General features: G+C 40.7%; 3 protein-coding genes across 5 annotated transcripts; 1 reads left to right on the top strand and 2 right to left on the bottom strand.

The window, feature by feature from the left end:
- Positions 1 to 7,543: 7,543 nt before the first annotated feature.
- On the top strand, positions 7,544 to 7,938 carry LOC123624649 (60S ribosomal protein L37). The gene has a single exon (XM_045532684.1). The coding sequence runs from the start codon at positions 7,550 to 7,552 to the stop codon at positions 7,841 to 7,843; it is 294 nt and encodes a 97-aa protein (XP_045388640.1). The 5' UTR covers positions 7,544 to 7,549; the 3' UTR covers positions 7,844 to 7,938.
- Positions 7,939 to 15,020: 7,082 nt separating this feature from the next.
- Positions 15,021 to 44,139, bottom strand: LOC123624646 (zinc finger protein 83-like). Of its 3 annotated transcripts, XM_045532678.1 has the most exons (6): positions 44,058 to 44,139; positions 30,730 to 30,821; positions 30,485 to 30,562; positions 29,233 to 29,314; positions 25,459 to 25,585; positions 15,021 to 17,726 (listed from the first exon to the last, which is right to left on the bottom strand). In XM_045532678.1, the coding sequence occupies exons 4-6, from the start codon at positions 29,245 to 29,247 to the stop codon at positions 16,120 to 16,122; spliced, it is 1,749 nt and encodes a 582-aa protein (XP_045388634.1). In that variant the 5' UTR covers positions 29,248 to 29,314; positions 30,485 to 30,562; positions 30,730 to 30,821; positions 44,058 to 44,139; the 3' UTR covers positions 15,021 to 16,119. The 3 variants fall into 3 exon arrangements, with proteins under 3 accessions (XP_045388634.1, XP_045388636.1, XP_045388635.1); XM_045532680.1 differs by lacking the exon at positions 30,485 to 30,562; XM_045532679.1 differs by lacking the exons at positions 30,485 to 30,562; positions 30,730 to 30,821; positions 44,058 to 44,139 and adding an exon at positions 29,832 to 30,478.
- On the bottom strand, positions 37,503 to 55,477 carry LOC123624647 (zinc finger protein 160-like). Its single transcript, XM_045532681.1, has 5 exons — positions 55,402 to 55,477; positions 49,676 to 49,766; positions 44,672 to 44,798; positions 44,058 to 44,141; positions 37,503 to 39,201 (listed from the first exon to the last, which is right to left on the bottom strand). The coding sequence occupies exons 2-5, from the start codon at positions 49,688 to 49,690 to the stop codon at positions 37,688 to 37,690; spliced, it is 1,740 nt and encodes a 579-aa protein (XP_045388637.1). The 5' UTR covers positions 49,691 to 49,766; positions 55,402 to 55,477; the 3' UTR covers positions 37,503 to 37,687.
- Between the last annotated feature and the right edge of the window lie 12,286 nt (positions 55,478 to 67,763).

Below are 67,763 nucleotides of genomic sequence, written 5' to 3'. Positions count from 1 at the left end.
TCAATCTTCAGAAATACACACAACCTACTGAGTCAAAAAGAAATGAAAAATCTACACAAAAATATAAGTAGTAAGGAGATGAATCAAAATCTCCCATCCAAGAGACCAGATGCAGATGCAAAATTCATAATCCCTGCATAATTCTACCAAACATTCAATGAAAAATTAACACCAATCTTTCTCATTTCCAAATAACTGAAGAAAGGGAACACAAAGAAATTTCATTCTACGACACCACCATGACTCTGATATAACCCAGGCAAATATATTACAAGAAAACAAAACTATACAATGTTCCTGATGAATACTGATGAAAAAGTCCGGCCAGGCGCAGTGGCTCACACCTGTAATCCTAGCACTCTGGGAGGCCGAGGCAGGTGGATCGCTTAAGCCCAGGAGTTTGAGGTTGCTGTGAGCTAGGCTGACGCCACGGCACTCACTCTAGCCCAGGCAACAGAGCAAGACTCTGTCTCAAAAAAAAAAAAAAAAAAAAACCAAAAAAAGATGCAACTAAAAGAGTAAAATGGTAGGCCTGTGTTCTGTCAAAGCAGAAGCAATGTAATCCTGAACAACACCAAAAAAATGAAATCCTTTGACAAACTACATAGAAACAACTTATGATATATATTATTTGAAACTGTAAATCAATTAAAGTACCTACAATGTACATCCAAAAATCCAAATTAATAAGACATACAAGCAAAATATTAAACTACTAGATCTAAATGAATCACACCATTTTGTATCCATGCACTAAGTGAGGTCTTCCAAAGCAAGATAAAACACACACATGATAAAAGATGGGGGCTTGAGGCAGAGAAGAATTTTGTTTCTAGCTAAAATCTCTAGAACTTACAGAAAGACAAAAAGGCATATACATAAACAGTTAAACCACAGACTATAAAATACCTCTTAATATACAAGAAAAGAAAATGGAGCAACATATAAAATCCATCTTATATATACATATCCCCAAAGTAATGAAAGCTCGTGAGGCTCGTGAGGAATCAATCAGAAAACGTAGGGGAAGAAAAGGATTGTCATTTTGCCCAGATTTTAAGAATGCAAAAAGAACACAGTAGCAAGTTTTGTTTAATGAAGGGGAAATGTCTTGTGTTGTTAGTGGGAGAGGGTACCTTTGCAGCTGAGGTGGAGATGGAATGCTGCCAGATTTAGCAAGGTGGGAAATGCACCATCCTAGAAGAAGCAATCAGTCTTTCAAATGCCCCATCTGGAAGAATCCTCTGATATCTATAATGAAGTTGACTTGCTCAGAGGCAGCCACTGTGGCATTCTGTGTAACACTGGGAAATTTAAAACATCCACCTGTCTTCACTAGGAGAATGCTCCAACAAGGATGTAGGATTCTAGAGCAAGCTATCCCCAAATGTTTCCTAACAAAAAAATATGCATTTTTGAAGCTTGCAGGTTAAAATGTCATAACAAAGCATTCACTGAAGAACTTTACTTTTTAACCCCTTAATGAAGTAGACGTTTGTACAGGACTTGTGCTCTCACCACAAAACTGACAACAGTGATTCCCCACTAACATGTGAGGGAGGGTGGAAGGCTAGACAGGACGGGGGTGCTCTATGCCTTAGCACCTAAGCTAAGCAAGCTTGTTGGGAGTTTTACTATAAAATAAATATATGTCATGTGATGTTTCAAATAAAATAGAATATTTGATAATAACTGGTAAAACAAAAATATACTTCCATCTTCTCTAATGGCAAAGAAGTTCTGCTCCTAGGTCTGAGCAAAATTATAACCATTCTTAGCTAAAACACCTGTCCCACAAGGGTCCCCGCAGGAGAACACCACAGTATCTGTGGTATGCACTGTCTGAGAATAGTTTAATGCATCTCCTGCTCTTTCACATTTATGTTACAGTAAAAACAGATGATGGAATGAAAGAATCCTCTATCATTGATGTCTGGGTCTAAACTTTCCATTCCACTCTGTCATTAAGAGTTTGAGTCAGTGACTCACTAATTTACCTACAAATGTAATATAAATGAGTCACAAAAGACTTCTCCTGATTATTCCCTTTTTATAGTTTAGCAGGTGTTTGTACACATTAATCCATGACTTATGGGCGAGTTTTCTCATCTTCTACACAGAGCTGACAGTACATCTAGATGTGGCCCCTAAACAGTCCCTGCTGCCCAACAGCACTGACAACACAGGGCCACACCCCATGTCCAATCCATGTCTGGGTGTGAAGCCCTTCCCAGGACCGTGTCCAATGGAGCCTCTTCACAGGGTCATGTCACTGGGTCACAGTGAGATGGAATCTCAGTGGAGATGAGAGGGACTGAGGCAAGGCATGGGTGAGTGTGAACAAATGCCAACAGGCAGGATGCTTCAGAGGACAGGAGAAACAAAAAAGGACAGAAAACTAAATATTGGTTTAGAAATGGGGAGATCATTGGTGATTCTGAAAACTGAAATATCAGTGGAATAGTGGATGTGAAAGCTTGACTGGATGGGGTGAAGAGAGAATTGAAGGCAAGAATTGAAGACACAATACAAGCAAGTTTTTAGCTTTTAAATGGAACATTGAAGAATGGTGATACTAAAGATAAATATGTATTTCATGGACAATTTTTGTTTTAAAGATGGAAGAATGGAGGGGGAAAATGCCTCATTGTGTGTGTGTGTGTGTGTGTGTGTGTGTGTGTGTGTTAATGGACAATACCACCATCTGGGTACTTTGATCAAAATAATTCCCTTGAAGTCAATATTGGTGACACCGTGGAGGAAGGATGCCACACCATCCTGAGACTGCTAGTGGAGTAGCAAGTGGGGCACCATTGCAGGGCCAGCAAGAGCCAGGAGCAGGGACAGACCATTCCCAGTCACTACTGAGCAGAGACCCCAGGCCCTGAGGCAGGGGGCTGGGCCGGTAGGAGATCTCTTCTCTTGATTCCAGGGGCTCCAAGGAGGAAAAACAAAGGTCTTGTAAGAAGAAGATAAAAAAGGAGTTGGGCTGCTGAGGGGATCAAGAGAAAAGGTGTGGAATAGACAAACAGCAAAATGCAAGCAGAGGCCAGCAGGAAAGTGAAGTGAGATAAGTTAATCTGGGCGTCTGTTTTCTCCAGGCTGTGATCAGCCACAGGGACAGAAACAGGGTAGGCAGAGCTGGATGAGGTGGTGATGTCAGGAGGAAGCAAGGAAGTAGGGAGTACCAGGGGAATGATTACAACAGTGCTTTGCATTGGGGCATTTGTCTTATATGACTATTAGTAATTCAATAGCCCAGGCTGGGGTAGATAGATTTAGATACAGATTTTTTTTTAAGAGATGGGGTCTGATATAGCAAGACCCCATCTCTTAAAAAAAAAATCTGTATCTAAATCTATCTATCTGTGTGTGTGTGTGTGTGTGTGTGTGTGTGTGTAAACAAGCAAAATAAAGTGGAGGAGTATATTCTGTTGGTTTACCGTTTTAATCCCTGTTGCAGGCAAAAAAGCCAGGCTGCACATTTAATGAGTAAATGAAAGACTGGGAATGCCATATAGTCATACTGGTCCACCCTCTGGGACAACCTTCACTTTGAGGAGCCTGGATGTTGTCCTGAGGAATATGGGAAGCCAGTGGAGGGTTCAATGCCAGAGATGGACATGACCTGCTTTTAGATTTAGCTATGATAACTTTAAAGCAGAGGAAGACCTCTGAAGATGGTCTCTCTGTCTCTGAGTCTAAGCTCCTGTTTCTTCCATTCTAGTGCCTTTGTTTTTCATTTCTTTTTTCATTTTTGAAGGACTGGGTCTCACTTAAAATTCTAAGTAAAACTAGGGACTCCTCCCTCCCCAAACAAAAGCCACACACAGACACTACTCTATTTGGCCAATCACTTCAGGGGTCCATGTCAATCACACTGAGGTTTTCTGGTAAAGTCCCTCATCTCCACGTTGCAGGTGGGCTCACTGAGGCTCGGAAAATTTTAACCAAGTTATCCTGAGAAGGTCTGGGTTGAGTGAGAAGAAGATGTGCCTGAATCCTGAGACGGTAGCCTGGAAGGGCCAATGTATGGGTTGGTCTCTATCACACCTCCTCTAGAAAACTCCAGGACCATCTTTCACATGTCTCAACAAAAGAAGCTTCTCTGTCAAGGTTCTGATGTCACTGATCCCAAACATTTAATTACTCTCTACCAGAAGATCACAGTAATATACTGAAAAAATACAGAACTGTGAACACCTACCTATGGGTGTTTAAAACAGTTGGGTCTGAGCAAATTTTTTCTTCATCAATGCATGGGCTCTGTTGGAACAAGCTTCCAAGTCAATCCAACCCATCCTTCCACCTTTACAGAGAACACGATGAACCAGAGGGACTTGGGGGGAACATCTATTTAGGAGTTCACAGCTCACTATTTTCAATAGATGACACGAGGGAAGAAAACTGAACACCAGACTAGCTCCTTCAACTAGGTTTTGATGTTAAGGTGAAAAACGAGTCATTGATATCTTTAAGAAGCATACATTGAAACAATCTAAAATTATATACTAGGTCCCAAAGAATGTTTATAATATATGATAAACACTAGCCAGGTGTGGTGGCTAACATGTATAATCTCAGAGACTCTACAGGCTAGGAGACAGCAACATCATTTTATTCCAGGACTTGGAGGCTGCAGTGAGCTATGATTATGTCACTTTCCAGCCTGGGCAACAGAACCAGACCCTATGTCTTTAAAAAAAAAAAATGTCATCATGGAAAGAATAGAAGGAAAATTAAATAAATAAACTGGACACAATCTATTTCAAAGAGAAACAATTTTAAAATTCTAAAAAAAAAAAAACTAATGAATTCTGGGGTCAAAGAAAAAAATATGAAAATATGTACATTTGAAAACAATGATGTAAGCTGATCATAGGGTACTACCAACCCTATTTCAGAAGTAATTATATACAGAAAAATATAAATTGAATAAACTAAATATCATGTCAAGCTTCAAAAAACAATTAGTGAAGTCAAAAAGAACTAGAAAAGGGAAATCCATTGCAAAAAGGACTCAAAAGCATTTTCAATGATCCTTTTGAAAGGCACCACCTGGGCTCATGCCTGTAATCCAAGCACTTTGAGAGGCTAAGGTAGGAGAATTGTATGAGGCCAGGAGTTCAAGGCCAGCCTGGGCAACATAGCAAGACCCCTAGCTCTACCAAAAAAAATTCTTTTTTAAAAGGCAACCTGTGGTTAAGAGTCTCCATCACTTCTTCCCCACTTCACTCCCCATACCCTACCCTATCCCAGGAAAAGGGAAGAGATTACTCACATTTGAATGAGTAAAGTCACTTTCCTCTGGCTGAATACGGATTACAGGTGGAAGCTAACCTCTGCTTCCATAATTATAAAATGCACCAACCTTAGAAAGAGGAAGTTGTCAATTCTCATTCTTATCTGAACATTTAAACAAAAATTTATTATATTATATAAAGAGAAATCAACAGGTCACTACTTAACAGTCATATTCAATCATCTTACCACTCATCTGGTCCCAGAGTCCCCCTACTTTTTCCATCACTGGATACATCCCTCCCTCATTGTGTACATATCTCTCAATCTCACCTTCTTGCTCTAGCTCTTTTTTTCTTTTCTTTTCTGTGTTTTCCCCCTGAGTTTCAGCCCCTCTCCTCTTCTGCTCTTGCTCTTCTTCTTCCCTCTATTCCTTCTATTCTGCCTGTCCTGCTCCATTCTGGAAACTTCTTTCACCTCTTGTTCCTTTTTCCTCAGTCTTTTTATTGTCCCCAATCTCCATATATTTCTGCCTCTTTCTTCCCTGTCTCTGCTCCCCCTCTGCTCTCCCTGGTAAACTCCCTCTTCCCTGTCACACCCCCTAGTTCCTACCCTCTGCCACCCCCAGGTCTCTAGGCTTCCTCCCTCCTGTGGTTCCCCCCTGCTCTCCTTGTCACCGGGTGCCCCCTCTTGTCCCAGCACCATGCCGCTCTGTCTCCCCCCACTCTCTGTCTGAGGTGCCTCCCCCTTTGCTACCCCTGTCCTTATTTTGCTGAAATTCATCTCTGGGGAGATCAAGCTCTTCTCTACATTTCTCCAGTTGCTCTTCTCCCCCTGCTACTTTCCCACATTCTTCTTTCACTCTTACTGTCTCTTTGTAAATCCTTCACCCAATTGACTTTGCATTCTTTTCTTCTTCGCATTCTCAGTTTTCCTATTTCCTCTCACTCTCTCTCTCTCTCCTGACCCCTTTGCCCACGCAGTCAAAGGGAGGGGAATGGAGTAAGATGTCCGACTCCAAGAAGAGCAGCATTTCCCAGTGGGGCGTTATTTGGAACGCAACAACACTGGCTGTCTCAAGAAAGGACCATGGTCACCTCCCCCAATCCGGAATCTGAGGAACGGGAGACTGCTAAGAGCCCTGGGGAACAGAAGGGCCCGACCCAAGGAGGAAAGAAGGGGTGAGGAGGGGTCTGCAGAATCCCCGGACCAGGGAGAGGACGCGGCTTCTCCAGGACCGGGGCTGCCGCGCTGCCCTCCAGGCGCCCAGAAGGGCGAGGCGTGGGGAACCGGAAGAGCCTGAATCCACCTCGGGGGTGAGGACTTTACGTGGCTCAGGGCGGTCGGAGAGGTCAGTAACGGGTTTTAAACACAAAAACGGTGCGAAAGGAGGCGTCTACGTGGCCTGAAGGCAGAAACACTGGGGACAGGAAAAGCCTCAGAGTGGTTTTTTCCAATGGACGCGACCCCCGCACCCCGAGCGACGTCTGATTTACTTAGGGTGAAAGGAATGGGGTGGGGATTATCGGTCTGTACGAACCCCCAGATCCCAGGTATGGAAGCACAAGAAGACTGCGAAGCCCAGGTTTAATCTTAACATAGATAAAAGGAAACTTACGCCAGCCACGTTACAATCACTCCAAGCGATCCCCTTCCGGGTCCACAGAATACTGCGCGCGCAGGAGAGTGGCACCACCCACTGGGCGGTGCCGCCGCGTGGGTGGGCGGGGCCTGAGCGTCCTGAAGCAGCTCCGCGGACTCAGAGCTGGGATCGCTCAGGCGGGATCAGCCTGGCTAGTGATTGCATAAAGGAAAGTTCCTTCCATTTAAATTGATGTTACCAATTTAATTAAAAAGCTCCAGAATTGACTGTGAAGGAGATACAAGCTAGAATGTGAAATGCAAATCTCTGGGTGGGCAGAATGTGCAATTTCAATGGAAAGCCTTTCCATTTCTATTCCCCATTTACTCTGGAGGGAGTCAACCCTGTGCTCAGTTCCAGAGACTTTCATAGGGACAACACCTGAGGTGCAAGGCATGGAAACCTAAATCCAGTAATAAGTTACGTCACCAATTGTTGCTTTTGAAAAAGCAATAACTTATTAAATATTAATTAGTTCTTCTTTACACTTGGTACACTTGTTATGTTATTCCACTGAAGATAAGTTAACCTGAAATACTTTTGAGATAAACTTTGTTGACATCACAATATTGCTATGTCCATAATTTCTAAATATACTGTAATTTCAAATTCACTTTACATGCATTCAGGAAATTACTAGAAAACGTTTATGTAGACAGAAGCGAGATGACGAAGGGGACGTCATCATTTGGTAAGCGTCGCAATAAGACACATACGTTGTGCCGCCGCTGTGGCTCTAAGGCCTACCACCTTCAGAAGTCGACCTGTGGCAAATGTGGCTACCCTGCCAAGCGCAAGAGAAAGTATAATTGGAGTGCCAAGGCTAAAAGACGAAATACCACCGGGACTGGTCGGATGAGGCACCTAAAAATTGTATACCGCAGATTCAGGCATGGATTCCGTGAAGGAACAACACCTAAACCCAAGAGGGCAGCTGTTGCAGCATCCAGTTCATCTTAAGAATTTCAACGATTAGTCATACAATAAATGTTTTGGTTTTTAAAAATGTAAAAAAAAAAAGAAAACGTTTATGTAAAGATTGTAATCAATTTTAAGCTTTTTCTTTGTTTTCCCTTTCTGAATGTTCTGTCAGGTGTGGGTAACAAAGCCTGCAAATTAGATAGACTTCAGAAGACATTTGAATTTATTTTCACCTAAAGAATAATTAATGTTGCACTTTGGCCTATGGCAGAACTTTTTGGTCCATCATCAGTCATTTTACTCATGCATCAGCTCCATGCCCTTTTAGTTGTGGAGGATTGAAAAACAGTAGGTCATCATCATTCATTGTGTTTCCTTGTCAAGGTTTTCCCAGTGATTTTCATTTGTTTATGCTACCGTATGAAATTTGCAATGAAATAAAATCTGATGGCATACACATAATCAAATCATATCAATTTTGGAAGTGATCTAAAGGAAAATTGATGACTGTTGTACCTAGGTATTTTCATTCATTTCTATATTATTTTGACTATGTTTATATTGTGGATCAATGTACATATCATAAAATTCATACCTGGTGACATTTACACATTCACAATGTTGTGTAACCATCACAACTACTTCCAGAACATTTTCATCACCTCAAAGGAAACCCTATGCCTAACAAGCAGTCACTCCCCATTGCTTCCTTCCTTCTCCCCCAGGCAACCATGAATCTGCTATCTGTATCATCTATACATTTGCCTGTTCTGGATATTTCATATGAATGGAATTATAACATATGTGACCTAAGGTGTCTTATATTATATTTCATTATTAGAATTTATGTTCTTGTAACTTTGGCTTATAACACAAGCCTTTCATGTCTTATTAATAGTTACAATGTTCTATTCAAATACTAATAGTTATATTGAAGTTCTATTTTTCAATGATCTGTGAATATTTCAAATACCATTTATTTTAATGTATTTACAGCATACCAGGATTTTCTGTTAAGTGATCTCATCATGATGCTTTTGTTTGTGAGAAATTTTATACAAATCTTATAAATTTTTTCTCTGGATATTTTACTATATAGATGTTCTGCCTTTACCAATGTCAATACTGGTAGAGTCCATTTTCTTGGAAAATTGCCATTGTTTCAGGGTTTCCAAATCAATATTCATTGAACCATACAATTTCTTTAGTGTCTTTCAAATTTTAATGAAACTTATTGTTGGAACAATTTTAGATTTATAGACAAAATTTGCAAAGATAATACAGAGAGTTTCCATTAGCCTCTACACAGTAAAGGATCACTATTGAGATATTATTAACAAATTCATACTTTATTCAGATTTCCTTAGGTTTTACCTAATATCCTTCATCTCTTCCTATATCTCCTTTATGATCCCACCTTACAGCAGTGCTCATCTCTACTTACTTTCCCCTGGGCTTTGACAATTTTTCAGACTTTCCTTGCTTTGGAAAAACTTAAAGGTTTTGAGAACTATTGGTTAGGTACAATGGCACTGTCATTGCTGGCACTGGCGAGAGCAACTCTTTTGGAACTTGTCTGGTGTTTTTCTCATGATTAGACTGGTGTTATCTGGAAAAAGACCTTCAAAAAAGTACTATGTTCATGGTATGATGTCAAGGGTGCACACTATCAACATGACTTACTGCTGTTTGTGTTGACCATGATCACATGGCTGAGGTTGGGTTTGTCAGATTTCTATGCTGTAAATGTAATCTCCACCCCACTAGATACTGTATTCTTTAATAGGGAGTAACTGTCCACAGCCTACACTTGAGGAGTTGGGAGTGATTTTCTACCTCACTGAGAGGGAAATACTTATTTATGTAAATTGTTTGGATTTCTTTTGCATGCAAATTTCTGTCTTCTCCCCCATTTATTTACTTTTAAAATCATGTTTTTATATCCTAATAGGCTACCTAATGTTTTTCTTTTTAAAAAAGTTTTTTTTTTTTGTAGACACAGGTTCTATGTTGCCCAGGCTGGTCTCAAACTCCTGGGCTCAAGCGATCCTCCTGCCTGGGCTTCACCAAAGTACTGAGATTACAGGTGTGAGCCACCGCACCTGGCCTATTGTTCAATATCAATTCTTGGCATCATTTTCTTCTTTGCACGCTTACCACATTAATCAATCATGCTCAGTCTCTTTATGTCATCTCATATGTCTCCCCATAACACAGAAGGGATCCAAAAAGAATTTGGTATTTTTTTTAAATGGAAGAAAATCTCAGGGAAGCAGAAAATCCAGTGAGACACATGTTTTGCTCTGACTCTCTCATGGCTAAGACCTCAGTGTTTCCTGCTGTCTCCATGTGAGCTCCTGTCTGCCTCCAGGACTCATGGAAATGAAGTAGCCTCTCCAAAACACTCCAGCTATTTTTCTGGAGATGTTAATACTTACTGGACATTTGTAATCATTTCTGCTATTTGAAAACTGGGATGAATTGTTAAAAAATACTCACAAGTGTAGTGATGATTGTGGTACTGTGGTGAGGTGAGGTCACAGGATCACAAATCTTTATTGTAGGGCCCACCTTTCTTTCTCTCACACGCATCCTGGTGCTGAGATCTTCACGGTTTATCATCCCAGTAGCAAGAAGGAGTATAGTGAGTATTTTCTATTTTATTATAAGAGGGTATTTGTTAAGGGAAAGTGTGTAACAGGAATCTAGAGAGGTGCTCATAGCAGAAAAAGGATCCTGCCTGGTAGAAACTGGGCTAGATGTTCCCTTGGGTTGTAGGATTAATTCCTGGGGTATTTGCCAAGCTTGTGGAGAGGGACTAGAGGCTAGTGACCCTACATCAATCCCTGATGCTGCTTAATATGATTTGATATGATTCACACTCATGATGATGGTTAATGTTTTATCCAAATAGTAATATACTCTGATATTTAAGTCAATCCATAATTGTATTTCTAAAATACGTTCACCTTAGAAGAACTGCAAACAGTAATTTCAGGATAATAGGTATTGGTGGAAAACCTCTTCATGTCATGATGAATAAAGAAAATTTTTAAAGACACAGTCTTACTATTTTGGCCTGGCTAAATTCAAACTCCTAGGCTCAAGTGATGCTTTAGCTTCAGCCTCAAAAGTAGTTGGGACTACAGGCATGTACCACTATGCCTGGCATAACAGTGATTCTGTGTGATATAAAGAAAAATGTTTACGCAGACATAAGAAACAGCTCTTTAAATAAAATATAATTATTAGCTATTTCTGGAAGGAAACAAAATAGAGAATATTGGATGTCATTTTCCATGGTAAAAATAGCACAAACGTCCTATTACTTTGCAAGATTCCCTGGATCTGAATAGGAATGCCAGCCAATGGGAAGTCACTGGCCACCAAGCATTAGGAAATGGATATTATCTCCACCTCACAAACCAGAATTAAAATCTTAGAGACTTTCTCTCTTATATATCATCGTATTTTCATATAATTTTCAGATATGATCAGCTGAGAAGATTAGAAGTTTAGATATAACTGCTTAGCCTCAACACAGTCGCCTTTCAAACACCTGATCTTAGCCAATTCCCACATTAAGAGATTTCAGTTAACCCTCCTGCAATATATCAGTTTTTTTTTTGTTGTTTTTTTTTGTTTGTTTTTTTGAGGCAGAGTCTCACTCTGTTGCCCAGGCTAGAGTGCCCTGACGTCAGCCTAGCTCACGGCAACCTCAAATTCCTGGGCTCAAGCAATCCTCCTGCCTCAGCCTCCCAGGTAGCTGGGACTACAGGGATGAGCCACGATGCCTGGCTAATTTTTTCTATATATTTTAAGTTGTCCAGCTCATTTCTTTTTATTTTTTTAGTATAGACAGGGGTCTCACTCTTGCTCAGGCTGGTCTCGAACTCCTGAACTCAAACGATCCACCCACCTTGGCCTCCCAGAATGCTAGGATTACAGGCATAAGCCACTGCGCCTGGCCAAATATCAGTTTTCACTGGATTAAAGAAACATTCTTTTCTAATAATCATAGAGCAAGCAACTAGTCTGTATCAGCTATTGACTTATGTGTACTTCCATGTCATAAAATATTGTCTGCAAACAGCACTTTCATTTATGTATCCCCTAAATTTTTGTTGATTTTTGTCAACCCCCTGGTCAATCTGCATCTCCTCAATTTATCACTGAAATAACATGGAAAAAATTTAGATTAAATGTATCATTGGCATTACAGTGTATGAAAGGAAAAATAAGGAAAATCCATGTATAAAAATTTTTTCTATACTTGAAAATGAGCCATGTAATATGCTAATACCATAATCTGAAATCTATACTTTTATAGACATTTGGAAAATGCTTATAGCAAAATTACTTAATATTTTTATTGAATAAACATTCCACAAATTATCTTTTATTAAATTACAATAAAAATATGTTAAGCAATTTATCTAAAGAGTATTCCAAAAACATTTTCAACAATCAGATTGTGGAATGGTATCTATGTGAGCGGCAGGAAAAGGAATGTGGTAAACTATTAGCATGAAGAAAATTGTCACCAGGTGCAGTGGCTCATGCCTATAATCCCAGCATTTTGGAAGGTCAAGGCAGGAGGATCTCTTGAGGCCAGGCATTTGAAACCACCCTGGAAAACACAGCGAGACCTCATCTCTACAAAAACAATTTAAAAATTATCTAGGTGGGGTGACACACACCTGTAGCCCACAACTACTTAGGAGGCTGAAGCAGGGGATCCCTTGAGCTTGAGAGTTCAAGACTGCAGTGAGCTATGATTGTGCCACTGCACTCCAGCCTGGGCAACAGAGTGAGATCTTGTCTCGAATGATTGAATTAATGAATGAAAACTATGATCTTTGCCATCCAAAATATCAGGAGTATCAAGAGTTAACATACAGGGTTTTAGTAAGAGTCTGACTCCATTTTTTGGTGTTTGTCTAATGACACCGTTTAAGCCTCTCCACTCCCTCTTGCTGTTTGGCCTTTCTGGGAAAGGTCATAATAAAGCCTGTGAGTGCTCCATTCCTTGGCAGCAGGAATTCCAAAAGTCGTCCAGGTACCCTCAGTCCTGCCTCATGTCATCACCACTATAACATAAGGCAGTGATATTTCCCTGCTCTCTCCAGGCATTTTTGGACCAATTTAGGAAGTCTACTCTGCTTCTTCCAGAACATTGCATTATGTGATCATAATCTACGTAACACTTCAGTGTACAGCGTCATCAGTTTTGAAAAACAAACCAATTGTTGGGGAGTGGTCAATTCAGGTCCAGTGAAGTGGTCAAAAAAGTACAAATTACCAAAAATGTAACAGGGCTAAATGTATGAAGTTACTAGGCTTGTGTAAAAAAAAAATCTTATGGTGTATATTTATTCTTAAGAGGAAATTCACAACTATTAATCTTTTCAGATTAGTTTACCGAGCACTCACAGAAAAGTTATTTTTATCCTTATTCCCTACATATACTTTTATTTTGTAATATTTTTCATATTGTACATTTATATTTTTACTTTATGTAAATTAAAGCATATGCCATGTATCTTATTTGGCATGCAAAATAGGCATTTAGAATATTTTCATTTTTTGAGATGGAAGGCTCACTCTATTTCCTGGGTTAGAGTGCAGTGGTGTCATCATAGCTCACTGCAACCTCAAATGTCTGGGCTCAAATGATCCTCCTGCCTCAGCCTCCGAAGTAGCTGAGGCTACAGGCATGCTTCATCACGCTCAGTCAATTCTTGTATTTTTTGGAGAGACGGAGTCTCACTATGTTGCTCAGGCTGGTCTCAAACTCCTGGCCTCAAGCGATCCTCCCTTCTAGGTCTCCCAACGTGCTAGGATTATAGGTGTGAGCCACCATGCCCAGATGCATTTAGAATTATAATACAAGCCATGTTCATCAATAGTAATGCAGGTTTTCAGGTCTCACAGTACAGAACTGCACTGCTATGGGGTTTTTCATTACACCCACATAAGTATCTCAAGTCAGACTGCAGAGAGGATATCTCAAGTGCAAGACATACTTATAACTTCTCAATACTGTATGTTGATTCCACCATTAAAATATTGTTATAGATTCTTTACCCTTAGGAAGCAAATGGTACATTGTTATGTCCAATATGAAGTATTCTACTGAGGTGAATTAAAACTATGCTGGTAGAACAAACATGATTCACTCATAGTCACAAAAAAGATTAAATTTTATTAATACATAAAATCTATGATACAGTTTGAATAAAACAGTAGGAAATAATGCCAGCAGTTAAATGCGATTCCTGATCAAGCACGTGCTATTGTGGTTCTTCTGATGAAATTCTCCTGACATGTGTTCTCTTTTCAGTTTGAAGAATAAGACTATTTTTCATCAATCTTCATATCCAATAGCTATTTCCATTGAATGGAGAAGGTGCTACCAATTTCCCCTGCACTCTTTCTACTATATAATCAGTTCCAGATAACACAGTACTTTCCTCCAATAAAAATTCTAGTCTCCTATGACTGATTGGATATCTATATTCTATCAGAGCATTTCTTTCCTATATAGCACAGTGGTCTTCAGTGTGGAGAAGGGTGCCCTGAATGCAATAAGCATGATTAATAATAATTTTACATTATTCTTAGCCCCTTCCAAATGCTAATTTTAATATTTAAGTTTAAAAGGTAGTGTCTTTGATCTCTAGGAACATGAATAGAAATCAGCCTCACCCAACAAAATAGGCCCTTTCCTCTAGAGGACCATGAAATGAGTGCAAGGCATAATATTAATAAAAACAGATTCCAAACTTCAGTTTGAAAGTCAAAAATAAAGTAGCCTTTCCAAGAAACTTGCGATAATAACCTGACAATAACTGCACATTTCAAATGTCCTTTCACCTTTGATATATGGCATGACTTTTAACATATTTTGACTTGCAATTATTATGCAGTATATATCAAAGGTTGTTTTTTTTTTTTGGAGACAGAGTCTCACTCTGTTGCCCAGGCTAGAGTGCCGTGGTGTCAGCCTAGCTCACGGCAACCTCAAACTCCTGGGCTTAAGCAATCCTTCTGCCTCAGCCTCCCGAGTAGCTGGGACTACAGGCATGTGCCACCATGCCCGGCTAATTTCTTTCTATATATATAATTTTAGCTGTCCATATAATTTCTTTCTATTTTTAGTAGAGATGGGGTCTCGCTCTTGCTCAGGCTGGTCTCGAACTCCTGAGCTCAAATGATCCGCCCACCTCGGCCTCCCAGAGTGCTAGGATTACAGGCGTGAGCCACCGCGCCCGGCCTATCAAAGGTTAATCTTGGAGAATTTGAGACTTCTTTATTCTTTATACGAACTCTCCAATGTGGACTATATTATGAGAATTGATTAAATAATGTATAATATCATTAAATTTGTAAGTGTTCGTTTGAGTATAAATTCTTTAATGAATCCTAAGGGCGTACCTTAGTGAACTTTCTAGGTTCACTACATTTGCCTTGTTTTTATCAAGTATGAACCTCTTGTGACAAAAAAACTCATGACTGTTTGACTAAAAGGCTCAATACATTCACTATATTTGTGCAATTCATCTCCAGGATGAACACTCTGATGTTTGACATCATCAGTTTGGATGCTTGAATAAATGCCTAAGCATGCACCTTAGCTTCGTATGGTTTCACCAAAGATGTATTTTTTGATGCCTACCGAGTTTAAGGCCATGAAAATATCTCTGTCACATACATTACAATTATATGATTGCTCTTTAGTATGAATTCCCTATGTTGATTCATGCTTGAACTCATAACAAAGGTTTAAAACCCTCATCGTATTTGTAAGTTTTCTCTCAGGTACGAATTCTCTGATAATGTGTAAGGTGTGAATTGTGGCAGAAGACCTTGCCACATTCATTACATTCGAATGGTTTCTCTCCTGTATGGGTTATCTGATGTGCCTAAGGAGTGAAGGTACACTAAAAGATTTGCATTTGTTAGGTTTGTATCCAGCAAGAATTGTTTGGAGAGTCCTGATGTCCAAATTATACCCTAAGGCTCGCCACATTCGATACATTTGTAAGGCTGTTCTCCCCTATACATTAACTGACAGTTATTATGCCTTAAGCAATGACTAAAGGCTTTGCTGCACTCCTCACACTTGCAAAGTTTCTTTCTACTATGAATTATGCAGTGTCTTTCAAGGGTTTAACGCTGACATAATACCTTCCCATGTTAATTAATTACATTGATTACATTGCCACATTAATAAAATTTCTCCACAGGATGAAATCTCTGATGATGTGCAAGGTATGAATTCCCACTGAAAAACCCTTACTACATTCATTTCATTACTCTTGAAAGGTTTCTCCAGTATGGATTATATGATGATTATTAAGGCTTGAACGCACACTAAAGGTTTTGCCACACTCGTTACACTTGTAAGGTTTCTCTCCAGTATGAACTCTCCGATGATGTGCCAAGGAGGAGTTTAGACTGAAGACCTTTCCACATTCATGACATTTATAAGGTTTCTCTCCAGTATGAATTCTGCGATGATATACAAGATATGAATTTTGACTGAAGACTTTGCCACATTCATTACATTTGTAAGGTTTCTCTCCAGTATGGATTCTTCGATGATTTACAAGGTGTGAATTTTGACTGAATACCTTGCCACACTCGTTACATTTATAAGGTTTCTCACCAGTATGAATTATTAGATGTTGCACAAGGTATGAATTGCGACTGAATACCTTGCCACATTCATTACATTTGTAAGGTTTCTCTCCGGTATGAATTCTCCAATGATTTGCTAGGGATGACTTATGACTGAACACCTTCCCACATTCTTTACATTTGTAAGGTTTCTCTCCAGTATGAATTCTCCGATGTTGTGCAAGGTGTGAAATATGATTAAAGACTTTGCCACATTCATTACATTTGTAAGGTTTCTCTCCTGTATGGATTATCAGATGTTGTACTAAGTATGAATTTCGACTGAACACCTTGCCACATTCATTACATTTGTAAGGTTTCTCTCCAGTATGAATTGTCCGATGTTGTGCAAGGTGTGAAATTTGATGGAATACCTTTCCACATTCATTACATTTGTAAGGTTTCTCTCCAGTGTGAATTCTCCGATGTTGTGCAAGGTGTGAAATTTGATTGAAGAACTTTCCACATTCATTACATTTGTAAGGTTTCTCTCCAGTGTGTATTCTCCGATGTTGTGCAAGATGTGAAATATTATTGAAGACCTTGCCACATTCATTACACTTGTAAGGTTTCTCTCCAGTATGTATTCTCCGATGACTTACAAGGTATGATTTTTTATTAAAGACCTTGGCACATATATCACATTCAAATCGTTTCTCTTCTGCATGGATTATTTGATGTACAGTGAAATGTAAGCCTTGATTAAAGGTCTTGCCACACTCATTACATTTGTAATGTTCTGTCTCTACGTGTGCTTTCTGTTTTTGTGTAAATAATGAATCCATAAAATCATATTCATCTTCATGACAAATGTGGGGTTTGATAGTAGAAGGAATTCTGTGGGGTGGGAAAAGGAAGGAATAATTGCTGATAGACTTCTCCATGTGATTCCATTCATAAATTTTCTCTTCAGCCTGAAATAGCTGCAGTTCTGGTAGATGTGACTCACAGTTTAATCCAAGCTCATTTTTAATAAACTTATTTCCTGAATTCCTTCTATTATGCTGATCTCTTCTACCAGTGAGATTTTCCTTATGAGTCTTATAGATTCTTTGGTAATGTCTTTCAGCAACTCGCCACTGATACTCGAAGTTTTGTATATTTTTCTGGATTTCCCTAAAGCAAAAGTCTTCAATGCCATGGCTTTTGTGCCTTTCCAACATCACTGTTTGGGATATTTCTCCTGTATTACTGTTCTCTTTAGGTGGCAATTCATTTATCATACATATAGAAGAGATACCTACAAGATATAAAGAACCACAAGTTTATGATGAATTACAGATGGTCATTAAATACCTCCTATTGAAATAAATAACATGACACCAAGAGTAACATAGGTATAACAAGCAGAATTATAAAACCTCCAATTGTGATATTTAAGTTTTAGGAAAACAAGATGTTTTTAAAAATACAGAAAAGGTGGTTACACATAATTGAAAATAATTGCAGGGAACCCTATTACGAAACAATCTATCACCAGAACACATCGCACAAACCTACATTAACCCTGGAAGAAAGAGGATTGCTCCACCATCATGCCAAAGCACACAGCAATGGACTGAAAGCACATGGCTGTCTAATAATAGAAGAGAATTATGTACTTATACTAGGAAAATGTATTAACTAGGGTCAGAGAAAACACTGTTTGGAACAAATTAAAAAATAAAATCCTATGTGACATAATGCAGGCAACTATGGCCTGAATATTTTTGTTGGCCAAAATTCATCTGCTGAGGTTCTATTCACAATGTTGCAGTCTTTACAAACACCATGCAATATTCTTAGCCATCGACCAGCATTAACTTGCTAGAAGAACTTTGAGGTAAATTATTGTTATTTTTTATTTCAGCATATTATGGATGTACAAATGTTTAGGTTATGTATATTACCCTTACCCCCCCCACCCCGAGTCCGAGCTTCAAGCGTGTCCATCCCCAAGACAGTGCGCATTGCACTAATTATGTATGTATACACCCATCCGCTCCCCCCCTCCCATCTATCTGCCGGACATCCAATAAATGTTATTCCGTATGTGCTCTTAGGTGTTGATCAGTGAAACCAATTTGATGGTGAGTACATGTGGTGCTTATTTTTCCATTCTTGGGATACTTCACTTAGTAGAATGGGTTCCAGCTCTATCCAGGAAAATATAAGAGGTGCTATATCAGCATTGTTTCTTATAGCTGAGTAGTACTCCATGGTATACATATACCACATTTTATTAATCCACTCATGTATTGATGGGCACTTGGGTTGTTTCCACATCTTGGCAATTGTGAATTGTGCTGCTATAAACATTCGAGTGCAGATGTCTTTTTTATAGAATGTCTTTTGTTCTTTTGGGTAGATGCCCAGTAACGGGATTGCTGGATCAAATGGTAGGTCTACTTGTATCTCTTTAAGGTATCTCCATATTGCTTTCCACAGAGGTTGCATTAGTTTGCAGTCGCACCAGCAGTGTATGATTGTTCCTATTTCTCCACAAACGCCAACATTTATTGTTTTCTTTTTGACAAAGGCCATTCTCACTGGAGATAAGTGATATCTCACTGTGGTTTTGATTTGCATTTCCCTGATGATTAGAGATGTTGAGCATTTTTTCATATGTTTCTTGGCCATTATTCTGTCTTCTTTTGAAAAAACTTCTGTTCATGTCCTTTGCCCACTTTTTGATAGGGTTGTTTGATTTTTTTCTTGATTTTCCTGAGTTCTAAATAGATTCTAGTTATCAGGATAAATTATTATTTTTCAAATAAAAACAGGAGGTCCACAGCATTTATGTATCTAACCCCAATTTGCACATTAAAGAGAAAAAGAAGACTTGATCCTGGGACTGAATGTTTAGACATGTTCTTAGGAACAACTGCTGATCCAAGCAGTACCAAAAACAATAGGTCACAGGAAATAGAGGAACACAGGAAGGATTATTTCAAGGGATACACAAGATCTAAGCTGTGTTGCTAATAGAGTTACTAATTCTTCATAGATAATGGTATGTGAGTCATCACCCAGGGCACCAGTGAAAATAACCACTCAGGGGTGCCCTGGGTGATGACTGCACAAGTGTGCTGCAGTAGTTTTCCAACAGTGAACAACTGTCTTTACTTACACAGTGACAGCATTGTGGGTGGTAAGAGGCCCGTGTGAAAATTGGAGTGGTCAGAAATACAAAAATTAATATGCTAAAATGTGGTTGTATAGTCCATTTAAACCAAGAAACCACATGAGGAAAGGCCAAAGATGGAAGAAAGGCAAGAGTGGAAGGAAGGAAGCAATGTAGGGAGGATGTCTGTGTGCATAGGGATGCTTCCTTGGCTGACTGTGCTGAGGTGGGTTTGAGGAAACAAAGTTAGCAGAAGGATGTTGTCAAGTCCTGCCTTTGATCACATTACTGAAATTGGGGGAAAAAATACCACCTCGTGAACTAGAATATTAAATATATATTTTTATATGGGCATGCAGGAGCAGACATTATGTTTGCAAATCTACAGAAATAGAAGTATACTATGTCAGTTAAAATTCTGACCTTGGTAGAAAAGAGAAGCTAATTTAGCAACCAACACATAACTATCCCATTCTTAACTATGAGAATAAGGAGATTTAAAGGAAACTCAGTTTGGTGATGTGGAAAGAAATTCGGTTTACATGTCTTACGATATTTCATATGAAATTAAATGTATCAAATTGAATGGCCTCTGAATTCTATTTCTAGGCATGTAATCTACATACAGATTCTAGAAGAATATTCAATGTTAAAAGACAGAAAGTTTTTCCTGGAAGATCATGAAAAAGACAAGGAAGCCTTCGTGTGCTATTTCTGTTCAACATAGGACTGAAATCCTAGCTAGAACAATTAGATAAGAAAAAGAAATAAAAGGCATACAAATAGGAAGGAAGAAGTAAAATGATTTCTGTTCCCAGATGACACAATCTTGTGTGCAGAATACACAAGATTCACAAAAGAATGTGAGGACGTTCATTAAAATGAATTTACTGAATGAATTCAGTAAAAATTGTAAAATATAAACTCAACCTGAAAAAATCAGCTGTGTTCATATACACTGAGTACGAACAAACTGAAAAGGATATTACAGAAATACTTTTATGAACAATAGCAGAAAATCACAAAATACTTAGGAATAAGCCTTATGAGAAAGGAAAAGATTTGTAGACTGAAAACTACAAAACATTGCTGAAAGAAATAAGAAGACGCAAATAAAGTCACAGAAACCACATCTTTATAGGTTGGAATGATTAACATTGTAAAGGTGTCAATAATAACAAATGCAATCTACGCATTCAGTGAAATCCACAAGAAGATATGAATGGCACTCTTTGCAGAAATAGATAAATTCAACCTCAATTCACATGGAATAGCATAGCACCCTGAACAACAGAAGTCAAAATGGATCCATGACATAAATGGAAGATCTAAAACTATAAAATTTCTACAACAAAATATAGGTGACAAAGTTCGTGACATTGGATTAAAAAATGATTTCCTGGATATGACACCAAAAGTGCAGGCAACAAAAGTAAAAATAGATAAAATGGATGACATCAAAATTTTACAGCACTGTGCAGCAAAAGAGATAATCTAACAGAGTAAAAACAAAACCTACACATAAGAAAATATGTTTGAAAATTGTATCTGATAAAGGATTAATACTTGAATATTGAACTCCTATAAATACGCAAAAGAATTATCCAATTAAAAAATAGGTGAAGGCACTGATAGAATGTCTCCAGAGATGGTATACAAATGACCAAGAAATATATGACAAGATACAAAACACTGGTAATCATTAGGGATATGCAAATAAAAAATACAGAAAGATATCTCATCACACTTACTAAGATGATTATTGAGAAAAACAACAGAAAACAAGAAGTGTTTACATGGATGCAGAGAAATGGGAGACTTGTCACCATTTGGTAGTAAAGTAAAATGGTGCAGCCGCTATAGAAAAATGTACAGTTCTAGGACCCCCTCAAAGATACAAAAATCCATGGATGCTTAATTCTCTTATATAAAATGGTGTAATATTTGCATGTAACCTACACACATCCTCTCATATACTTTAAATCTCTAGGTTACTTATACTACCTAATACAATGCCAATGTATCACTTCATTCATGTAGATCCAGCATGGGACTAACACCTCCCAGACACAAGTTTTACTTTTTGAAAGTGTCATAATTCTTTGTGATTTACAGTTGGTTGAATCCTCAGACCCAGAATTCATGGATATGGAATACATTGATACAGAGTGCTGACTATATGACATCCCCTCAAATACTTCAAAACTGAATTATCATATGACCCCTGAATTCCATATCTGGGTATATACACTATACACAAGAGAATTAAAAACAGGATCTGGAAGAGATATTTGTAAACCCATTCACAGCACTATTGTTCACAATAGCCAAAAGGTGGAAGCAACCCAGGTGTAGATCCCAAATAAACAGATAAACAAAATGTGATATACACAGGCAATACAATGGAACATTATTCAGCTTTTAAAAAGACAGAAACACTGTTTTCTGCTACTAAATAGATAAATCTTGAGGATACTATGCTAAGTGAAAGAAGCCAGTTACAAAAAGAAAAATATTATATGATTCCACTTATAGAAGGTGTCTAAAACAGTCAAATTCATACAGACATAAATTAGAAGGCCAGTTGTCAAATACTGGAGAGAGACGGAAATGAGTTAAAATAGTCATGGTAATTGATAAAAACTAAATGAGAACAACACACAGAATAAGGTATACTGGGCCAGGTGTGGTGGCTCACACCTATAATCCTAGTACTCTGGGAGGCCGAGGCAGGAGGATCACTCAAGGTCAGGAGTTCAAGACCAGCCTGAGCAAGAGCGAGACACTGTCTCTACTGAAAAACAGAAAGAAATTATCTGGACAAGTAAAAATATATACAAAAAATTAGCCGGGCATGGTGGCACATGCCTGTAGTCCCAGCTACCCGGGAGGCTGAGGCAGAAGGATTCCTTGAGCCCAGGAGTTTGAGGTTGCTGACGCCAGGGCACAAGAGCGAGACTCTGTCTCCAAAAAAAAAAAAAGAATAAGGTATATTTTAACTTTCCTAAGCTCATACAACATAAAATGTTTTGAAGTTATCTGACAAAATACAAAATAGTTACGTGGTTACAGGTAATACTACCGTATGTATTTTAATAAATAGTCGTTAGTATGAGTGAAAGAATATTCATGTGCACTTATCCAAAATTAATATATTTCACTTCACAAATAGCACCAGGAGAACACAAGTAACCTTACAGAGAAAATAAGTAAATGACCCACAGTGGGGAATGGTTTGAACTGAAGGTCACTGTCAGTAGCTGCAAAGTGAGGAAACATTTGCTGGCAGTGGCATAGAAACCCACTGAGGAGGTGGCCAGCAACATAAACAGCAAATAAGAGGCAGAGAATGGGAGGACAGCACCAGGAGGTGAGTTAACAGGGACCAGATAGAGGTTACAGGATATTCATATGCAAATTAAGATGAGGAGCAAAACAGCATTTATGTGTTAACTGAAGAATGCAATTTCCCCCAGAAATGCTGCAGAAAATACAGGTGATATAAACAATAGTAGAGAAGGTCATGAAGTATAAGAAATGGAATAAGTTAAGTTTCCAATAAAATACTATGAGATATTCAAATATGAATTTAGCTTATCAAAATAGACATGATGAATCTAAACAGAAAGAATAATTATTATATTAGAATATATCATTTATTCCAAGAAAAAGTAAAATTTAAACAATATCCACAGATTATGTTTAGAACATTGAAAACACTACAGAAAACTCAATGTGTTTAAATAACAAATTATGGCAAGTCAACTTAATGGCATTTCTGGGATTAAGACAGGAACTTAACAAAAAAAAGGGCAAATTTTGAGATATTAAAAAGTCCTATTTACATATTATAATAAATTCAATGGACAAAAGTATACTTTAAGAGTACTCAGTCAGATGAAACTGATGTAAAGGAATAATTAAATTGAATTACAGAACACCCAGTTGGTGTGGGCCAGAAAATTGGCTGTGGGAGGACAGAAATCCCCACACATTTTGGTGACCAGAAGGGAAGCATTCTGTGGTGAGTCGTGTGTGACAGGAGGAGAAACATTTTGGCTGTTTCCTATCTCAAATAGGCCTGAACAGGCAGAGAGGGCTAGAGGCAGCTCAGTGCAGTTTCTACAACCCAGATGCAAAGAAAGAGCAGCCAATGTTTTCCCATCTCCTGATTAGGTCTTCCAAGTACAGGAAATGGGGTGGAACCTGAATAGGTCAAGGCGTCAGGTCTACAGCGGCCTCAGCTCTGACCTATATGGACCGAGAACTGAGCTCCAGATGGAATCAAGTACAGAAGGAGACATCAAGGGAGAAGGAGACCACTTGGAAAAGGCCCTTCCTGTGTTGCAAATGGTCTAGGGACCAAAGAGTTCACAGCAGCCAGAAAACAGGGTGTTGTCCACCACAATTTAAAGACTTTGCCTGTGTCTCAGTTGGAGCTGCAGCACCAGTAGAGGGTGAAAAAATAAACCATTACATGTGTAAAGAACAGAGTGGTAAGCGGGGGCAAAGAAAGATTTCTGTTCAGTGCTCAAGGATTTAAATCATATTGTGCATAGAACTCTTTGACATAAGGAGAGTTTTCCAAATACTATTTAATGGAGCAGCTTTTTCTCTGCCCATCTGAGCTCTTACCTGTGTTCACACTTTTGATACGTCAACAGAAAAGTACCCAAACTCTGTAAAACAATTTGAAGATGTTTATTCTGAGCCAAATTATGTGTGACAATAGCCTGGAGAGCCACATCCAAGAAGCCTTTGAGCAAGTGGTCTCGCTTTGGTTGGGTTACAGTTTGGTTTTATATATTTCAGGAAGACAGAAATTACATGTAAAGTCATTAATCAATACATGGGAGGCGTCCATCGGTTTGGCCTGAAAAGGCAGGATGCCTTGAAGCAGGGCATTACAGGTTATAGGTGGGTTTAAAGATTCTTTGATTTGTAACTGGTTAAAGAAATGAAGCTTCGTCTAAAGGCTTGAAATGTTTTAAGTTAAGATAAGGAAGTTTGTTAATCAGAGACAAGCTACCAGATGTATACTGGACATATACAAAGATTCAAGTAATCGGTTAAGTAAATTGAGGACCTGCAGGTGTGCTTTAAGCTTTGTCTTGCATAGCCTTAGCTCTGTAAATGAGTCATAAAGGATATCTCCAAGAAAGGAAGGGCATGAGGCATATCTGACATTCCTTCTCATGGCCAGTAACTCTGCTTTAGGGCATTTCTGGGGTCCCCTTGGCCAAGAGGGGTACATTCAGTCAGCTGCGGGAGTAGTTTAAGATTTTATTTCAGTTTACAGACACACTCCTACCCCTTTGGACCTTTTGCTATTTTCACTTTACTCTCCATAGTCTAGGGCTCTTTCTCTTGCTCCAACATGGAGATGATACTCAGGTCAGAAAGAGAGATTCCTGCTTTAAAAAAAAAAAAAAGGAACATCATGTGCTGGTGCTTTTCCAAAATCCCAGCACCACATTAAGGTAGGAGGAAGGACATTACAGATGGATCTAGGAAAATATTTCACAAATTCATCCACTGAATGTCCACGAGTGAATGTTTATGGAATACTGTAAGAGGCAGATGTCTTGCTGTCTTCCAAAATCTACTGAATCAAAAGCATGGGGGTATAAAACAAAGAATTCAGTATTTTAAAAGTCATATGGCTTTATGCATACCTCAGCCTAGTATGGTGAAGGGCAGAACATCTCAAAAAGGGGGACAAGTAAAGTCCAGATGGCACATTATGAAGCTTTTCATTTCTCAATCAATACAGCTTCAATCTCAGTCAAGCAATGCAAGGGGGGGGGGTCCCAAGAGGCAATCAGGGAAAATATAAAGATCCTGACTTCTAGAGAAAAGTAATCCTCACCCAGGGAGACCAGGTTCCTATAGTTCTCCAACATCACGTCCCTGTATAAAGTCCTCTGAGCAGGGTCCAGGCACGTCCACTCCTCCTGAGAGAATTCTATGGCCACATCCCTGAATGTCAAAGGCCTCTGAAATGAAAACACATTTTACCAAACGGTTATGGGGAGGGTTCCTATGTTCATACAAAAAGAGAAGAGGAGAGAGGTGAAAGGATCGATTCATTGAATTGGGTGTTCTGACAAATCCAAGTAAGGTATTTTTGAGCACATTATGTCTCCCTAATTCTGTTTTATTATACTTTTCCAGTAAAGGTTCTAACTCCCTCTAAATGAGTACGGATTTCTATTTTTGTGGACAATATAAGAAATATACAAATAAAAAATCAATGCAGGGTTATCTCTATAGATGTGTTAGATACTATTTTTGACACAGGAAGTGATATTCAGTATCTAGATGAGCTAAAGGATGAGTGGTGACTTCAGAGATGACAATACCTATGATGCCTTTAAAGAAAGGTCAGAATCTAAAATCCAAGATGATGATAGCAATAGCAGTGACTGAAGCTTCTGAACACTTCCCATGTGCTAGGTGTTATTCCAAACACAAAAAACAAACAGAAAAGATGGCTGACAAGTGAAAAGGCAGAGGGAGAGTGTTTACTGGGTATACAGTTTCAATTTCCCAATATGAAAAACTTCTAGCAACTTGTTGCACAATAATTTGAATATACATAACATTACTGAACTGTGAACAAGAGAACAAACTTTACTAAAAGACATATCAAAGACATGATCAGAGACCAGAAAACCCAATTCTCACTGGAAGATGTGGAGATGTAAAGACCTCTGTGATGAGAAGTCTAGAGCCATTCAAAGACAGAAAACATATGAGATTTCAATGAATCTGACTGTGTTGTGTCAAAGGAGAACAAACATAATTACAAAAAGAAAAAGAAAATGGAGGGGTTTACCAAGCTCAACACGAACCTCTTATGACATTAAATAAAATACCTGAAATAAGATATACATCAAAATTCAAATTAAACTGAGACATAATCAAAATGTTAAACAATAAAAGTTTAGATGTAAATGAAACATAGTATTCTGTTATCGGGCAAGGCCTTCCAAGTAAAGATAAAATAAACAACAAACAAAGGCACAATAAAAAACAGGTGTCGTGAGAAAAAGGTTTCTGTTTCACATCTAAAGAATGTATAATCTAAAAAAAGACACCAGGATATGTATAAAGAATATAAACCACAGGACATAAAATAGATTCTGAAATATATGAACAGAAAATTGAGCAAAGTATGAAAATCCTTTTTATATATACATGTCCAGAATATAATGAAAACCATGCAGACTTACAAGAAACTGAAAAATGTTAATACAAAGGTTTGTCATTTTCCCCAGGTTTTCAAAAATATAAAAAGAACAAAGTAGCAAGTTTTTTTTTTGTTTTGTTTTGTTTTTGAGACAGAGTCTCACTCTGTTGCCCGGGCTACAGTGCCGTGGCGTCAGCCTAGCTCACAGCAACCTCAAACTCCTGGGCTCGAGCAATCCTCCTGCCTTAGCCTCCCGAGTAGCTGGGACTACAGGCATGTACCACCATGCCCGGCTAATTTTTTATATATATATATGTTTTTAGCTGTCCGTATAATTTCTTTTCTATTTTTAGTAGGGAGGGGTCTCGCTCTTGCTCAGGCTGGTCTCGAACTCCTGACATTGAGCAATCCACCCGCCTTGGCCTCCCAGAGTGCTAGGATTACAGGCGTGAGCCACCACGCCCGGCCGCAAGTTTTGTTTAATGAGGGGGACTCTCACATGTTCTGGGTAGCAGAGGGTATCTTTGCAGCTGGGGGTAGCGAAGGAATCTTTGCAGATCTAACAAACTACCAAATGCTTCATCCTAGAGGAAGCAATCACTCTTTCAAGTGCCAACCTGAAGGAACCTTCAGACATCTGTAGAGACGTAGGCAGGCACAGAGGCAGCCACTGTGACATTCTTTGTAACAGTGAAAAATTATAAAGATCCACGTGTCTTCGTTCAGAGAATACTCCACCGAAAATGTGAAATAGCAAGCTATCCATGTTTACTAACATGAAAACATGTAAATTTTCACAACTAGCAGGATAAACTATGACAATGAAACATTCCCTGAGGCCGGGTGCGGTGGCTCACGCCTGTAATCCTAGCACTCTGGGAGGCCGAGGCGAGTGGATTGCTCGAGGTCAGGAGTTCGAGACCAGCCTGAGCAAGAGCAAGACCCCGTCTCTACTAAAAATAGAAATAAATTATCTGGCCAACTAAAAATATATATAGAAAAAATTAGCCGGGCATGGTGGCACATGCCTGTAGTCCCAACTATTCGGGAGGCTGAGGCAGTAGGATCACTTAAGCCCAGGAGTTTGAGGTTGCTGTGAGCTAGGCTGACGCCACGGCACTCACTCTAGCCCGGGCAACAGAGTGAGACTCTGTCTCAAAAAAAAAAAAAAGAAAAGAAACATTCCCTGAAGAGTTTTTTCTAAAATCTCAACAACGTGGAATATATCTGGACAAAATTTGCTCTGCCTCCTGCCAAACAATTGACAAACGTGGTTCCCAAGTGACACTGGAGGGATGGTGGCAGATTGACAAAGGGATGCTTTACATTTCACGGTCTGAGCTGCATCTTTGTGTGGAGTTTTACTTTAACACAAACATACACAGGAGGTGATGTTTAAAATAAAAAATATATATTTAATAACAATTGGTGGAATGAGAATATGGCTCCACCTTCTCAGATGACAAAGGAATTCTGCTTCAATATCTGAGCAAAATTATAACCATTTTTACCTAAAACACCTGTTGCAGAAGAGGTTCTGCAAGAACACCAGTCTCCATGGAGTGGATGTGCTGGGAATGGTTTAAAACCTTTCTTGCTCTAGGCCCTTTTTGTTAGAACAAGGGGCCCATTCACTGTTCTGTGACAAGCATATCTTGCTCCCACTCTGTAAACCTGTATCTTGCTCTTGCTCTGTAAACCTATCTTATCCTTCTTTAATAAACTTCATTTCACACTTGCAAAAACGAAAAACAAGAAACAAACAAAAAAACTTTCCTGCTCTAAGGCAAGAGGATTGCTAGAGCCCAGGAGTTTGAGGTTGTAATAAACTATGCTGACGCCACTGCACTCTAGCCCAGGCAACAAAGTAAGACCCTGACTCAAAAAAAAGAAACAAAAAACCACACAGCAAAAACAAATACACACACAAACACACAAACACGCATGCGTGTGTATGTGTGTGTGTATTAAATATATTTAAAAAAATAAAAACTTCCCTGCTGTTAGATATTTACTACAAAGGTAGTATCAGAAAAGATTTCCCACTCCTGATCTCTTTTTCCAGAATTAACCAGGTATTTGTGCATCTTAATACATGACTTCACATGCAGCTTCTCTAATCTTGGTCTACAGACAGCTGACAGTGCATACAGATCCCTGCTGCCTAACAGCACTGACACGACAGGGACCACACCTTGTCTCCAATCCACATCTGGGTGTGAAGCCCTATCCAGGATCATGCCCAATGGAGCCTCTTCTCAAGGTCATGTCACTGGGTCACAGGGAGATGGAATCTAAGTGGAGATGAGAGGGACTGAGGGAAGGCATGGGTGAGTGCGAGCAAACACGTCAGGCAGGATGCTGCAGAGTCAGAGAAGCTCAGCATCTCCAGTGTCTGGCATTTCAGAAAGGAGGGAGACTCAGAACAACCCACCGAGAATCTCACTTTACCTGAGTAAGAGCCATTCCTGACTCCTCTTCTTTCCTCTTCTGGGCTTCTTCTTCATGTAACTGGAGTGTTTAGAAGTCAATCCTGAACGATAAAAGTATGCTGTTTAATGCTCAGAACCAACACAGCTCCTTGCTGTGACACAACCACACACACAGGTTGGATACTGGATAGTGGTGATGACATGTCCCTAAGCGGGGAGCAGAGACAGAGGGTGGGGGGTGTGCCGGGCTTACTGCCTCTGAGTGGAGCTCAGCCCTGGCTGCACATTAGGGTCCTGAGGCATTTTGCGGATTCATCTCTTATGCCCTCTTACTAGAGATTCCCATTTACATCGTTAGGTTAGGCCCAGGCTTTAAAATATTTAGAGCTGATTCTATTCTGTGTCCAGTCAAGGCTCTGAGTCCTCCATTTCTGAGGGCTGAGATCAGCCTGTGATCCACTCAGGGGTGGGGGGGCTGTGCTGTGCATCAGCTTTGGTCAGGGCTGGGTCTGTCTCCTGGAGGGGAGCTCAGTGCAGCCCAGCTCCCCACTGCTGCAGCTTGTGTGTTAGCTTCACCAGGAGGGGAGTGAGTTCTGCACAAAGGGCTCAAAAACTCACTTGTTGGTCTTTCTATAGGAGTTTATTGTTTCTGCCTCTCTCCTGGGGTAGTGAGCAACAGCGGACCATCTTTCCAAAGGGACCATCTTTCCCACTCACTGCAGCCATCAGCTCCCACAGTGAGAGGGGTCAGGTCAGGGGAAGCGGCGGTGACTGCGAAGGGGAGGCCTGGGGAGCAGAAGGGCCCCGCCCAAGGACAGGGCGGGGGTGTCCTAAGAGAAGGGTGGGGTCTGCAGATTCCCAGGAGCAGGCAAAGGACGCGGCCTCCCCTGAACTGGGGCTGTGGCGCTGCCCTCCAGGGGCGGACAAAAGCGAGGCTTGGAGGATATGACAGACCGGAACGCACCTCGTAGGTGAGGACTGTAAACGGCGCGGGGTGGGCGAAGAGGTCAGTAAAGGGTTTTAAGCAGAAAAAGTGCGCGAAAGAAGGTGTCTCCATGGCCCTAAGGCTAAAAGCCTGAGGCAGAGACCACCCTGAGGGACACTTTAAACCCAAAAGGAAGCGACCCCCGGGACTCCCATAGGGACGTCTGAATTTACTCTATGTGGAGGTACGCGGATTTCAAGGACTGTAGTGACCCCCCCAGATCCCGGGTATGGAAGAGCTGAGGGACTGAGAAGAGCACACTCAACACAGAGAGGACCAAACTCACGCGCTGCACCCCGACCTTCACTCCAGAGATCAGCTTCCGGGTTTGCGGAAAACTGCGCGCGCAGCAGACAGGCCAGGCCTGAGCGGGGACGGGAGGGGCCAGGACGGGGCGTGAGGTAGGGGGCGGGGCTAGGGGCGGGGCCAGGGCTGGTCAGGCACCGCGGGGCGAGAGGGCGGGGCGGGGCTTGCGCTTCTCTCCCCTTCGCTCTATGGGCGTCTCTGTTTTCCGGGTTTGGGAGGCGAGACCTGGCAGTGAGGCTGGAGCAAGTCAGCTGTCTGGGAACCGGAACCTCTCAGGTGGGGTCGGCGGGAGGCAGTGATTGGATCCAAGAAAGGTCCTGTCATTAAAATTAATTTTAACAATATAATTCAAAAGCCCTGGGATTGTCTGTGAAGGGGGTGCAAACTAGAACGCGAAATGCAAAACCCTGCCTGGGTGGAACGTGCCCTTGCATGCTGACGCCCAACAGCACAGAATAGAAACACTATTTCTATTCCCCATTCACTCCAGAGGGGAAGAGCCACTCCAGTGATGAGTTCCAGAGATTTTCATATAAACACCTGGGGGCTTGGAGGACTAAGCCCATTGCTAAGTTAGGTCACCAACTGTTGCTTTGAAAAAAAAAAAAAAAGGTAAATTTTGAAGAGAAGATAGAAATTACATAGTTCTTCCTTACACTTGCTACTTTATTTTACACTTGAAATGAGTTAATCACAAATACTTTTGAGATAAACTTTGTTGACAGTATATTGGCCTCAAGCTATCCTCCAGCCTCACCTTCTGGAATAGCTGGGACTCTATATTAGGTATTTTCTTTGTTTTTTTCCTTTCTTTCTTTCTTTTTTTTTTTTTTAAATGTTCTGTCAGGTGTCTATAACAAAGCCTGTAAAATAGTCTTCAGAAGACATCTGGATTTATTTTCACCGAGAAAATGAATTATGCAGTATTACTCAGGCTATCTGCAGGCAGGTTATTCTTTTTCATATGAACCGAAAGAAAGTAAAACTAGATTATCAAATTTTAAATAACTTCATTTCTACCGTCAATAATTTTATGGCAATATCTGTGAGTTAATGTGTACAATGAAGTATGTTTTCTGTCACATCCTTAATTGTGGAAGGTTTCATCCATCGAGAATTGGTAATTGAAATATGATCATGTGTAGATGGGAAAATTAGCATATTTAAAATATTAGCAAGTTAAAACGAGCACCATTTCCTGGCATGACATACAGATAAATAAAATATATATAAGCTCATTTATAAAAGAGACAGTGTCTGGGATAGATTTTGGCATCTTTACAAGGTGGATTATTCTGTATTCTGCAATATTGCTAAATAGCTATGTTGCCAAGAAGGAACTTTTAGCCTGGACTTCCATGATCTCAAGCAAAGAAATGAGTTGATTGTGGAGCTTTTCATTACACTCAGAATAAGCTAGGTGGCCAGGCGTAGAGGCTCATTCCTGAAATCCCAGCACTTTGGGAGGCTGAGGTGGAAGGATTGCTTGAGGGTACCAATTTAAAACAAGCCTGGCCTCCATCTGATAAAAACAAATAAAAATTTTTTTTTTTTTGAGACAGTCTCACTCTGTTGCCTAGGCTAGAGTGCCATGGCGTCAGCCTAGCTCACAGCAACCTCAAACTCCTGGGCTCAAGCAATCCTCCTGCCTCAGCCTCCTGAGTAGCTGGGACTACAGGCCTGCACCACCATGCCCAGCTAATTTTTTCTCTATATATTTTTAATTGTCCAGCTTATTTCTTTCCATATTTTCTTTAGTAGAGACAGGGTCTCGCTCTTGCTCAGGCTGGTCTTGAACTCCTGAGCTCAAACGATCCTCCCGCTGTGGCCTCCCAGAGTGCTAGGATTACAGGCGTGAGCCACCATGACCGGCCAAATTTTTTTAAAAAACTCAGAATAGATGAGAAGCTGATTATAGCTGAAAGTCATGAATCTGTTTTGTATGTGGGGAGTTTGGTTGCTTCTAAAACTTTCAAAGGAGCAACATGAACATACTTAGTCACAAGAAAATTTTTTTAAATTTCCTTAATCACAGAAAGATTTTCACATATGGCTCCTTGTAATATCATTATAAGACTTAGATCAGCTTATGGAAGTCGGGAATTAAAAAAAAAGATAGATGCAAATTATTAACGATTCAAAAATGTTTTTAAAACTAGGCAGTACTTTCACGTATTGAGTATATATTATAGCCTGTGACACACAGATACAAATATATGTAGATAGATTCTAACACAGATGGAACAATGAAAATTCCACTGTCATAAAACAAATTCAGACTCAGGTTAGGAGAGATTTTATTCAAAAGGAAGAATGTTCCAATAAGATGTGCAAATGTCCAAGAGTGATAGAGAAAAGAGCTTTTCTTTTATATGGAGGAGGAAACAAGTCTAGATAACACCAGGTGTGGGGCAATGAATGAGCACTTGTCATGACTCAGGGACTATTTTATCCTAAAATCAGCCTACTCTTGGGGGAACTGTTAAGGAGGAGAGGTTGTTCTGAATCCGAGTGCCCAAGGGTGGTCCAAAGTGCGGGGATCTGGGAAAAGAAGTGAAGCCTAAAGTTTGATTAAGTCAAGTTAACCAGCATTGTTCCCACACAACAATGATGTAGGCTTTAGATTGTCAGAGTGTGAACCTGCACCGCTATAGGATATTCATTATACCCACATAAGTATCCTAGGGCAGACTGCAGAGAGAATAACTGAAGTGCAAAGCATGATTATATGTTCTCAAAATTACATGTTGTTTGATTCCACCATTAAAAAAATTGTTATACAGGCTTCAGGCTTAGTGGTGCATTGTTAGCATCTGTTATGACATATGAAAAACAGATTAAATTTTATTAGCTAACACATGAGATCTACAATACATTCTGAATTAAAAAGTAGCAAATGTAATGCCAGCAGTAAAACGTGATTCCTGATTCAGAATATGCTATAGTGGTTCAATTAAGTCTCCTCTCTGATAACTGTTTATTGATTGATTGGCTTATTGATTGAGACAGAGTCTCAATCTCTCTCCTAGGCTAGAGTGCCCTGGCATCAGCCTAGCTCACAGCAACCTCAAACTCCTGGGCTCAAGTGATCCTCCTGCCTCAGCCTCCCACATAGCTGGACTACAGGCATGTGCCACCATGCCTGGCTAATTTTTTCTATTTTTAGTAGAGACAGGGTCTCTCACTCTTGCTCAGGCTGGTCTTGAACTCCTGACATCAAGCAATGCTCCTGCCTCAGCCTCCCAGAATGTTAGGCTTTTACACATGAGCCACTGCGCCCAGCCGTGCCTTATCTTTTTAATAAAAAAGTAAAAAGGCCGGGCGCGGTGGCTCACGCCTGTAATCCTAGCCCTCTGGGAGGCCGAGGCGGGTGGATCACTCAAAGTCAGGAGTTGGAGACCAGCCTGAGCAAGACCCCGTCTCTACTAAAAATAGAAATAAATTATCTGGACAACTAAAAATATATATAGAAAAAATTAGCCGGGCATGGTGGCGCATGCCTGTAGTGCCAGCTACTCGGGAGGCTGAGGCAGTAGGATCGCTTAAGCCCAGGAGTTTGAGGTTGCTGTGAGCTAGGCTGACGCCACGGCACTCACTGTAGCCCGGGCAACAAAGTGAGACTCTGTCTCAAAAAAAAAAAAAAAAAAAAGTAAAAAGTTTGCACACTGAAAACTACCAAATATTAATGAAAGAAATTAAGAACATATATATAAATTGAAATGCATCAAATTTTCATGGATTAGAAGATTATTAAATGTGCATAATATCCAATGTAATTTATAGATTCAATGCAATCTCCATAGAAATTATTATAGGTTTTTTACAAAAAGAAACAGAAAAAGCAATCCTAAAATTCAAATGGAACAAAATACAGCTCTAAATAGCCAAAATAATTTTTAGAACAAAGTACAAAAGTGAAGGTATCATATTTATCTATTTTAAAATGTTACAAAACTATAGTAATTAAAACTGTATGGTGCTGACATAAAGACAGACATATAAACATATGGAACACAAGGAAACAGTCCATAAATAAACCCACACATATAGAAGATATCAACTGATCTTTGACCACGGTCAAAAGAACATAAAATGGAGAAAGTGTTTTCATCAAACAATTCTGGAAAAAATGGATATCTAATGCAAAAGAATAAAATTGGATCCTTATTTTACATTTAACACAATAACAAATTCAAAGTGCATTCAAAACTTGACTGTAAGATGTGAAACTATAAAATTCTTACAATAAACCATAGGAGGAAGCTTCATGACATTAGTCTTAGCTTCATTTTTTGGACGTGACACTGAAAGCACAGGCAACAAAAGCAAAAGGAGACAAATGGGACTATATCAAACTAAAACTCTTCTCCATAGCAAAAAAACACACAAATAAATAAAGAAAAAAGAAAAAAAAAAAAAAGAAGAGAGTGAAAAGTTAACCTATGGAATTAGAGAAAATATTTCCAAAATATGTCCCGTATGCGGTTAATATCAAAAACATATAAGAAACTCAAACAACTCAATAGCAATAATACAATTAACTTGATGAAAAAATGAACAAAAGATATGAATAGATATTTTTAAAAAGAAGACATACAAATGACCAACAGGTATATGGAAAGTTCTCACCACAGATCAAGGAAATGCAAATCAAAACCACAATGAGATATCACCTCACACCTGTTAAGATGGCCATTATCAAAAAACAAAAGGCAAGTGTTGCAATGCAGGACATTTCTCCAGGTGCCCTTAGACTGAGCCAGTTCTCTCCGAATTCTTGCTTGTAATTTTCAAGAATAACCATATAATGGGCTGGAAATGCAACACCCTAAGAGAAGAGAGGAAGGAACTGGCTAGAATAGCTGGGGATCTGTTCCAGTCCCTTTTTGAAACAGGGTATCCATCCTTCAATGCCTTAGTCTCAGCGGTAGCAGTGTATAAAACTCAGAGCAGACTGCATTTCAGGATCCCTCTGCCACTGTGCAAATGGAGAACAAGAAGATGAGACTCCATCTGCCCTAGGTAGCTCTTAAGACTTTTGAGGAGTGGCTCCCAATGAATCCTAGTCTTCTGTTGTCCCTTTCTGTGTATCTGTAAGTAATAAACCTTCACATAACTTGTGTGCATGGGCGTTCTAACTATAGCTCCTCCTGTGGCCTCTGGGGACTAAGATTCAGAGATATGCCTATGAACTGTATGGCACAGTTTAATGATGGCTCGACAAAACAGGGTTCACTCAACTGTGCCATTTGTTCCGAGAGTGTATGGTCCTTGGCATCTAAGCTGGGCCAAATTTTGAATGTACCAGTACCATTTGATAATTGGGCTTTTTTGAGCCTGTTTGATTTTTGTTTTTTTAAGGGACAGGGTCTGTCTCTGTCTCTCAGGCTGGAGTGTAGTGGCGTGATCATATCTTACTGCCATTTCAACACCTGGGCTCAACCTATCCTCCCTGCCTCAGCCGGCTGAGTATCTTAGGGCTACAAGTATGGGGTGCCACACCTAGCTAATTTTTTTTGTTTTTTATAGAAATTGGGTCTTGCTATGTTGCCCAGGCTGGGCCTGAATTCTTGGCCTCCCAAAGTGCTGGGATTACAAGCATGAGCCATGATGCCTGGCCAGAACCTGTTCAGTTTTATTGATGGGGTTTGTGAGTGTCCAAGTGAGAATAGGCACTTCATGTAACAGCATCACATGGTGCTCCAATCGTAAGATGCACAGTCCCCACCAACAGCAATGCAGGTTTTAGAGTATAACATTCTCAAGTTGCAGGGCTAGGAGGTTTTCATTATATACACATAAGTAATCTAGGGCAGAGTGCAGAGAGAACTCAAACACGAAGTATAACTGTTTCCAAAATTGCATATTGTTTGAGTATACCAAGAAAAAAAATTGTTCTAGATCCTCAGTCTTAAGAGCCTAATGATGCATTGTTATTGCTCGTTACAAAGAATGCTACTAAAGTGGGATAAAATTATGTTCATAAAAATAATGTGATTCACAGTTATATAAAAAAGATTAAATTCCATTAATTAAAATGAGACCTATAGCACACTCAGAATCAACCAATGGCAAAATGTAATGTCAGGAGAAAAATGTGAATCCTATTTAAGAGGTGTACTATACTGGTACTTCTGATTACACTCTCTGCTCTGACAAGTGTTCTTTTCAATTTTAAAAATAACACTAATATTTCCTCAGGTGGCCATCATTTCCCCTGCATTATTTGTACCACACAATCAGTCCCTAATAATCTATTAACCTTCTCCCATAAAGTCTTCATGTCCTAAGGTCTTGGCCTGCTCTATTTATGGGTCAGTTGGTAAAGCAGCTTTTTCCTTTTATCCCACAGTGCCCTCCAGTCAGGAGAAAGGCACCCTGAAAACAATGAGCATGATGAATGACAATCATAGTTTTACATTATTTTCAGCCTCTCCCAAATGCTAATTCAGACGTTTAATTATAAAGGGCAGAGTCTTTCTTCAAGGAACTTAGATAGAAATGATCCTCATCTAATGAAGTAAGTCCATTCATCTTATTAATTTCTTGTCCAGAGACCGCCATCAAAGGCATGTAAGAATGTACAACATAAACACATTTCAAGTTCAGGATGAAAGTCATAAACAGTAATGTACCCTTTTTAATAAACCTCAAATAATTGAATATAACCCAAAGAAAACTGGCCATTTCCAAAATTCCTGGTACCTTTGATATATATATATATATATATATATATATATATATATATATATATATATATATCAGACTGTAACATATTTTGACTTATAACTGTTCTGCAGTATGCAATCTGAAAGATTAATCATGACACTGAATTACTCCTCACATAAATCCTGTGATGGTCTACAGTTTTCATATGTGAGTAATAACCTCAGAATGCATCTTACAATTGTATGGTTTCATCAGAGATGTATACTTTGTTGTCTACTGAATTTTGAAACCAGTATAAATGGTTCACAACATGTATTAGTTCTACAATACATCCTTAATATGGATGCTGTAATGTCAATTAATGCTTGACAAACTCTCATGTTGAAGACTTTGCTATACTCAAACTCTCATGTTGAAGAGTTTGCTATACTCATTGCATTTGTAAGGAGTATCTTAAAAATGAATTCTCTGATGTGCAAGAAGTGAATTGTGACTGAAGACTTTACCACACTCATTATAAAGGTGTCTCTCCAACATGGATTATCTGATGTCTAGTGAGGTTTGAATGCACACTAAAGGCTTTGCCACACTCATTACATTTGTAAGGTTTCTCTCCAGTATGAATTCTGTGATGTAACGTGAGATGTGAAGTTTGAGTAAAGCCCTTGCCACATTTATTACATTTATAAGGTTTCTCTCCAGTGTGAATTCTCCAATGTTTTCCCAGGTGTGAAGCTTGACTGAAGACCTTGCCACATATGTTACATTTGTAAGGTTTCTCTCCAGTATGAACTCTCCGATGATTTGCAAGGGTTGCAGTTCTACTGAATACTTTGCCACATTCGTTACACTTATATGGTTTCTCTCCGGTATGAATTCTCCAATGATTTGCAAGGGTTGTGGGATGACTGAACATTCTGCCACACTCATTACACTTGTACGGTTTCTCTCCAGTATGAATTCTCTGATGACTTGCAAGATTTGCAGGCTGACTAAAGACCTTGCCACATTCATTACACTTGTAAGGATTCTCTGCATTATGAATTCTCCGATGACTGGCAAGATTTGCTGCTTGACTGAAGACTTTGCCACATTCATTACATTTGTAAGGTTTCTCTCCACTATGGATTAGCTGATGGTTAGTAAGTGTGGACCGTGTACTAAAGGCTTTCCCACACTCATTACATTTGTAAGGTTTCTCTCCAGTATGAGTTCTCCAGTGTTGTGAAAGGTGTGAATCACGACTGAAAACTTTGTCACATTGCTTACATTTGTAAGGTTTCTCTCCAGTGTGAATTCTCCAGTGACTTTTAAGGTGTGAATAACGACTGAACACTTTGTCACATTCCTTACATTTATATGGTTTTTCTCCAGTATGAACTCTATGATGACGTGCAAAGTTTGATTTATGATTAAAGACCTTATCACATACATCACATTTATATTGTTCCTCTACAGAATGAATGGTCTGATGTATACTGAAGTGTGAGCCATAACTGAAGGATTTGCCACACTTGTTATATTTGTAAGGCTTTTCTCTATGGTCTGCTTTCTGGTTTTGTGTGAATAATGAAGAATAGAAGACATCATTTCCATATTGATTAAAAATATGGGTTTTTAGCCTACAAGAAATCCTTTCGGATGTTGAACCTGAGGAACCACTGTTGACAGACATCTCAATTTGATTACGAATTTTCTCTTCAGCTTGAAATACATGTAGTTCAGGTGGATGTGACTGAAAGCTTGATCCAAGCTGATTTTTAATAGCCTTGTTTCCAGTATCCCTTCTATCATGTTGTTTTCTACTACCAGTAAAATTTTCTTTCTTTGTCAAAAGCACAGCATTGTAATTTTCTTCATCATCTCTCCACTGAAATTCAAAGTCATGAATATTTTTCTGAATTTCTCTGAAGCAAAAATCTCCGATGGGATGGCTTTCATGTCTTTCCAACATCACTGTGTGGAATACTTCTCTACTACTTTTCCCTGTTGGGGGTAATTCCTTGACTACACATTTAGGAGAGATATCTATAAGATATAAAGATCCATAGGTTTCCTATTAACTAGAGATAATAAATAAATATTTAATATTGAAATGCATAATATTACACAAAAAGCAGTACTAATACTGAACTTCCTAACCATGATCTTACCATTCAGGAACACAAATGGAATACAATTATTTAATAAAGAAAGTGTCATTACATGTAATTCAAATTAATTCTAGGGAAGCCTAGTTTCCAACATAAAGACCAAACATTCATATTGCACAAACATACGCAAGCCTGAAATAAATAGTATTTTTCCACCACAACCATAAAATACAAAAAAAAAAAAAAAAAATTGCAGAAAACACATCACTATCTCATAAATGAAGAGGAAAAAATATATTATACATACTTGCAGTATATTTACCGTGCATGAATAAATGTTAAAGGACCATACATTATACTGTATTGGTAAAATATCCACAACAAACTTATGTAAGGACAACCTAAATAAATGGCAATTCTAAATTATAAAACATAATAGCACTAAGAAAATAACCAAAGATAAATAAAACAATGTTAACAATATAATATTTTTCTAAATACCTAAAATAAAATTAACTATACCGACACAAAACAGGCATTTTGTGACATTAACAAGTGATGCATTTCTCTTATATTTCGTAACACATACTGAAAAATCATCATCTGCAAATCATAATAAAAACTAATTAAGATGGACACAATTAAGATGGTTCTATTTGAGAACCAGCACACAATATAAGAAGTGGAATACATGTTAAAATCCCTGACTTTTGATATATGAGGTAAGGAAACTATATAGCATTATAAAGAATAAGAATTGAGTGACAAAGTGAGAAACCACAATTGTGATTGCACACTTGCAGTTATATAACAGTTAATAGGGCAATTCCCTATACATGTAGTGTCCTGTAATTATCTAGCTCATTAGCTATAAAATATATGTAATAACATTTGTACTTGGAAAATTCATTAACTGAAATTTGTTTTGTGGAACAAAATGAAAAACTTAAAAAAAAAAAAAAAAGTGCAGGCTCCATGGCCTGAATGCTTGTATGAGCCAAAATTCAGAGGTGTTACTGTCCAATGGAATGTGATTGGATGTGGGGCCCTGGAGAGGTAATTACGTTATTAGGGTAGACTATTCAGGAATACAATTTGTGCTCTTACAAAAAGAGACATGAGAGAGCTTGTTTCCTGTTAGTCTTTCTACCATGTCAGGACACAACAAGGAGACGGGTGGGCTAAACTAGGAACCAAGTCAGCTGGCACCTTGATCTTGGACTGGCCAGCTTCCAGATCTGAGATAAATGAAATTTCTGTGTTTTAAGCTTCTCAGTCTATGGTATTTCTGATGGGACAAGTTGACTAAGACAGGAAAAGGACCATCTCATCATACACATCACCAAAGGTTCATAAGTCTTATTAAACAAAAGAAGTTTAGAATCTTTACTATTAATACAAAACTTGTAATATTTTAAGCCATCCAAGAGCACTTATTTATTTTAAAAACATTTGCTATTTTTCAGTAGTCTCAAAGAAAAATAAATAAATAAAATTAAATCCTTGAGGTAAATTAACATTATTTCTAAAATAAGGACACCAGGCCAACAGTGTGCGTATGTTTAACCTCAATTTTGCACATAAAGTAAATGAAAGAAACGACTTAATCCTGGCTCTGTAGGATCAGACAACATGTTCTTAAGCAGAACTGTCCATCCAGGCAGTACAAAAAATAACCAGTCTCAGTAAATACAAGCAGTATAGAAAGAAATAGTTCAAGGGGGACATAAGAGCTGAGCTGTGTCATTAATAGTGTCACTAAGCCATACTCATGGAAGGTGTTCTGAGTCATCACCCCTTGCGCTTGATTTATGCAGCGTTCCTGAACAATTGTCCAGTGGATGAGTAGTCTTGCCTTATTCAGTGAGAGTAGTGTGGGAAGTGAGGGGTCATTTGGAAACTGGGGTTTCAGAAGTATAAAATCAACATGCTGCCGGGCGCGGTGGCTCACGCCTATAATCCTAGCACTCTGGGAGGCCGAGGCAGGTGGATAGTTTGAACTCAGGAGTTCGAGACCAGCCTGAGCAAGAGTGAGACCCCGTCTCTACTAAAAATAGAAAGAAATTATATGGACAGCTAAAAATATATAGAAAAATTAGCCAGGCATGGGGGCGCATGCCTGTAGTCCCAGCTACTTGGGAGGCCGAGGCAGGAGGATCACTTGAGCCCAGGAGTTTGAGGGTGCTGTGAGCTAGGCTGACGCCATGGCACTCTAGCCCAGGCAACAGAATGACACTCTGTCTCAAAAAAAAAAAAACCAAAAAACAAACATGCTAGGAAGTTAACAGTATATTCCATCTACATCAAGGTACCACGTGAGGAATGACCAGGACAGAGGAATAGCAGAGTAGAGGGCAGGGAGTTATGGCCATGTAGGAGTAAACTCTGTACGTGCAAATCTGTGGGAATATAACTGTGCTGGAATAGTTCAAATTCTGACCTTGGAAGAAAGAGAAACTAATTTAGCAAGCAATATATTATAATATTGACCCATGGTTAAATATGGGAATTACACCACAGATGTGGGACAAGAATGGAAGAGGTCTATAAAGGAGATAGCCTGGAGACATGGGAGGAAAGCAAGTGTGACAACTCTTAAATTAAATGTCCTGTGAATTCTATCCCCAAGCACATATTCAACAAAAAGGATTTTTTTATATAGTCCAGAATTATGTACAGCAATTTTTTTATATAGTCCAGAAAGAGTACAGCAATGTAGGAGACCACTGGGGCAGGAGGATGATCCCCTGGCTAAGTAGACAGAGATATGTTTGGAGAAACAAAGCTACATGAAGGCTTTTGCCAAGGTCTGTGCTTGGTCACATTAGTGAAGAAAGACAACAGCCTACTAGCTCTCTGGGAGGCTGAGACACAAGGTCTGCTTCAGCTCAGAAGTTCGAGACCAGCCTGAGCAAGAACAAGAACCATCTCTACTAAAAACAGAACAATTAGCCAAGCATGGTGGTGCACACCTATAGTCCCAGCTACTCAGGAGGCTGAGGCAGGAGAATCACTTGAGCCCAGGAGCTTGAGGTTGCAGTGACTTATGATGACACCACTGCACTCTAGCCCAGGTGACAGAGTGAGACACTGTCTTAAAACAAACTATATATATACATATATATATATATAAATCAATGGCCATTCCCTGAATCAATAATCCTCACACTATAACTATAAAAGAAAGAATACTAAAACTATCATTAAAAATATGAAACTGATGATTAAATAAAAAACAAGTTAATTTATAATACGTGGAAATGTACAAGATAAAAGCTGCTCTGGCTTAAACAAATAACAGCAGAATTAAAATATGGGGACATGATTCAGCTTCATAAGCTGCCTCAATAAAATATATCAAAATTGTTATGTTATAGTTTTGAAACTACAACAAATTGAACACAGGTTTTGTTGTTAAAAATGAATAATGACATATACAGAGAATGAAAAATGTGGCATGAACAACAGTTTAGTCAAGAGCCTCAGACACAGGTTGTGGGCTTGAACAATGTTCTCCTTAGGACGAACTTCTACACCATTGATTGCTGGCTCAGAGGAGATGATCATTAATTAGTACATGTGAGATCAATACTGTCACAGTGCCCTTCAGAGACACTTTTGTGAAGCTTCTCAAAAACCAGAATGATAACTGGAAAACACTTATCAGTCAGGCCCTCCTGATACATTCCATCTCAGTATCCTGGGACATGCTGAAAATTTTGCTCAGGGTTTCAAGGTACATCTCTGTATTTAACAGGATCATATTCAAACATATTACTCAAAGTAATCAATTTTCTGTTTTCACATAAACCCATCCCATAGGAGAGTCTACTAGAATGTAACCTATAGTTAGGTTTATCACAGTGGAAAAAAAAAGACAGCATGTACTAGGAATGTGTATACCAAAAGCAATTATCAGAGGCAAAAATCACAAAAACTTCAGAGAATACAAAATCAGGAAGAGCCAAGGTTTTTCTATATCAATACAGAAAGAGCAGTGGAAGAGAGAGAAATATACAATATATGGGGTCAGATTTTAAGGGATCGAAAGAGGGGACTCTGTGCTGCCCACTGATCCTAAGCTAAGAGCCTGAAAGAATGAGACATACTCCCATGTAGGACTAGAGATCAAAGAGAGGAGATCTGTCAACGGTTTTCACAGTTGTGCTGAATAACAATCTCAGAAAATCCAACTCCTGTGTTCCACACACCCATGAACTATGGCAAAAACAGAAGAAAGAAATGGCTGATGAACTCAACAGGCAGAGAGGGCTTGAGGCAGCTCCATGCAGTTTCTGGGGCCCCAGACACAAAGGAGGAGCAGCCAATGAGTCCCATCTCCTGACTGGGTCTTACAGGTGCATGAAATGGGATGGAACATGGACAGCTCCAGGCGTCAGGGCTATGGAGGCCTCTGCTCTGATCTCCATGGAAAGTGAATCGAGCATCAAATGGAATCAAGTACAGAAGAGACCCAAGGGAGGAGCCCTTTGTGAAACTGCCCCACCGGACCTCTCAGAGTAAAGGAACCAGAGAGTTCGTAGAAGCCACAAGACAAGAATGTTGTCCATAAGAAGGAATTTCTATTTGTCTCTGAGCTGCAGCATCACTGGAGGGTGAATGGATAAATTTTTGCCTGTCTGAAGAATAGAGTAAGTGGGAAATGTTTAAAATTTCCTTTGAGAGTTCACAGGATATACACTTCTGTTTTCTCACATTATTCCTCCCACTTGGTGAGGGATTCCAAAACACTAATGGCACGGCGTCCACTATGTCCATCAGAGCGCTTACCTGTGATTGCACCTTTGATATGTTCCCACTGCTTTGGTTTCCTTGCTATTTTCACTTGGCTCTCCACAGACCAGGGCTTTTCCCCTGTTGCCAAAATGGAGATAAGATTCAGGCCAGGAAAAGAATATCCTGCTCATAAAATGAAAGGAACATAACGTACTCTGGCTTTTCCAGAACCCAACCCTACATTTATGTGAAAATAGAAGACATTACAAAGAAATCTAGGAAAATATTTCACAATTCATCCATTACTTGCCTCCTCCTGAAAGCTGAGGAAACAATGCAAAATGCAGATACCTTGATCTGTTCCAGGAACTACTGAATCAAAAACACGGGGGTAGAAAATAGGGAATTGGGTGTGTTAAAAGATTGCTCTAAGTTTTATGCATTTCAGCTCTGGAATCACCTCACCATTGCAGTATCATGAATAGAGCAGAACATCTGAAGAAGGGGGATGCTTAAAGTCCAGATGCTGCATCATGGAGATTTCCATTCCTGAGTCAACAAGGCTTCAATCTCAGCCAAGCAATGCAGGGGCTTCCAAGAGGCACAGGAGATTAAATGCAAAGACACACAAAGGCAGATCCCGACTTCTGGAGGGAGGTTATCCTCACCCAGGGAGACCAGGTTCCTGTAGTTCTCCAACATCACGTCCCTGTATAAAGCCCTCTGAGCAGGGTCCAGGCATTCCCACTCCTCCTGAGAGAATTTTATGGCCACATCCCTGAACGTCAAGTGTTCCTGAAATGGAAAACACATTTCACCAAGGCATTATGGAGAGAGATATCATCTTCACACAAAATGAGGAGAGGAGCGAAATTAAGTATTAACTAGATTGGAGTGAGTGTTCTGACAAATCCAGGTTAAGGTACTTTTGAGCAAGTTTTCTCTCTCTAAATGCATTTTATTGTACTTTTCCATAAGAGATTATGATACCCTCTAAGTCAGTGTGAATTTCTCAGTTTTGTGGACAATATAAGAAATAAACAAATAAAACGTAACCACAGGGTCATCTCCATAAAAATGTTAGATAGTATGGCCAACACACCAAGAGATAATTAGTATCCAGATGAGCTAGAATACAAGTGGTGTCTTCAGAGATGACAAAATCCACAGTGGCTTTAAAGAAAGTGAAGTCAGAATCTAACAACTCTGATGCTAACAGCAACAGCAATGACTAAAACTTTTTAACATTTCCCATGTGCAAACACTATTCTAAATGCTTTACATATATGACTACCTCATTAAAGAAGATCCTAGCCCATGATAGAAAGATTTATACTAAAAGACAGCTCCCGTCACAGACGCTCTAAAACACTGGCCACAAATCAAAGAGCTAAACATAGCAGAGCAAGCACCTGAACCCAGGTGTCTGGGATTCAGATTAGAACATAAGGGCCGGGCGCAGCGGCTCACACCTGTAATCCTAGTACTCTGGGAGGCTGAGGCAGGTGGATTGCTTGAGCTCAGGAGTTTGAGATCAGCCTGAGCAAGAGCAAAACCCCATCTCTACTAAAAATAGAAAGAAATTAGCTGGAAAACTAAAAATATATAGAAAAACAATTAGCCGGGCATGGTGGCTCATGCCTGTAGTCCCAGCTACTCGGGAGGCTGAGGCAGAAGGATTGCTTCAGCCCATGAGTTTGAGGTTGTTCTGAGCTAGGCTGATGCCACAGCACTCTAGCCTGGGCAACAGAGTGAGACTCTGTCTCAAAAAAAAAAAAAAAGAACATAAGGAAACAATGAGTTAAAAATCACAGATACAGAATCAAAGTAAATTGGCAGAGGTTTATCTAACGGAGAAAATGTGAAACAAGTTCAAGGGTAAGAATATGGAACATCATAAAAGATCAATGTATAGACACACTGGTATGCACATAATATGTTACGATTCTTACTGTATACAATTAACTGGTTAATGTGATAGTTTAGAACAAATTTAAGACCATGGACAAAAAAAAAAAGATAAATTAAAAAAAAAAAGAAGGCCAGGTGCACTGGCTCATGCCTGTAATCCTTGCACTTTGGGAGGCCAAGGCAGGAGGATCACTTTAGACCAGAGAGTTTGAGACCAGCCTGAGCAAGATGGTGAGACCCCCATCTCTACAAATAGAAAAATTAGCCAGGAACGGTGGCACGCAAGATCTAAGTCCCAGCTACTTAGGAGGCTAAGGCAGAAGGATGGATTGAGCCCAGGAATTTGAGGTTGCAGTGTGATATGATCACACCACTGCAGTCTAGCCTGGGCAAGAGAGCAAGACCCTGTCTCAAAAAAGATAAAACAAAAGACCACAGAAAATATTTAACATAATTTCAATTATTACAAAATATAAAACTTATTGCAAAAGATGTCTCTTTGATATAAACCATAGGCTTGCCCATCAATGCACTCATGCACGCACATCACATATCCACACACCTAAATAAACTTCAGTTAGCAGATTATAAGCAAAAGTCTAGAAAGGACACATCCCCAGAAATAGCTTGAGAGGTCTCAAGAATCTTGAGCCACGATGACTGGAGAGTGTCCTGCCTGAAGGAAGTCAGACACCAAAAACAGGGAGAGCCGGCTGGTTTTTGAACTGCTAAAGTACTAATAGAAGATAACAAGACATACAAAGAGAAAAGATAACACACCCGATACAAAGGGACAAATTAAATCACCACAAACTGACATCAAAGAGACAGAAATTTATAAATAATCAGACCTAAAATTCAAAGTAAGAGTCACAATGATGCTCAATGAATTACAAGATAGCATAGACAACTTTAGGAAATCGTGAAACCAATGCATGAACAAAATGACAATATCAACACAGACAAAAACTACGAAGAAGAACTACGCAGACATTCTTGAGCTAAAAATATAATAACTGAATTGAAAAGCTCAACAGAGGGGTTCAAAATCAGACCTAACCAAGCAAAGAATTAGTGAAGAGGAAAAGTACTAGAAGAAAACAAGAATCAAGACAAACGAAGAGAGCCTAAGGGACTAACAAGATACCATCAAGGGCAACATCCTACACATTGTTAAAGTCCCAAAAGAAGGTGACACAGAGCCTGTTTGAAGAAATAATTGGCCCAAATCTTCCCAAATTTCAGAAGATATATGAACATATAAATTCAAGAGCTTAAAGATATCCAACTAGGATAACTCTGAGACACCCACAACAAACAACATCATAATAAAACTGTCAAAATTCAGAGAAAAAGAAAGAATCCTAACAAAAAGAGAAAAGCTACGTGTCACCCAAGAGGAAGCTTCTGTGATACTACCAAGAGATTTCTCAGTAGAAACCTTGCAGCCTACAAGGGAGTGAAATGATATATTCTAAGTGCTGAAAGAAAAAACAACTGGAAACTAAAAATACCACACTGGGAAAACTGCTGTTCAAAAGAGATGGAGAAATTAGGTCTTCCTCAGATAAATGAAAGGTGAGGGAGTTGGTCACCACCAGACCTGCATCTATGGTCTGAATGATTTAATGGTCTAAAAGGGAAAATTCTCATGTTGTTAGTAGGTACAGAATTTCAGTTTTGTGAGATGAAAAAGCTCTAGAGATCTGCTGCACAGTAATGTAAATATGCCTAAGACTATTTTACTGTAAAACAAATAAAGAACTTTACTGAAATACGTAATCAAAGACTCACATACCCAATTCTTATTGCAAGATGTTGTGATGTTAAGACTTCTATAACTGTAGCTAATAAGAGCCATTATAAACATAAAAGAAACAGCTGAATTTCAATAAAACCTGACCGCATTCTGCCAAAGGAAAACCAATGTAATTTTGAAAAGAAAAAGAATATGGAGTTTACCAAACTGCATACGAATCGCTTATGACATATATTACCTAAAACTTTCAATTGAATCAAATGAAATACCTAAAAGATTACGTAAAAATCCAAATTAATTATAGATGTAAACAAAATTTTAAACAATAAAAATATATCTCACTGAAACAGTATTTTGTAATCATGCACTAAGCAAGACCTGTCCAAGCAAGATCAAACAAACAAATGAAAAAAGGGGACAGGAGAAAGACTTCTATTTTACATTTTAAAAAAAAGTACAAATCAAAAAAGACACCAGTGTATAAAGAATTAAACTACAGAATATAAAATAGCTCTTAAAATGCATGCATATTGAGTAAAATATTAAAATCCATTTTACATATACACGTCCACAAACTAACGAAACCTACTCAGACTCCCAAGGAACTAGAAAATGTAAATAAAAAGGGTTACTATTTTTTCCCAAATATAAAAAGAACACAGTACTAAATTTTACTTAAATGAGTGGAAAATCTCACATGGTCTTGGTGTGACAGGGTATCTTTGCAGCTGGGCTTAAAGAGGAAATCTTGCCAGATCTAAGAAAATAGGAAAGGAATCCTGCTAGTAGAAGCGACACTTTTCAATTGCCTAACCTGGATGACCCCCTCAGACATCTGCTGTGAAGTCAGTATGCTCAGAGGCAGGCAGTGTGGCATTCTTTGCAACAGTGGGAAAAGGAAAGACCCACCTGTCTTTATTCAGAAAACACACCGAGGAGTATATAAAAAAGCAAGCTATTATGTTTTGTAACATGAAAGTATGCAAATTTTCAAAACTGGCAGGATAAAATATTAATATCACAATGAAACATTCAATGAAGAGTTTTTTCTAAAATCTCATAACGATGTACAAATACATTTGTATAAGGCTTGTGGCGATCCTTCCAGCAGAACTGACAACAGTCATTCCCCACTAACACGTGAGGGAGGGTGCAAGCCTGGAGATGAAAGTGGACGCTTTACATCTTAGCACCTAAGTGCATCACTGCTTGCAGTTTTACTATAAAACAAATACACACACCATGTGCACTTAAAAATGAAGGAAACCTAACACTTAATAACAATAGGTAGAATGAGAATACGGCTCCATCCTCTGTAATGACAAAGACATTCTGCTCTGATTTCTGAGGAAAATTATAACCATTTTTACTTAAAAAACCTGCAGCACAAGAGTCTCTGCAGAAACACCAGTTGCCATGGAGGGAAGTGCTGAGAATGGTTTAAAAATTATCCTGCAGTTAGATATTTATATTGATTTCAAATTTTAAAATAAATAATGGAAGCATCTTCTATCACTGACATCTCTATTTCAACTTTCCATTCCATTCCAAGTCATTAAGAGCCTGGAGTGAAGAATAACAAAATAAGGCTTGAAATATAATTGGTTTCCTTTTCCAGAATTTAGCAGGTAATTATGCACATTAATACGTGACTTCCACAGGCAGCTTCTCTAATCCTGCTCTACAGAGAGCTGACACTGCATTCAGATGTGATCCCTTAACAGTCCCTGCTGCCCAATAGCACTGACACCATGGGGACCACATCCTGTCTCCAATCCATGTCGGGGTGTGAAGCCCCTCCCAGAACAATGCCCAGTGGAGCCTCCTCACAAGGTCACCGTGAATTGAAGTGGAGATGAGAGGGACTGAGGGAAGGCATGGTTGAGTGCACTGAAAGACATGAGGCAGGACGCGTCAGAGTCAGAGAATTTTAGCAACTCCAATGCCCAGCATTTCAGAAAGGAGGGAGACACAGAACAATCCACCCACAGTATCACTTTACCTGATCAAGAGCCATTCCTGACTCTTTTTCTTTCCTCTTCCTCCTCTTCTGGGCTTCGTCTTCACATATGATGAGTCTTTAGAAGTCAATCCTGAATGTCAAAAATAGAAGGTTTAAAGCTTAGAAACCACACACCCCCATCCTGTGCTACACCACACACAAAGACAGACCTCACCCTGTAGAAAGACGGTCCCCTACTACCCACTGCACCAGGAGGATGCAAGGTTAAAAACTCCTACAGGAAGACCAACAAGTGAGTTTTTGAGCCCTTTGTGCAGAACTCACTCCCCTTGTGGTGAAGCCCACACAAACGCTGTAGCAGTGGGGAACCGGGATGGGCTGAGCTCCCCTCCAGGGCACAGGTATGGTCTTGACCAAACCTGATGCAGGGCACAGCCCCCTTCACCCCTGCATGGATCACAGGCTGATCTCAGTCCATAGAAACAAAAGAAATTGAGCCTTGACACTCAATGCTGGATACAGACTGGAATCACTTGGGGCATTGTAAATATTATTGAAGCAGGGTCCCAACGTGACTATGTGAATGGGAATCTCTGCAAAGGGGGCACAAGACATGTATCTGCAAAGCCTTAGCACTCTAATGTGGAGCCAGAGGTGAGCTCTGCTCAGAGGGACAAGCCCAGCACACCTCCCTCTGCTCTTGTCCCCTTGGGGACGTGTTGCCACCAGCATCCAGACAGTGAACAGCAAAGGAACAAAAAGAAACATGCAGAACAAGCAATATGGACCAGTGGAGGGGGTGAGGATGTGGCTGGAATCATAAATTGGGGGAAGTCGGAGAAGCCTCCACTGAGAAGGGGATATCAGAACAATGACCCGGGGAGGAAGGATGTTTCCACCTGCAGCGGAGGGGCCAGAAAATTCCAGGCAGACATAAAGCCCATGTGGAAGCCCCAAGGAAGGAGCCACCCTGGCCCCAGGAAAAGGAAAGAGGCCTGTGTGGCTGAAGCAGAGCGTGGATGACACAAGCAGATGAGGCCAGGAAGGTCCTGGGGGAGCAGAGCACGGGGGGCCCAGGTCTGCAAATAGTTCTCTCCCACATCTCAAGAGAATTTTGGAAACTATGAATACCCTCACCCATATCAAGTGAACATGTGATTTTTAATTTATATGACAAACTACAACACTTGCAAATAATGTAATGATCTTAAATATTTAAAATACATGCTGGTAAGTTCAGCTAAGCCCCAGGGAGTACAGGGTCACTCTCACCTGAGAGCAAAACACATTTGGGGAAGTTCAGAATGTCCCTTTTGGACATACAAAGGGGGAGACGCCTGTTAGAAGCCCAGCAGAGAGCTGAGGACACAACTGGACACAGGATTCCACAGTTCAGGGGACAGGTCTGCAAGGGAAATGTTGACATGTCGGTTGGGTTTCAACCACGAGATGACATGAGAAGGAAAGGCAGTGGGTGTGGACTGAGATGAGAAGAGGTTCAAGGACTAAGTGGTGGGTCACTCCCACATTCAGAGGACACGGAGTTCAGGACACACCAGAAGAGGAAAGTGTAAAGTGATCAGGGAGGCGACAAGAAAATTAAATCAAATAGACTTCTGAAGGTTAGTGGGACATCCTTTTTTTTTTTTTTTTTTTTAATTTGAGACAGAGTCTTGCTCTGTTGCCCGGGCTAGAGTGCTGTGGCGTCAGCCTAGCTCACAGCAACCTCAAACTCCTGGGCTCAAGCAATCCTTCTTGCCTCAGCCTCCCGAGTAGCTGGGACTACAGGCATGCACCACCATGCCCGGCTAATTTTTTTTAATATATATTTTTAGTTGTTCGGCTAATTTCTTTCTATTTTTAGTGCAGACAGGCTCTCACTCTTGCTCAGGCTGGTCTCAAACTCCTGAGCTCAAGCGATCCACCCGCCTCAGCCTCCCAGAGTGCTACAATTACAGGCGTGAGCCACCGTGCCCAGCCCATGAAGGTTAGTGGGACATCCTTAAGACAAGGAAAAAAAAGAGAGAGACCAGCTATGCAACGTGTTGTGGACAGGAGAAAAAGAAAAAAGGACCGAAAATTAAATACTGGTTTAGAAATGGGGAGAGCACTGGTGACTCTGAAAAACAAAATATCAGTGGAATAGTGGATGTGAAAGCTTGATTGGATTGAGTCGAGGGAACTGAAGACAAGAATTGAAGACAGAACACAAGCAAGTTTTTAGCTTTTAAATGGAACATAGAAGAAGGGTGTTTACTAAAGATGAATACATATTTCATGGACAATTTTTGCTTTAATGATGGAAGAATGGAGGGAAAAAAGTCTCAATGTGTGTGTGTGTGTGTGTCTGTCTTAATGGACAATACCACCATCCGGGTACTTTGATCAAAATAATTCCCTTGAAGTCAATATGGGTGACACCGTGGAGGAAGGATGCCACACCATCCTGAGACTGCTTGTGGGGTGGCAAGTGGGGCACAATCACAGGGGAGCAAGAGCCAGGAGCAGGGACAGACCATTCCCAGTCACTACTGAGCAGAGACCCCAGGCCCTGAGGCAGGGGGCTGGGCCGGTAGGAGATTTCTTCTCTTGATTCAAGGGGCTCAAAGGAAGAAAAACAAAGGTCTTCTAGGAAAAGGATAAAAGAGGAGTTGGGCTGCTGAGGGGATCAACAGAAAAGGTGTGGAACTGACAAACAGCAAAATGCAAGTGGAGGCAGAGGCGGAAACTGAAGTGAGATAAGTTAATCTGGGCCTGTGTTTTCTCCAGGCTGCAATCAGCCACAGGGACAGAAACAGAGTTTTCTGGTAAAGTCCCTCATCTCCATGTTGCAGGTGGGCTCACTGAGACTCAGGGAAATTTCACCAAGTTATCCTGAGAAGGTCTGGGTTGAGTCAGAAGATGTACCTGAATCCTGATATGGTGGCCTGGAAGGGCCAATGTATGGGTTGGTCTCTATCACACCTCCTCTAAAATATTCCAGGACCATCTTTCACATGTCTCAGCAAAAGAAGCTTCTCTGTCAAGGTTCTGAGGTCATTGATCCCAAACATTTAATTACTCTCTACCAGAAGATCACAGTAATATACTGAAAAAATACACAACTGTGAACACATAGCTATGGGTGTTTAAAACAGTCAGGTCTGAGCAAATTTTTTCTTCATCAATACATGGGCTCTGTTGGAACAAGCTTCCAAGTCAATCCAACCCATCCTTCCACCTTTGCAGAGAACACGATGGACCAGAGGGACTTGAGGGGAACATCTATTTAGGAGTTCACAGCTCACTATTTTTAATAGATGACATGAGGGAAGAAAACTGAATACCAGACTAGGTCCTTCAACTAGGTTTTGATGTTAAGGTGAAAAACGGGTCATTGATATCTTTAAGAAGTACACATTGAAACAATCTAAAATTATACACTAGGTCCCAAAGAATGTTTCTAATATATGATAAACACTAGCCAGGTGTGGTGGCTAACACCTATAATCTCAGAAACTCTAGAGGCTAGGAGACAGCAACATCATTTGAGCCCAGGAGCTGGAGGCTGCAGTGAGCTATGATTATGTCACTTTCTAGACTGGGTAACAGAACCAGACCCTATGTCTTAAAAAAAAAAAAAAAGTCTTCATGGAAAGAATACAAGGAAAAATAAATAAATAAACTGGACACAATTTATTTCAAAGAGAAACAATTTTGAAATTCTAAAAAAAAAAAAACCTAATGAATTCTGGGGTCAAAGAAAAACATATGGAAATATATAATTTTGAAAATGATGTAAGCTGATTATAGGGTACTACCAACCCTATTTCAGAAGTAATTACATATAGAAAAATAAAAATTGAATAAACTAAAAATTATGTCAAGCTTCAAAAAACAATTAGTGAAATGAAAAAGAACTAGAAAAGAAAGGAAATCCATTACAAAAAGAGCACAAAACCATTTTCAATGTTCCTTTTGAAAGGCACCATGTGGGCTCATGCCTGTAATCCCAGCACTTTGAGAGGCTAAGGTGGGAGAACTGCATCAGGCCAGGAGTTCAAGACCAGCCTGGGCAACATAGCAAGACCCCGACTTCTACCAAAAAAATTTTTTTCTTAAAAGGAGATCCTTAAGAGTATCCATCACTTCTTCCCCACTTCACTCCCCATACCCTACCCCATCCCAGGAAAAGGGAAGAGATTACCCACAATTGAATGCATAAAGTCACTTTCCTCTGGCTGAATATGGATTTCAGGTGGAAGCTAACCTCTGCTGCCATAATTATAAAATGCACCAACCTTAGAAAGAGAAAGTTGGCAATTCTCATTCTCATCTGAACATTTAAACAACAATTTATTATATTACATGGAGAGAAATCAACAGGTCACTACTTAATCATCATATTCAATCATCTTACCACTCATCTGGTCCCAGAGTCCCCCCACTTTTTCCATTACGGGGTACGTCCCTCTCTCATTCTGTACATATCTCTCAATCTCACCTTCTTGCTCTAGCTCTTTTTTTTTTTTTTTTTCTTTTCTGTGTTTTCCCCCTGAGTTTCAGCCCCTTCTGCTCTTTCTCCTCTTCTTCCCTCTCTCTATTCCTTCTATTCTGCCTGTCTTGCTCCATTCTGGAAACTTCTTTCACCTCTTGTTCCTTTTTCCCCAGTCTTTTCATTGTCCCCAATCTCCATATATTTCTGCCTCTTTCTTCCCTGTCTCTGCTCCCCCTCTGCTCTCCCTGGTAAACTCCTTCTTCCCTGTCACACTCCCTTGTTCCCACTCTCTGCCACCCCCAGGTCTCTAGGCTTCCTCCCTCCTGTGATTCCTCCCTGCTCTCCTTGTCACAGGGTGCCCCCTCTTGTCCCAGCACCATGCCGCTGTCTCCCCCAACTCTCTGTCTGAGGTGCCTCCCCCTTTGCTACCCCTGTCCTTAGTTGGCTGAAATTCATCTCTGGGGAAATCAAGCTCTTCTCTGCATTTCTCCAGTTGCTCTTCTCCCCCTGCTACTTTCCCACATTCTTTTTTCACTCTTACTGTCTCTTTGTAAATCCTTCACCCAATTGACTTTGCATTCTTTTCTTCTTCGCATTCTCAGTTTTCCTATTTCCTCTCACTCTCTCTCTCTCTCCTGACCCCTTTGCCCACGCAGTCAAAGGGAGGGGAATGGAGTAAGATGTCCGACTCCAAGAAGAGCAGCATTTCCCCGTGGGGCGTTATTTGGGACGCAACACTGGCTGTCTCAAGAAAGGACCACAGTCACCTCCCCCTACGCGAAATCGGAGGAAGGGGTGACTGCTAAGAGCCCTGGGGAACAGAAGGGCCCGACCCAAGGAGGAAGGGAGGGGTGAGGAGGGGTCTGCAGAATCCCCCGACCAGGGAGAGGACGCGGCTTCTCCAGGACCGGGGCTGCCGCGCTGCCCTCCAGGGGCCCAGAAGGGCGAGGCGTGGGGAACCGGAAGAGCCTGAATCCACCTCGGGGGTGAGGACTTTACGTGGCTCAGGGCGGTCGGAGAGGTCAGTAACGGGTTTTAAGCACGAAAACGGTGCGAAAGGAGGCGTCTACGTGCCCTGAAGGCAGAAACACTGGGGACAGGAAAAGCCTCAGAGTGGTTTTTTCCAATGGACGCGACCCCCGCACGCAGGGCGATGCCTGATTTGCTCGGGCTGAAGGGAATGGTGTGCGGATCTAAGGTCTGTACGAACCCCCAGATCCCAGGTATGGAAGCACAAGAAGACTGCGAAGCCCAGGTTTAATCTTAACATAGATAAAAGGAAACTCACGCGCAGCCACGTTACAATCACTCCAAGCGATCCCCTTCCGGGTCCACAGAATACTGCGCGCGCAGGAGAGTGGCGCCACCCACTGGGCGGTGCCGCCGCGTGGGTGGGCGGGGCCTGGAGGGCTGTGGGCGGGGCCCGAGCGTCCCTCCGCCTAGCTCTCAGCATGTCTCTGCAATGCTTTGGAGGTTGGAGGGCCTAACACGGAGGCTGAAGCAGCTCCGGGGACTCAGAGCTAGGATTGCTCTGGCGGGATCCGCGTGGGTTGTGATTCCATCAAGGAAAGTTCCTTCCATTTAAATTGATGTTACCAATTAAAAAGCCCAGAATGGACTGTGAAGGGGATACAAGCTAGAATGTGAAATGCAAATCTCTGGGTGGGCAGAATGTGTAATTTCAATGGAAATCCTGTCCATTTCTATTCCCCATTTACTCCGGAGGGAGTCAACCCTGTGCTCAGTTCCAGAGACTTTCATAGGGACAACACCTGAGGTGCAAGGCATGGAAACCTAAAACCAGTAATAAGTTACGTCACCAATTGTTGCTTTCAAAAAAGCAATAACTTTTTAAAGTAAATATTAATTAGTTCTTCCTTACACTTGGTAGACTTGTTATGTTATTCCACTGAAGATAAGTTAACCTGAAATACTTTTGAGATAAACTTTGTTGACATCACTATATTGCTATGTCAATAATTTCTAAATACACTGTAATTTCAAATTGACTTTATGTGCATTCTGAAAACATACTTTTTATTTTAAAATGGTAATGTATTTTAGGTGTTTATCTTTCTGAATGTTCTGTTACGTATGGAGAACAAAGGCACTTGCATTTATTTTCCCCTAGAGAATAATTATGCAATACTTCTAAGAGTATACGGCACGTAGGCTATTATTCTCCTTCAAAAGAACCCTGAAGGAAGGAAAACTTGATTATCAAATTTTAAATATCTTCATTTCTACCAGTAATAATTTTATGGCAGTATCCGTAAGTTAACGTGTACTGAGAAGTATGTTTTTCTCTAACATCATTATTTGTGGAAAGTTTCATTCATGGAGAATTGGCAATAAATTTAAATATGATCATGCTCACATAGGAAACTTAGCATATTTAACATTTTATCGGTGTAAAATGGGAAGAATGTCCTGCCATGGCACACAGATGAGTACAAGAAGATATATCTCCATGTTTTTAAAATTTGCACTGCCAAGAGTAGAATTTGGGATTTTTACAAGGAAGATTATTCTGTATTATCCAATATTGCTAAGTAACTATGTTGCCAGGAAGGAACTTTAACCTAGACTTCCCTGATCCCAAGCAAATAAATGAGTTGATTGTGGAGCTTTTGGTGAAACTCAAAACAGTAGACAAGAAGCTGAGTATAGCTGAAAGTCTTGAATCCGTTTTGCATATGGGGAGTTTTGCTGCTTCTAAAAATTTTGAGGAAGCAACATGGACATTCTTATTCATGAGAAATAAAAAAGGGATATTTTCTCAGCCACAGAAAAATTTTGACACTTGGTCCCTGTAATAGCATTATAAGACAGACACAAATTACTAAGGATTTAAAAAATTTTTTCTAACTAGGACCTACTTTCATCTATTGAGTATATATTATAACCTATACCATAAAAAAGAGAATGAAGGTCGGGCGCAGGGGCTCACACCTGTAATCCTAGCACTCTGGGAGGCTGAGGCGGGAGGATCGCTCGAGGTCAGGAGTTCGAGACCAGCCTCAGCAAGAGCGAGACCCCGTCTCTACTAAAAATAGAAAGAAATTATCTGGCCAACTAAAATATATATATAGAAAAAATTAGCTGGGCATGGTGGCTCATGCCTGTAGTCCCAGCTACTCCGGAGCCTGAGGCAGTAGGATCGCTTAAGCCCAGGAGTTTGAGGTTGCTGTGAGCTATGATGATGGCACTGCACTCTAGCCAGGGTGACAGAGCAAGAGCTTGGCTAAAAAACAAACACACAAAAGACCCCAGCATTGTTCTTATTGATTATTAGGGACAAACAATTAGAGAATCCTTAATAAGACAAAGAGTGGGAATTTGGAGGGCCTTGATCTGGCTTTCTCCTATGTAAATAAGGGTGCTATCATTATACTTGATAAAGTGCTATGGGGCAGGTGTGGATCACACCTGTAATCCTAGACCTCTGAGAGGCTGAGGCAGGAGGATTACTTGAGTTGAGGAGTCGGAGACCAGCCTGAGCAAGAGCGAGACCCAGTCTCTACAAAAATAGAAAATTAGCTGGACGTGGTAGTGCACACCTGTATTCCCAGCTACTAGGGAGCCTGAGACAGGATGAGTACCAATGCCCAAGAGTTTGAGTCTGCAGTGAGCTATGATGATGCCACTCACTCTAGCCCAGGGAACAGAGTAAGACCCTGTCTCAAAAAAAAAAAAAAAAAGTAGACTTGGCACCAAAAGCATGAGTCATTATAGAAAAAATAATCTATAAATTGGATTTTATCAAATTTAAAACGTGGGTATGTGAAAGAATTTGTTAAGATGATAAAAGAAAAACCACCAAATAAAAAATATTTGCCTACCACATAGCTGGGACAAAACTGATACGTGTAATACATACAGAATTCTAGAATGACTTTACAAAAATCAAATTAAAAACTGGACAAAAATATGAAGAGACTTGTTACTGAAGCAGATATACAGAGAGCAAAGAGTTGCATGAAAAGACTTCCAACATCACTGCCCGAGTGTGAGACCTCAGCATTTTTTGCTTTCTCCATGTGAAGCTCTTGCTGCCTTTGGAGATAACGGAAAAGGAAGAACTCCCACCAAATACTCCAAGGTGTGTTTGGTGACATATATTAGGAACCTGTAATTGTTTCTGAGAATTAACAATGGGAACACAGGTTTTCAAAATAGCCTGAGCTCAGGAAGTGTACACTCTCATAGACACTATTGGTAAATTGTTCATTGCAGTTCAATGAGCTGATATTTAAGAATAAGAAATAGGTCAAGGACTGGATACCTCTCCTGAAAGATTGGATGGCCTTTCTTACAGGATTATGTGGTAATGAGTGTTTCTCCAACTGTTTAAGCATCATTCATAGGAACTACTGACCTATAAAATAAAAGTACAAGGGCCAGGCAAGGTGGTGTGCACCTGTAATCCCAGCTACTTGGGAGGCTGAGGCAGGATCATTTGAGCCCAGGAGTCGGAGGCTACAGTGACCTATGATCATGCTGCTGCACTACAGCCTGGGCAACAGAGTGAGACTCTGTCTCTTAAAAACAATACTATAAAAACCTTTATGTACACAAACTGGAAAATGTGGAGGAAATGGACAAATTCTTAGAAACACACAGCCTTCCTAGGCTCAATCAGGAAGAAATAGAATTCCTGAACAGACCAATATCAAGTAATGAAATTGAAACGGCAATAAAAAACCTTCCTAAAAAGAAAACTCCTGGACCAGATGGTTTCACACCAAGATTTTACCAGACCTACAAAGAAGAAATGGTGCCTATCCTGAAGAAATTATTCCACAACATTGAGAAGGAAGGGATCGTCCCCAACACATTTTATGAAACCACCATCACACTGATACCAAAACCAGAAAAGAACGCAACAAAAAAAGAAAACTACAGACCAATATCTCTTATGAATATAGATGCAAAAATTCTCAACAAAATCCTAGCAAACTGAATTCAGGTGTTTACGAAAAAATAATCCATCACAACCAAGTGGGCTTCATCCCAGAGATGCAGGGATGGTTCAACATGCGCAAATCTATAAATGTAATTCACCACATAAATAGAAGCAAAAACAAACACTATATAATCCTCTCAATACAGGTGGAAAAAAGTATTTGAAGTCTCAGTTAAGTTTTTTCTAGAAGTTTGAGAAAGGAAGCCTGTGGTGTTAAAGGAGTTAGGTGTTTAACTTCACCTTAAGATCTTTTCCCAGCTGGGGGTAGGGCAATGGGGAAGCACTAAAATGAATCAGCAAAGAATTGATCTCCCAGAGAGCATAGGAGTGGAGTACACAGGGGGGTTGCATTTTACCTTTCACTCTGATGATGGAGACAGGAGAGTGAAACAGAGGTCCCCAAAATTCAGGAAGATCAGAGTAAGTAGCTCTGGTGTTAATTAAAATCAATTTGCCTAGTCCAACAGAGAGAGCATTTTGTAAGTCTCAGCCATCCTAGTTTGATGAAGTTGAGATTTCTGTTCACTAATTTTGTCTTCAGCTATGTTTAATCTATTCTTAAACCTATCCATTAAGCTCTTAATTTATTTATTTCCATGAGTCTGTCAAGTTTATTCTAGCAATGTTCTTACAAGATGGATACCAGGAACAGGCTGGTGCAAGAGCCAGGTCTGGGGGACGTGGTACCTTCATTCCAAGGCAAGGAATCTGCTCTCTGGACTCATCTTCCCAGGAAGCCTCTGCAGTTCCCGAGGCCTCACCACTAGGGGGAGATGTGAACAAGCTCCCAAAGAGAAAACTGAACCAAGAAATGAAAGGTAAGGCATATGGAGGCACACATGGTGGCGTAATGTGTTTTATAGCCACGTGTCAGTGCCTTTTAGCAACTCCTCACTTACGAGGAAAATATGCACTCATGGTGGTGAAGTAATCCAATGAGTAAGAACCACCTGGGTAATCCACATGCACACAAATCAGCCTACTGTACAATCTGCAGACTAGAGTATATGGGATAGCAGAAGACAGACACATTCCGCTCTGTAAATGTATGAGCAAGACATGTTTCACTACAGGTGATTCCTTGCTAATCATCATGGAATATGATGTATCATTTCAGGGAGGGTGTTACTGTTAGGGTGGCAGTCTGCCCTCAGTTCCTGGTGTGCTCTTGGCTGAAGAATGACCAGACACACCAAACTGTCAAGTCCAGACTATTATCTTGGAAAAATCACCAGCAGGGCCAATATTATGGAGTAACCCCAGGCAGGAAGCAGTTTCACAAGAGCAGCTCTTTATTGTAGAATAAAACTGGTCTGTCTCCACAAGTGGAGAGACATAACCTGACTCACTGACTGACTCACTCACTCAGTGAATTCTTGGATTAGCCCAGTCCAGGGGAGGGATCTCAGAAGGTATGGGATGTCATCAAATGATCAACAGGTATCCTCAAAAGTCTGCATATGCAAGCTCCCTCAAAGAGAGCCCACAGGGGTTAGGGGAGGTATCATAATGCAGATTCAAGCTAATGGCATAATTACCCTTAGGTTACTCTAGGTCACTTTCTAAATCCTATCATGCCTGGGCTGGGGAATTCTCACATTCATTAAGCGTTCTCTCCTTCCCCAGATGTAACAGTTGCTCAGGACAGGATTAAGGGTGGGACAACACCAAAATGGAGTGCCCATCCTTATCCTTCCCAGGTGGAGCAATTGCTCCAGACGGCACCAAAGAAGGGCACCCTTCTCCCAAGAACAGCCGGAAATCCTAACTATTTAACGTCTTCACACTGAATAAACCCTTTGTCTTCAATAAATAAATAAACACAGTGTTTTTTTGTTTTTAATAAATGTATTTACATGTATAAATAAATAAAATTTTTAAAATATAGAAAAGGGGCATGAATATCCCCTTTCAAACTTATTCTCTTCAGATTTGTCAAACTGACCTGGCTGCACAAATAAGGGAAAGAACAGCAAGACGGTGGAAATAACATGCCACAGACAAACAAAATTCATACCAGCTTGGGCCTGGAATTCACGATTTCTTTATGAGATTTTCTTCAACTTGTCTCTCAATTATCTGCCTCAAAACCACATAAGACACCGAGTAAAAGCACAGATTTCTGGATCCAACTGAATGAGAGTGTTTTTGTGGAACCTGAAATGTGCTTTTATCAAACCTTAAGGGGTGATCACTGGTCTCACGATTCCAAATGCTCTAAGGATTCTCTAACTTGCTGAGCAGGGCTGGGAACAAGGAGCTAAGAAGATGGCACCAGGACCCTGAAGCTTGTAGGTCTTCTGTCACGTTGTCATGTTGCATCCCTCAGTGGGTGTGGTTGGTGTTGTTAATTTCTGTGTCAAACGAACCCTTTTCCTTCGACACAGCAAATTGGGTAGCCCAAGGTTGAAAAAAAATGGCTCTCGTGTAACATGTGTTTAAAAATCACCACATTAAAGGACACAAGTAGTTCAAGCTGATTTTCTTTACTGCCCTTGATCTTTTCATGGGTTTGAGGCCTCAACTAGGAGGCAGCCTGGAGACTTCCATCCCATTGTGTTTTAGGGACAAGGTCCTGGAGAGACAGTGAATCTCTCCGAGACAGAACCTCCCGGGGGGAAAAAGGGGACATGTGCTTTGTTCCTGTCAGTGAAACCCCACTGTCTAGAGAGCCAGATGTTTTCTCTTAACTCATGGTAGTGTTTCCTTCCAAGCGGAAAAAGGAAGAAGGTGAAGCATCATCCTTGTCCTCTCCCTCCAGTGTTTCTGAACCTTCATCGAAAGTTTGAAATAACTGCAGGGGGTTTAACATTCACTGTACCCAGGCCTCAATAGGCCTTAATAAATTAATATCTCTGGGGGTAGGACCCAATCATGAATAGTTTTTAAAGTTCCCCAGGTGATAACAATGAGTAGCCAATCGAGAATCCATCTATTTTTGTGCTTATCACACTCTACCCAAAATATGAAACATGCAGGGCACTTATTTAACTACAGATACTGATTCAGTAGGGGTGGTTTGTGCCTAAGAGTTTGTATTTCTTACAACTTACAGGTCTGTGGATGACATTGTATGTGACAAGGTCCTCTTTACTCAAGTAAGTAAAATTTGATGATTAAAAATGAAGGAAATTGGCCTGAGGTGATAGGGAAAAAAATCAACACACCTAGAAGCATGTTAAATAAAGTTCAGAGAATTTTATTAATATTGAAAGAAATGAACCAAACATAATTTTACAATGACCTTTAATAACAAAATGTACAAGGTTAAAAGAATATTCTCATAATTGAAATTTCATTTACAATTGAGGTTAGCCAATTGTTCTCTTGTGGTGTGATAAAAAATAGAAACATGGATAGTACTTATCATATGTCATTGATTATTTAAGTGCTTTACATAATTCATTCAATCCCCTACATAACTCCAGTGTTGATAATACTGGTATCCCCACCTACATGAGCTCATTGAGACATGCTATCACAGTGGAAATCAGTGTTCAATTAGCTTTATAAAGTCAATGCAGTAATTCCCTTTTAAAGTCCTCTGGAACCATTCATAGGGTATGGTGATAAACTGTTTCTTAAATATTTAATGAATTCATCAATAAAACCAAATTCCTCCAGAAAAAAAAAATATTCCCCATTTCCCCAAGGCTAAGGGAGTTTCCTGCTAAAATGCTCCCTCAGAATCCAAACTTCTAGACCCAGAAAAGCGCACTGTTTAAAAGACACAGGCCTTTCCACGGTCTTATCTCAGCCCAGAGCTACCCAAATTTCAGTCATCTGCTCACTCTCACAGATGAATTTCATAGCTTTCTATTGTCATTATAGTGTAATATCATTTCCTTATGTTGACTCAGTTTCTCAAATAATTATGTCTAATTTACAAAGGATTCAGATGACAGTCTCCTAAGCTCCATTTTAAATACAATTTAAATGGACACAATTGTGATAGGCAGTGTCTGTCATTGATCCCCAATACCAGCCCGGACTCCACCATTTATTTGCACTCGCACCCCAGGCGGGGAAGCGCTGGCGCCCGGGCCACACGGCTGCTCCCCGCCTCTGCCCCTTCGCAGGCTCCCAGCCACTTGCAAGTCGTGTGGGCTTGAGGCCACGTCTTCTCTGCCTTGGGGGGTGGGGTGGGGGTCTCACTCTCTGTCACTGTCCTCAGAGGAGGAAGAAACCAGAAGGTCCTCATACAGGATGCTCCTTGGGACACTGGGACCCCGACCCTCAGACACCGTTGAAACGCCAGGGCTCTGAGCAGCGGGGGTGGCCCTCCCGGGGGCGTGGGATGTGGAAGCTGTTCTGAACCTGCAGCTGTGCCGCCCCTGGTCGCATCGCAGGGAGGCGGCTCGGCTGGGCTGGCCTGCGCCATGACTGGACGGTCCAGGCGGGAGGACAGTGCGGTCCTGGGTGGGGCTCAGGAAAGGTGAGACGGGCGGGGGCTGGAGGAAGGCCCCGGGCTGCAGGGTTGGTTCCTTTGTGGGTGCTGCCTTCGTGGTCACCTTGGGTGCTTGGCTGGGTCCAAGCCCACTTGTCCTGCAGGGAGGCTGGAGAGCCTGGACAGCCCAAAGGTCAGGCCGATGAGTTCCCAGCTGGGGAGTCGGGAAGGAGCTGAGCCCGGCTTTCTTCTGGGGGCCTGGGAATGTCCGGATGGGGACCAGGACAGGCTTCTTTCCTGACTCCTGCATTCTCCGGGTGGAGTCCTGGCCACACTCTTGTCTGACCGGCTGTGGTCTGGGCTGTGAATACACATCAGGACGTTTGATTTGTGCCTGGGGCTTAACGACAGGACCTGGGGCAAGAGGCCTCATGGAAGGCTGGAGAACAGTACAGGAGAAAACCTCAGGCATGCAGGCTCCCTGCCTGGCACTGACAGTGGGGTCCTGGGAGGAGCACTTTAAAGCAGGGTGGGGGGAGTCAGTGAATCCCCTCTCATGTCCTTTGCTTGGTCCAGAGGCGCTCAGTTCAAGTGTTTTGTTGTGACATGAAAAGAAGAATGATCTCGTCTCAGGTGTTTTGACAGATGGCTGACCTGTGGGAACAGAGCACAGGGTGGGTCTTTTCTTGTTGGTTTGCACAGGCAGTGGCCTGGTAGGTTGCTGTGGGAGAAGAAATTGCATGTTAGACACCTCAGGAGTCAGAATGCTCAAACTGTACAAAGTACAGAGTTCACACATTCAACCACATTGAAATAGAAACTGTGGCAAAAGAGGCTGGGTGCGGTGGCTCACACCTGTCATCCCAGCATTTTGGGAGGCTGAGGCAGGAGGATAGCTTGAGCCCAGGAGTTTGAGATCAGCCTGGGCAACACAATAAGAACCCTGTTTAAAAACAACAACAATAAAAAAAACCCAAAACAAACAAACAAACAAAAAAGGAAACTGTGGAAAATAATAAGCAGGTTAGGACAAAGGGCAAATGGCAGGTTAATATAATAAAAAGGAGAAAAATAACAAATGCATCAGGATTTCTTCTAAATCAGGACCCAAAACAGGGACAACTCAATATAAAGAGATAGTAAATGTAAATTTAAATTTCTAAAAAAAAAAAAAGACCTATAAATGGCTCTTGAACATTTGCAGAACTTCCCACATCAGGAATGAGTAGGGGGAAAAATACAATATCAATATGATTTTTAGTCTATCACATATGACAATTAGAATTTCTTAATATCATCTGTTGTTCAGATCAAGGGAATGCAGCGTTTCCCTCCACAATGTGGAAAGTGTAAATAGCACATGTCCTTTTAAGGGGCCACTTCGGTATGTATAAAAATTTAACAGATGCCTTGACTGCACATAGCATTGCAGAAGGCATCTGATAAAAACACTTCCTACATGCACAGAAAGGCATCTACTAGCATTTGCTGGCCAACGTGCAAATAATAGCACAAAAACAAATATTCAAGTAAAGAAGCTGGCAAATGGAATGTGAAAAGTACACAAATAAAACAGTTTTCCTGTAGGGCAGCCTAGGCCTTTTAATTCCTATATATGAGGGGCGCAGAAATGAAGCAAATCAAGGGGCCCAGAAGAGAAACAGCAGGGAAGAGGGGTGGAGACTCACCCTCAGATAGGGACAGGGTTCTGTCAATTCCTGCCAGTTACTTTGCATCTCCACTTGGGGCCTCCTGGGGAATGTCCCTGGTGCAGCTTCTCCTGGCTGTTCTTGGCTGAGGAACAAATCTCGTTAACTGTTTTGAAGTGCCTGACCTTCCTGCCCACACCAGTGCCTGGGAACCAAGCACAATCCTGGAGCCCAGTCCTAACCCTAGTTTTGGGTGAGGCAGGCATTCAGGCCCCTGACAACTTTGCCAAGGCCCCCCCTTCCCTTATCTCAGAGGCAGCCCCCCCGTCTAACGAAGCCCCCCCCCCCATGTGTCCCTGGCTCAAGCATCATATACTGTCATGTAGACACTTTGCTGCTCTGCCTGCTATGTGAAACTGCCCAAGGAATTCCATGGCCTCCCCTTTGGGGATTCTGAGCACTAGAGGAAGCTGAGTGTGGCCATGGGGGTCAGAAAGCTCCCATTTGCTTCTCTTTGGAGTTTTCCTGTCTGTGCCTAGAGATGACTCTACAGAAAGGGTGGAGGGGGAGACACCATTTTCTTAGATTCCAAAGCTCAGGGATCATTCTGACCCTGCAGAATCCTCACCTGTGTCTTTGTTTTTGCTCTGGATTGTTGTCCTTAAAGGGCACTGGAGCCCAGAGTTGCTGGGGCTTGATCGGTTTCAGGTTCTCCTTCTCCTTATTGGAGCCCAAGGGATGGAGGGGAAGGGCCCCACCCCAGCACTTCATGGGGCACCTCGTGCTCCTGGCCGTGTGCCCAAAGGCTCCACAGTTCTTGCATTTAACCTGTGGGTGGAGGAGGAGGATGGTCAGTGGGTCAGTTGCAGATTTCACAGATTAGTATAAGGACAGATCTTTGGAGTTAGATACCAGTTTGGGGGGAGGGGACACAGACCCGTGGTCTATTAGTTACAGGAAATTCAGGATATCGTGGCTCTGTCTAGAGCCCTGAAGAGGAGGAACTTTTTAATCTAATGGTGATGATAATGAAACAGAGTATGAAGATTAGACAAACACCAGCTGGACATGACACTAAATAGGGAATGAGGTTGCTCGTCAGAGGTGCTGAGTGGGCCAGTCAGCCAGGTGAGGAGATACATACCAGGTCAGCCTTGGATAAGGAAGAACAACTGAGTTATAGACACGTTTCCCTGTTTAAACCCGTTCTCTGGGGTCCATGCACAGCCCTAGGTTCTTGAAAGTTTCAGCTTCCACTTACCCCAGCTTTGTCCTCCTCTGCTGGGGGAGCCCGTTGCCCCACGGGCCTCTTCTCCTTCTCCAGGCTCTTGGATGTAGAGGGTCTTTGAGGATGATGATGTATGTAATGACCTGCCACCTGATTCTCGTCGCTGGGCTTCTTGTTAGTCTTGTTAATTAATTGATTGTTGGACTTCCTAGTCGTAAGGAAAAGACCAAGAGTTGTAAAGACACAGAGAAAAAAAAATCACTCATACCTCTACTTCCACAGGAAGAATGGGAGGGACTCACTGACCACTAAGTCCAATCCACCATAATCTGATCTTCTCGTGAGTTGATGTCCCATTGTGTGATCCTCTCCCAGCATGACCTACTTCCAGAATAGGACACTGCCTGAGGAAAGACCACTTGACTTATAGATGGTAGAATTAGATTTGCACCCTTGAGTAAAAGTATCGTGAGCTCTGATTTTTTGTCCAGTCACTCCCTCTGAGCATAAAGTCTCTAACAATATTTATTGAAGCAAATAGACAGGCAGCCAACAGCTATTGATTTTTTTCCCCTACATATTTCTAGGAAATGCACTATTTTTGCAGACTGACTTCTTACTCAGAAAGCCTATCAGGTGCTCTGACAAAGCTTTGCAAAGCTTTGATATCTCACCTAATGAACACTTGTGACATTTCCCATAAGATCCCATAACCACCTGGCTTTTCACAGAGGCATGCACAAAGCCACGCAAGGACCAGCCAGCTGAAGATGCCTGTGCAAGCTGACACATATGTGCAAATTCATACCAGGCAACTCAGAAATAACACCCTGTCATGGGGAGGGACATGTAGGACAGAACCTCCCCGAAGTTCAGGCAGAAACCTGGAGCCCACACTCTGCCCCCTGGGAAATCCCTTCAGATCTGTCCTCATTTCTCCCTGGCATTTGTCTTACCTCTCCTCTTGGTCTCCACATGTTCCTGAAACCGTGTGCGTTGGGTCCACCGAAGGCTGACATTCTTTGTCCGAGACACAGCGGGCTGTTGGATCCTCTCCTGGCAGCAGAGGGAATCGTAGCAGAACCTCCACAGAGGCAATAACTACATATTTCTCTGTCATCAAATCAATCTGATAGAGAAAGGAGAATTGAGATACAACTAGAATTCTGCAGGCAGGATGGAGTCTTGAGACACAGGAAGACAAACTCCCAATTTCTCAAGTTTTTTAATGTACTGCTAAACCATCTGAAATTCCTTCACTACATAGCCCATGGAGAGTTTACCAATGACCTCCAAATAGCACCAAGGGCTGAAAGCCAAGAGTGTTAAGGAAATGCTGGTGTTCCCAGGTGGAAAGTGAGGGGCCATAGCACGTGCAAATACCCATGTCCATCCTCAGGGATCCCGTGTCCTCTGCAGT

The sequence above is a fragment of the Lemur catta genome, chromosome 19 (assembly GCF_020740605.2).
Source record: "Lemur catta isolate mLemCat1 chromosome 19, mLemCat1.pri, whole genome shotgun sequence".
Classification (NCBI taxonomy): Eukaryota; Metazoa; Chordata; class Mammalia; order Primates; family Lemuridae; genus Lemur; species Lemur catta.
The sequence above is the reverse complement of the archived record's forward strand: the minus strand, read 5'-3'. Positions and strand labels throughout refer to the sequence as shown.

Bases quoted from the DNA above. Each gene is read 5' to 3' on its own strand.
- LOC123624646 (XM_045532678.1), bottom strand. The intron at 17,727-25,458 runs GTGAGGATTACT...TATATCTTGTAG, and splicing joins TAGGAACCTGGTCTCCCTGG to GTATCTCTTCTATATGTATG.
- LOC123624647 (XM_045532681.1), bottom strand. The intron at 44,142-44,671 runs GTGAGGATAACC...TTTTGGCAACAG, and splicing joins CAGGAACCTGGTCTCCCTGG to GGGAAAAGCCCTGGTCTGTG. The intron at 39,202-44,057 runs GTAAGCGCTCTG...TATATCTTATAG, and splicing joins TATCAAAGGTGCAATCACAG to ATATCTCTCCTAAATGTGTA.
- LOC123624649 (XM_045532684.1), top strand. From the start codon at position 7,550: ATGACGAAGGGGACGTCATCATTTGGTAAGCGTCGCAATAAGACACAT.